The sequence below is a fragment of the Pan troglodytes genome, chromosome 17 (genome assembly GCF_028858775.2).
Source record: "Pan troglodytes isolate AG18354 chromosome 17, NHGRI_mPanTro3-v2.0_pri, whole genome shotgun sequence".
Classification (NCBI taxonomy): domain Eukaryota; kingdom Metazoa; phylum Chordata; class Mammalia; order Primates; family Hominidae; genus Pan; species Pan troglodytes.
This window is the reverse complement of record NC_072415.2, coordinates 62118127-62190215: the sequence shown is the minus strand read 5'-3', so window position 1 is coordinate 62190215 and position 72089 is coordinate 62118127.

Genomic DNA, 72089 nt, shown 5'->3' with positions numbered 1-72089 from the left:
GCTGTAAGTAGTAAGATGTTCTTTGTCTTTCCTCTGAGTCTTGTGTCTTCTGCCAGTATGTATGAAACTTTGGCACACTAACTTGTTAGCTCACAAATAGGGTAAAATCTCAGGATGTTAACAGTTTTGACACAAATTAATTCTGAATTAATGTTATTTCAAGTAAACAGTATGATGAATACCATGAAGTCCAAACATGAGCAGGAAAACTGTGGAGACCTCAAGAATTCTCAGTCTAGACAGAATGGAGAAAATAACTTGCATTCTACTTTAGACAGGGGCAAGACCCAAAGCTGCAAAGTCTTGGTATAAGAATTGATTGCAAAACAAGAGTGAGAATATTTAAGAGAACCAATTCTTTTCATGTGTCTTTAAGCTGATTAGATGCATCTGTTTGTATGAAAATAATTGGAATTTCAAATACAAAAGATTTGTTTCTATTCATTAAAGAAATAACCTCTGAAAATCTACTAAACATTACTTTCCCCTATTTTTGGAAAACTAATTTTTTTCTGAAATATTTGACCTTGTTTTTCTTTATTGTATCTGATAATGCAAGTAATACATAGTCATGATAGAAATTATAGAAAATTATGTGAAACTGTGAAATATTAAAAAGGAACTCATTGGAGTTCTACTTCTGGAATAGCCGTGTGAAGAGCCTTGACAACCCACTCCCAATTAAAATAACCGTAACAGGTGAAAATTATTTTAAAAACTCTTGAACAAATCATTATAAATTTGTTATGACAATTGGCCTGTAAATTACGATAAGTAAACATTGATGGACAAAAATCTATTAAATTTTGCTAATAACAGCTGGTGTCTGTGGTACTTCTATCACAAACCCACTCTCTTTCTTCAGCTCAACATAACAGAAGCTCCATTCTGGTTTGGTGTGACCCAGAAGATCGGGCTCCAGATCCCTTAAGCTCTTAACCAAGGGAAACAATGCCTTCTAGGAGAAGCACACAATCAACATTTCTCACCACCCTTCCAACTGCCTCCAACTTTCAGAAGCTAAGTTCCTGGCAAGTGTGGCTGAGAGGTTGGGGCTCCCACCATTCATTCATACAGTAGAAGACTTAAAACAGGCTGAGAAGACAATACTGAGGCCCTGATTGCTTCATTTTAGTTCATTCATAGGGTCGAAGTTTCATCCATTAGAGACAAACAAAACAGACTAGAGGCTACTGGCCCCACCCAACACCCTCCTTCTAAAACAGGGTGTCCCAAGAAGCAGGCCACAGTCCCTATGTCCATCTAAGGAGTGGCTCAGAGATTTTGATCAGGAGAAAAGTCTGTGAAAATAAAGAGGTGTAAGTGGCTCTCCCCCAAAAATGGACTTTATTTGGAAAAGCATATAGGGAAGTTAAAACCTAAGGATGCTCTCAAGAAAAAACTGGATTTTGGTGGTATACAATTAAGAAGTTGATAGCTTCATGAGAGCAATAACCTAATGCATAGACCAGTTTACCAGAGAGAATCAGGGAAAGACACAGCTAAGAAGTGATCTCCTGGGATCAGAACAAATCTCAAAGACTGGCATTTTTTAAAAAACCCAGACCTGAAAAGGTCTCTGAATTTAGCTGGATAAGACTGTGGAGCAATTTATGACACAGAGCATTGGTGAAGACAATAGAGAAATTGTTCGTAAATTAACAGAACCTAATAGCTGGTGTCATACTGATAGAGTTAGAGGAATTAAGAGAATTATCACGGAAAGTGTCAGTTAAAGAGAGGCCTGCTAAAACAACTATCATCCAAGGGTGACCGAATACTCATGGATATGCCTTCCAAAAGGTGACATCAGAGACTTCACACAATGGAGGAAATATACTTCCCTAAAATATTTCAGTCAACCCACTAAAGTATTAAGTGAAAAAAAACAAAAAGAAGCTCCAAGTAGAAAGGGATCAGTATCTAATGTTGTTACAATATATTACCTAAAATATACAGTTTTCAACAAAAATGAGTTTTCAACACTATGGAGTGGTGTTCACTCTAGAGAAATACTAAGCTGTTACCCATACACAGGGGAAAAATTAGGCAATAAAAACAGATTTTAAAAGGGCCCAGATGATGAACTTAGCAGACATAGACTTTAAAGAATTTGTAATCAACATATTCAATGAACTAAAATAAACCATGTTTAAAGAAGTATGATGATAATTCTTCACCAAATAGAAAAAAGCACTACAAAGATAAAAATTATAAAAATAAAACACAACCAAATTGAAATTCTAGAGTTGAAAAGTACAGTAACTGAATAAAAATAGTTGTTAAATGGATCAGAAGTAGATTCGAATTGGAAGAAGAAAATAACTAAGAACTTGAAGACAGATTGATAGACATTATGCAATCTGAAGAACAGATAGAATAAAGGAAAAAGAAATGGAGCTTAAGAAAAATGTGGAACACCATTGGGTGCACTAACATAGAAGCACTGGCAGTATTAGAAGGAGATGGTGAGAGAAAGGAGTAGAAAACATTTTCAAAGAAATAAAGTCTAAAATTAATCAACACATCCAAAAGCTTAACTCCAAGTAAGCAAAATGTAAACAGACCCACTCTGCAACACATCATAACAAAATGCTGAAAGCCAGAGAGAAAAATTTTGAAAGCTGCACGAAAAAGCTATTCCTCCCATAAAAAGCATCTGAGTACATTTAACAACTGATTTGCCACTGAAGACAATGGAGGCTAGAAGCACTGGGATGATAATTTAGGTGGTGAAAGAAACAAAACAAAACAATACCCTCTTATCCAAGAATATTAATCCGGCAAAACTATCTTTCAAAAATAAAAGTGAAATGAAGACATGTCAGATAAACAAACACAGAGGGAAGGGTTTTTTTTGTTTTGTTTTTCGTTTTGGTTTTTACCAGACTTTCCTTATAAGACACACTGGGCCAGGTGAAGTGGCTCACACCTGTAATCCCAGCACTTTGGGAGGCCAAGGCAGGCAGATCACCTGAGATCAGGAGTTCAAGACCAGCCTTGCCAATATGACAAAACTCTGTCTCTACTCAAAAATACAGAAATTAGCTGGGTGTGGTGGCGGGTGCCTACAATCCAAGCTACTTGGGAGGCTGAGGCAGGAGAATTGCTTGAACTCAGGAGGCAGAGGTTGCAGTGAGCCGAGATTGCGCCATTGCACTCCAGCCTGGTTGACAGAGTAAGACTCCATCTCAAAAAAAAAAAAAAAAAAAATACTGAAGGAGTTTTTCAGGTTGACAGTTAGTAACCATTTGTAGTAATTCAAATACACACCCACACATAAAACAAGAGAACCAGTAAAGATAATAAGGTAACTACAAAAGATACTTGGGAACATACTATACATACTTCCTTGTAATCTGGGCTTTTTTTTTCACTTAGTGGTGTGTTTCCAAAAGATAGTAATTGTTGGCCTGGCGCAGTGGCTCATACCTGTAATCACAGCATTTTGAGAGGCTGAGGCAGATGGATCACTTGAGGCCAGGAGTTTGAGACCAGCTTGGCCAACATGGTGAAACTCTGTCTCTACTAAAAGTATGAAAATTATCCAGGTGTGATGGCGTGTGCCTGTAGTCTCAGCTACTTGGGAGTCTGAGGCAGGAGAATCACTTGAACATAGGAGGCAGAGGTTGAAGTGACTCAAGATTGTGCCACTGCACTCCAGCCTGGCAACAGAGTGAGACTGTGTCTCAAATAATGATAATAATAATAATAATAATAATAGGTTTAAATAATTTATAGATTAAAAAACACATCCAGCATTTTAGCAGAGTAACAAAATGCAGTACTGCTCCTAAGAAGATTTGAAATTATTAAAAATTAGCCTAACATTTGAGGAAATGAGTGTCCAGATACTATCTTCTTATATGTATCATTTAAGCCCTCTACGAGTTTGTGTGGTTTTGCGGGGTTTGTTTTTTGTATTTTTGTGTGTGTGTTTTTTGAGATTTTTAATTCCGTTGCAAAACTGTATTTACTAAGTGCTAGGAAACAACCAAATAAAACCTTGGATAAAGGGATATTAGCCTAGGCACTGTGGTTGGTCAGCTGGCAGTGGGATGCCATTGGTAAAATGGCATCCCACTGGTCTGGAGGGTAGAGGCCTTGTTGAAGTTTTAAGTTCTAACTCTGTTCCTAATTCACTGTGTCTTTTTCTAGACATGTAGTCAGGTTGCAAGGACAATAACCTAATCAGACTAGCAAAAGCAAAGTCATGGGATATGGTTATTGAAAACAAGTGACAACATTACTCCAAAATTAAGCATAGCCAGGCTGCACATGACCTGAAACTGAGAACAGGAAAGTTAGGAACTGAGTCAAGGTGCTCTCCCTCCATCTCTGACTCTTGTTCCTTGTTACTGACTAGTGTACATGTCCCTCCCTATATATGCTAGGTTCCCCGCTCTGCAGCCCCACATCATCTACTTCTGTGTTTTCTGCTCCCTCAAAACTTATGCTTGCATGCATCTCCACGGAATGGTGTTGACTCCAGCCCTGACTCTAATTGTCCTTTCAGTTTAAGAAATAACTGACCACTTTTTTCTGTGTTTTTTTAGTTCAAATTCAGTACAGAAACAATTGCAATGGTCTGGTCCAACTTACAGACTTAGTCTTCTTGAAAGTATCTCTTGTGGAAAAAAATCACATAAAGTTGCTCCGCTGAGGGTAGCAAGTAGGACCAGCTAAATTCAGAGAGTATAAGGGTGTATCTCAAAGTCAGTTACACTGCTCCTTAGGTCAGTCACTACTCTCTCTTTCCTGTAATACTCATCTATAAAATCTTTCTTTGTGGCTCCTCCAGTTCAGAAACTGCCTTTGCAAATATTATGACAGCAGGAGAAGCTGGGCATGGCTGACTCCATCCTGCTTCTAGCCTCACAGGCTGGCTGTCTTCCTTCATTTGTGGGTGTAGGCCAACCTAACTTGGGAGGAATTTAGTTTATAGTTTAACTTTGAAGCAAGGATGATACTAGCCCCTCCCTAAAACTGACACCCTCCTTCTTTAGGTACTGAAACCGCCTTTGTAGGACTCATGAAAGACCAGGAGACTAGGATTATGGGAAGGACCTGAATTCTGCTAAGATGTTTAATAATAACCAGCCCTTGTTCCTTAGCTTGCTTTCCTGCAATCTCTTACTGCTAAGGAGTCATGTGGCCAGAGATCACAAGATTTGTGACTTCCCCAGTTGTTCCTATGGATAATATCACTATTATAAAATCTAAGATTGGTTTTTTGAGATATTTATCAGACTTTTGTGTTCCAGAGACTAACTCCTCCCAGATCCACGACTTGTGATTGAATCAGTCAGTTCTGTGCCCCCCCCACCCAGAGGCTGACTGAGCATGTGAGGACTACTTTTCATACCCCTATGATTTTAACCCCAAACAATCAGCACCCATTTCCTAGCTCCCTGCCTGGCAAATTATCCATAGAAACCCTAACCTCTGAGTTCTCAGGGAGGCTAATTTGAGTAGTTTCTCCCAACCTTCTCCTTGGCTAGCCCTGTGATTATTAAAATCTTTCTGTACTGCAATACTACTGTCTCTGTGAATTGGTTTTATCTGTGCAGCAGGCAAGAAGAACCCATTGGGCAACTCCAGTTCAACTAGAATAGGCTATTTCCTAAGGGATGTATCGATTGCTAGTATAAGAAGCCTTTCTTAATTCTTGGGTGTTCTGCACACACATTTTTATTGAATGGCATAGGACAGTCTTATTTTATAGGAGAGTGACAGAAGTAGGTTATCATATGCATTAATCCCCTCTCACCCCCCCACCCCCACCGGCATACCTGATACTTTCAGTGTGTCAGGAAAAAAGAGAATTTCACATTCTCTTTGGTTCATTTTCTAAGAACCAGGATTTAGCCTAAGCATCTGACTTGAGGATTTCCCCAATTACATTCTGAAAGAGATTTCCACAATTTTTTTCCACATGGAGATGCTTATGCATATCTGACATTAATGAAAGGACTAATTCAATTGCAATTCTAAGAAAAATAAGTTACTCTTTAAAAATTCAACCTCCTTCTCTCTACTTTGCAATTTTTGTATTGCAAATAGCACCATTTCTATAAATAACATGCAAGCAAGGTGTGAGCAAGTTGAGCCCTTAATTGGATGAATATATCTGAGGCTAAATGACAGAACTTCTGTTATCAAGTTGCTACTTATGTTTTAATGTAGAATTTCTAACAGATGTCCTCACCTGGGGCTGAGATAGGGGAGGCAGACATAGAGTTGAGGATGAATGAAAAAAGAATGTTAAAGTGGGCTTAACCAATAAGATAAATACATGTATTGGCTGTATTCACAAGTACTTTAGGTACTGTGGGAAACCCAGTCTTGCCCACCCATGACTCCCTGTGATCCCTGACTTCAGGTTTTAGCACTTTCGACTTGCTAAATAAACAGTGGTCAAGAAACACCTTTACTATAAGTCTAAAGGATGGCAAATGAACCTCTAAAAAGATTTCCAGTGGATGAACTAATTGTAGCTTGATTACATAATATTTAATTCAGAATCTTATTAGAAACTCACAGTCTTCTTCAACTATTTTTCTTTTATCACAATTACATTGTTAGTTCTTAATCAAAACAGATTGGGCTATATTTTTTTTCTGAATCCTCTTAGAGTCCTTAATATACTTCTAGCCAGCTGCATAGTAGACACTCAATAAGTGCTTATTCTTTTGAATTAAGTGGAACATACGGTCCTTTAGGATCTAAAGCAGCCTTTTCAGTTTTACCTGGAGGTAACTTCCATTTTGCTTAGCAAATGGAACAGGAAAAAATTATATATATGCAAAGTCAGCATGCTCATAAAATATAGTAAAATGTCAGAATGTTACTTTCTTAGAGATCATCTGGTATACAACTGAGAACTGAGGGGTGTGGCTACCTGGTCAAGACACACAGCTAATCAGGATCTTAGATTTTTCTCTGTTCTCATCATTCCAACAGCTACATAAGTTTTTTAAAGACCTTGACCATGCTCTATAATCATTTCCCATCAATGCGCCTACCTCCTTTAGTACTGGTTAGTACTCATCTCCTCAAAGAGTATACTTTCAGCAGGTGCTCAGAAGGATTTGAATGTCTCCATTCATTTGTCTCACTTTTCCTTTTCCCATTGTGGTGTTACGGTACGTGTATTGGTTTTGTCCACGGTTCCTGGCTTATAACTCCCATAGCCCTTGTTACAGTCTTTTGTTATAAAGTTGGCTGTGTTAGGTCTGAGAAGTGGAAACAGAATCTCTCTGACATTTTCCTTCCTTCCTCTTACCTGCTCCAAGGCAGGATTCTATTCTTCCTCAACCTTTCTAATTGTGGATCTTAGACTCTCATTCCAGAGAGGGTACGGCCGCATACCCTGAGGGAAGGAATGCTGATGTCATGAAGCTTCCATAAAACCCAGGAGGACTGGGTTCAGAGAGCTTCTGGATATCTGAACACGTGGAGGTTTCTGGAGGGTGATGCACCCAGGGAGGGCATGGAAGCCCTGCACTTCTTTTCCAATACCTCACCTTACACAGCTCTTCATCTGTATCATTTGTAATATCCTTTATAATAAACCCAGTAAACATAAGTAAGTGTTTTCCTGAATTCTTTGAACTGCTCCAGCAAATTACTCAAACCACAAGTGGGTATCACAGGAACCCCAACTTGAAGCCAGTCAGTCAGAAGTTCTGGAGGCTGAGACTTGGAACTGATGCGGGACAGCAGCAGTTTTGAGGACTGAGCCCTCACCTTGTGATATGTGATGCTATCTTCAGGTAGATAGTGATGAAATTGAATTAGAGGACACCCAGCTGGTGTCTGCTACTTGTTGTGTGGGAGAAATCTCCCACATTGGGTCACAGATGTCTTCTGTGTTGATTGTCGTTGTGGTGTAAGAGTAGAGGAAAAACAGTGAGTTTTTTCCTGAAGCGCCCTTTATACCAAGCCAGTCTACTGCTTCAAATACAATGGCTTCCTCCTTTATATTTGAATCAGTAGTTCTCATTGTCTTTTTTGTAACTGAACAAGCCTAATAATTATGAAATATACCCATTATTAATATTCACTAGAATGAATTCTCAGCAGTAGTGAGGGAATGAATAAACCTAGAGAATCACTGCTTTATTAAAAGTTTCCATTACATGGGGTTTAAAGATCTATCTAGGATCAGATAACAGTCATAGAAATTTCAATCCCACATCAACCAAATAAATACTAACAGGCAAGGGCAGGAGGCTTTCCATCAACAAGAAAATGCATTTGCAGAGGAAGCTGGAGAGGCTGGAAATGACAAAGCCATTAGGTAAAAGCTTGGCAACCTTAGTCTTTCCAGAGGTTAGGGATTTCTAAAAATGGTTCATTTTTCCTCACAGTTTTTATGAAGCCTTTAGAAAGGAAAAGATGTCTAGTCATGGCAGTTTCTGTAGCTCTGAGGGGATGAGTTTTTTTTTTTTTAATGGAAATTGGTCCTTTTTTGCCCCTCTGATGCATTATGAAATTCGTACACTATGTGACACCCCTCTCTGTCCAGGCCTGACACTGTGTTTTTATGAGGCATTAATTTCATTCTGCTTTCAGGCTTCAATTAGTGGATCATAATGTTGACTCATCAGAGGAACATGTCTTTACACAGTGTTAAAAATAGTGGAAGTCTGAGCACACATCTTGATTACACATTGTCTAGGGATCCCAGTTTGCCATCCTCTCATTAACAGACCCCTCCCAAGAAAAGGAAAATGGAATGTGGAGTTTGGGAGCAAGCAAATGGGTTCGGACAGATTTACAGACACTAAATGGAATGGAAACTGCAGAACAAAATTTGCACATATTTCAGCTGAAGAGTCAAAGAAAAAGAAAACAGATTTCTCTTTGGGTGATACATAATTTAATTATATATCACAATGCTGACATTTGTCTAGTGTTGTTATTAGTTTTTTTCCCTCAAACTCAAGCAAAATCAAGAGTAACACTTTTATTAAATACATTCTTAAAATTGAATTTTATCATCAGCTCTTAAAGTAGAATATGTTATGAATGTGGGGAATAACTGTCCCTAAACGACAATAAACATTTTAGCAGCAGGTCCTCAGTGTGTGGTGCTCTGTATTCCTGCTGAATTCCCAACATGGAAAACATTTTAGCAGCAAGTCGTCAGGGCGTGGCACTTTGTATACCTGCTGAATTGCCAATATGGAAAAGCTGTTCCATAATCTGCATTTAGGCCCATTGACTTGATGCGCTAAATCTGAATATTGTCACTGACATTATTGATACGTGAATCTCGGAAAGAGGGGCTATGAGAACCTTCACAAACTAAACTGATTTACTTTGCAGCCTTAGTGTAGAAATAAACACAGGTCATCCCCAAATCAATGGCATATCTACGTATGTGCAAGAAAAAACCTTATGAAGACTCTGTTTGCAACCCCATCTGAAAGATCTCTGGTCGTCTGAGAAAGTATTTCTACTCACTGCTGGCTCAAGATCAGCTCTGTCTCCAGATGGTGCAGATCCTTGTATTGAGTCTTGCCTCCATACAAATCTGTATCCAGACTGTGCATACAGATTGGACTCATAAATTGTATCCAGAATGTGTATTGCATTTATCCCTATTCTTTTTTTGCCCCCTTTTTTTTCCCTAAAATGATTTCCCTGGGACTAAACCTTCCCTACTCAACTTAGAATTAGGCTATTATCAGTTTTTACTTCCCAGCCTGCTCTTTCCCCTCACTAGTTCCAAGTACCCCCAGATATCATTGCTGATCTCAACCTGGTATGTCCTTTTGAGAGCTCTTACATTCCTTAACTTCTCTACGTGTACCCTATCCTGTGCTTGGAAATGTAAGAATCAAGGAAAATGTACTATTTGGTAAATATTCATTGGAGGAAAGAACAAAAGAATGTATGGATAAATACCAAGAACATTGGCTTTGAAGTAAGGAGACCTAGATTTAAGTCTTAGCTTAACCATACTCTGGTTTCATGATCTTGGACTATGCTCAATTCTGTGAACTTCAGTTTCCTTACTAGAAAAATGGGGATAAGGACCTCCTCTACCTACCTCAACAGTTTTATGAATCTAACAATAGTCTTTGTAAACTATAAAGTGATACAGAAATACTTTACTGTTATTATTAGAAAGATTTTACATTTAGACATTTATTTAATTAATAGTCATTGGGTGCTTCTTTGGACAAGATTCTATAAAACCAAAGGTAAATAACAGGTGGTCTCAACCTCCTAAAGGATTTAGTCCACTTAAGAGGCCAACATGAATACAAGAAATCACAGTAAGTTATTTTGTTTAGGGGCATCTGAAGAAGTATGAATATTTCAAGACAGAGAAAAATTCTGTCATTCTGAGCCTGAAATAATGTGCTGTTCTATTTGGTACATAGTTCCCTCTTTTTCCTCCCATACTTCCTCGTTCAATCCCTCTATACTCACACCTGGAAAATTTAGACCTATCTTTTTAACACCCAGCCAAGATACCATCTCTGAGAGTTTAATGTCCCAGTAGCACATGACATGGAATGGTGGCAGAGAAGGCTAAAAATGTGATTACACAATGCCAGATGTGCCTACCACCATGGGGCATAATATAACCAAGACATCGTCACTGGGCAGATGACAGAGTTAACACAGTGATTCATTCAACAAAAAAAGTTAAGACACTTTCTATGTGTCAGGCTCTGTACTAAACTCACAGAAGTTTCCATTTTGTTGAAAGGTGTCAGACTACTAATAAGTGAACAAACTAGTGTATATTTTTGTCAGAATTACACCAAATGGGATATGACAGAGTTATGTTTGAAATTTATAACAAGAGAACATATTGTTTAGGAACTTTCTGTCAACTTGGAATGCATAACCTGAAGAGTTATTCAATGGGATTAGATTCCAATCTAATTCAGAAATACAAACAGGACATAATGTAGCTGAATTACCATAGTCAGAGAATCAACAGATACTGTTTTATATCATTATGTGCTGGACACAGTGCTAGGCACAGGCATATGAAAGTAAGAGGTAAAGACTAAAACACACTCCATGGTGGTAATCATGGAGCTTACAGCCTAATGGGTAAAGCCCAGCTTTAGATTTTAAGGACTTGAAAAGTCTTTAACGAACAATTGAGCTGCTCTATCATTATCACTCCATAAAGTAAAGAATACTCTAACAGAAAAATTAGAGAGGAGATTATATCAAAAATTTTTAAATGACCAAACAGCTCTATGTAAAACTGTCTACACTGTTCTTATTTTTCTAATTTCCCTGCTGATCTGAAGAACTTTGCCACCAACTGACATTAGCTTCTGTACTTTGGAGTGAAAAACATTTAGCAAATATGAGGTTTTCTGGATTCCTGCTCTCAAGAATCAAGTCAGTCTGGATGAAAGAGAAAAAGGCAAAATTACTTCTTCCTATTATTATTAATGTAGTGGTATCAGAAAAAAGCTTTGACAATATTACATTTATTTCAGACCTAACCTATTCCCTCCACCTCCCTTTCTGCATCTTCGCTCACCTCCCATCAAACCTCTGGTGCTCTCCAGCTGCTCTAAGCCCCATCCCAAAAGTAGTCCTTGTTGTCAAATGACTTATTTTACCCCTTCCAAGTCAAAACTCACCCCCTCTGTGCAACATAAGTCAATTCTTTCAAGAAAAGCAATAAGGTTGAAACAACCCTCCCAGATGTGTTTGCATTTGCAAAATAACTTTTATTGCTTTTTTCTAATTATAAAAGTAATTTATGTTTACTATAGAAAATATAAGAAATATAAGGCAGTATTAACAACAACAATAAAAAAACCTCAAAGCCTGTAGGGAATTTGCATTTCTAAGAGAGAATGTTTGTTGACAGATGTATTTAGTAAATGTAGCTCTATGGAGGGCCTGCAGTATTAGCAAGGGATTGTGATAGGAAGTTTGAGAAAAGCAAAGTAAGGCAGAACTAGATCTTATCCTCAGGTAACTTATAGTGTAGTATCCAAATTATTCCATTATTAATGAATTAAAGGTCAGCAAATGCTGTAAACTTTAAATGGAGAGTGAAACCCTAGCTTTGTGGAATTCTATTTTAAAGCATTAGAAATGAAAGCTCAGCTTTAAAGCTGAGGTCATTGTAGGATGCTTTTAACATGGGTGCTGAGCCTCCTCTACAGAATCTGCCTTCCTTACAAAGCATGAAATAGGTAGAGAAAGAAAAGGGGTATTTACAAATTGTATTTTCCTGAGAGAAATAGCTTATTTTTCTCTTATATTCACTTTCATTCTGGATCATTCACAAGAATGTGAAGTCAACTAATGAGGTCTAAATTTTCTTCCTTCTACTTCTTCTGTCTCCTATTGTTTTATAACTTATTTTTAATTTGTATAGAGTAGATATCACTCTTTGTGATCTTCAGCTCTATGAGTTTTGACAAATGCATAAGAGTTGTATAAGCACCAAAACAAGACACAGAACAGTTCCATCAATAAGATGGGAATATCTCCCTTTGACCTTTACCTCCTTTTTGGGCAGGAACTAGAGTGGCTCATTTCACTCAGCCTGCAGTCTGTGGATGGCTAAGTGTTAACAGCTCAGTAAAGGGTCAGGGTGTCAGCCTCCTGAACCTGCCCTGTTTGACACCTGAGTTCTTGTTTGGAGTCCAGGAAGAATCAGGTCACACGAACTGTTGGAAAGATGATGAATTCAGAAGAATTTATTGAGCAGTGAAAGTGGCTCTCGGTGGAAGGGGAGCTGGAAAGGGGTTGGTGCAGGAAGAACGTGTTCTTTCTCTGAAGCCCAGCCACATATGGCTCGGCTCCCCTCTGCAAACATAAGGTCCCTGAAGTTCAGTTGCTTCTCTGCTCACTGCTCAGCCCAAGGCTCAGCAGATTGTGTTGCTCTTTTTTCTTCCTTATTTTTTCTGCCAGCTGGTCTTGTTTTTATGGGGACAGGATACAGGGTGGGGCAGGCCAAAAAGGCAATCATTTGGGTGGAAAAAAATGGGGTCAGCTGCTTTCACTTAGGGCCAAGTTTCCAAGCTCGAGAGTGCAATTTAGCCGGGAGCCCAGTTGTTCTTTATTATCAACACTGTTCCCTGCAAATTACCTTGTGCTGCCTTTTTCAATCAAACTTCCCCACCCCCACCTGACTGCAACCTTTGGCAACCTCTAATCTGTACTCCATCCCTGTAGTTTTGCCTTTATAGGATGTCATATAAATGAGCCTGGCTTCTTTCACCCACCATAATGCATTTGAGATTCATCTATCTTGTTGAATACATCTGTAGTTAGGCTTGTTACTCACAGAACCCCTAAGTCAACTCCACAGAAGCCACGATACAGGTGAGATTGTCTAGGATACCTCTGTGGAGGAGCCTCTCATCTAATGAACTGAATCCCTGTGACGTACGTGGAAGACAAGGTATTTGAGAATTTTATACCATCAGAAATACTGCCAGCTTGGATCAAAAGGGACAGAGAGAGGACACGAGAAACAAAGGCTGTCAACCCCCTTGTTGGAATTGCTACATTCAGGAAATAAATAAGCTGATAAAACAACTCAGTGGAAAATACATGCTGCCCTTCATATAAAATAAGGAGTGACCCTAAGGGTGGGGCTTTGAGCCCGGGGCAGAGTGTTAAAGCACAGAGGATTAATTAAAGGCCTTGAAACCTAATGGAGTTTGCCCAGTGATATTTCAAAATTACCTAAGAACAATGTGTCTTTATTCCCTTCAATTTTCTCCCTTTTCGAAAGGAAATGTTTGGAACTGCTACTCTATGCCTGCCTTCCTCTGCCATTGTATTTTAGAAGCAGATAACTTCTTTTTTGGTTTTACATAGGTCCACGGAGGAAGAGAAATTTTGCCCCTGGCTCATACCCAGAGTTTCACCCTCTTCTGATTTAGATCATGAGATTCGGGACTCTGAGTTGATGAGATTTAGATGAAAGTATGGACTTTGAGTTCATGCTGTAATGGATAGGGACTTTTGTGAACCTTGGAATGGGATGAAAATATTTCACATGCGGGATGGCTGTGAATCTTTGGGAGTCAGAGGAAAGACTATGTAGGCAGAATAGTAGCCTCCTAAAGATACCCGTGTCTCAGAAACCGTGAGTTAGTTACTTTACATAGCAAAAAGGACTTTGCAGATATGAATAAGTTAAGGATATTGAAATGAGGAGCTCATTTAATCCCAAAGGTCCTTGTAAGAGGAAGGCAGGAAAGTCATAGCCAGGGGAAATGTTAACATGGAAGAAGTCAGAGGCTTATGGCATGAACCAAGGAACATAGCAGCTTCTAAAAAGCTGGAAAAGACAGAAAACAGGGCCTACAGAAAGAATGTAGCTCTCACAATCATGGTTAGGCTTTTTCCAATCTTCCTATTTCCTAGCTTATAAAGGTATTTGCCTGTGTTTTCTTCTGGCGACATGTATGGTTTCATTATTTTATTTTATTTTTTTTGAGACAGAGTCTCACTTTGTTGCCAGGCTGGAGTTCAGTGGCGTGATCTTGGCTCACTGCAACCTCCACCTCCCAGGTTCAAATGATTCTCCTGCTTCAGCCTCCTGAGTAGCTGGGACTACAGGCACGTGCCACCACACCAGGCTAATTTTTGTATTTTTAGTAGAGATGGGGGTTTCACCATATTGGCCAGGATGGTCTCGATCTCCTGACCTCATGATCCGCCCACCCTGGCCTCCCAAAGTGCTGGGATTACAGGCATGAGCCACCACGCCAGGCCTCATTTTTTTTTTTTTTTTTACATTAATATCACTGTGTCATTTGGAACTTATCTGTATGGATGAAGTAAGAGAAAGATCTTTTTCAAATGTCTTACCAATTGTCCCAAAATCTTGTATTAATAGGCCTACATTTTCTCAATTGGTTTGAGATGTCACATTTATTAGACACAAAAATTTTATATGCATTTTGTCTATTTCTAGAATTTTGATTCTGTACCCTTTGCTTTTCATCTGTTCATGAGCTAAAATCATGTCATTTTAATTATACAGGTTTTATAATATGTTTTAATATTTGATATGGCTAGCACCTACATATTATTTTTCTATTTTATTGTTTCCATAACTACTCTTGGATGCTTATTCCATTTTAACTTTATAAATAACTTATCTCCATAAAAAAACCTGACTGTGTTAACATTTTACATTAAGTTGACATTATTATGATGTTTATTCTTCCAGTCCCAGGACATTTTTATTCACATATTATTCTTCATTTTTGTATCAGTTTGTACTAATTTAAACGATTTATGAATATTCAGAGAATACTGACACCTACAAGAATGGTTAACCCTATGATAAAAGGAAAAAACATCTTTCTCTTTTGACATATTCTGGCTGGCTCACCAAGTTATAGGAAAATCCTTTCTTTTTTTCCTACTTTCATCTGTGTCTTCAAGAGGTAAATGCCTTAACATTTATATGATTGAGTTAGGGCCAGGGTGCTTCTACTTTTGAAATGTAGGAGCTGATCCAATAGTAGTCCAAGATTGGCAAAATGTCTTTGTTGAATGAGAAACCTCATCAGGTCTCCATTAATTCACATGTTTCCACGTGTAAGCAAAATGTTCTCTTTCCTAAAAGTGAGAGGCTCTCTGTTTTCCCTAAGGCCACTTTTTCTAAATCTTCTCAGCTTCTTCCTTTTCTTGTTTCTCTCCAAAGACACCAAAGTAGGGTTTGTCAGACAATCTGCACCACTACTGCATATAATAATCGTTCTTGGGATCCTGTGATTGACATTTTGGCATACATTGTCACAAGGCCATGTTAACAGACTACGTTTTTTACTGACTACAAACCCCAACATCTATGCTTTGTTTCCTGCCCAGTTGGAGACACCCTAACCTACCAATTTTTCATCACTATAGTGATCAAGACTCACACCCATGCTTCCTCCTCTCTCCTTATGCCCCCTGACTAAGCTTGTGCCTCCTTATGTGGCCTTGTGTGGCATGGTGCACCTTCTCATCTTGGAAACTGTGGGTAATAAGCTCTTCTTTCAAAAGCAGTTATCTCTGTGTCTGCCTTCTTACTATACCCGATTAAAACAAACCATTTAAAACATGAGAATCTCTGCTTTCCTTCTGCTCTGGGAGCTCTTTGCCATTCATCTCAGATATTGTTCACCATTGCCTTTGCTTGTAGGTTTAATGGCAGTGGAATTATTTGTTCTCATAATGATGTTGACATAGCTTTTGTTGTTGTTCTGTTTTTGATTTTGCTGTTGCTATTTATAGTCTCTCTACATTTTCGCTATCCCTTGATCTCGGGTGCTGATATAGTAATGCAAAAGGCAAATCCACTTTTATAAACAACCACGGAATTTGTATGCCCCATAGTAATAAGGAAGGTTATTTTAGTATTATCTTAGAGTCCCCGTCTTTCCTGGGCACATAAGTGCCTCTAAGAGAACTGAGCTAATAATTTCTGTTCTACCTTGTGTTTTGTGACTACCTTCTGTTCTCTTCCCACAGCCAAGCCTAGTTTCTTAGTCTGAACTGTCATGCCTAATAACTTTCTTAGTTCAGGTGGCTTTTTCTTCATGGAGGGTCAGTTGTACACATCATCCACCTGCAATCTAGCTTTTATGACCACTACTCTCTCTTGCTCACTAAACTTAGTTGTTAATATCTGAAGCCCAACTATTAATGAGGCTCAAATTATCTTTCAATAAGAGTTCTGGAACTTTACACATAAGTGGACTAGGCTAAGCACTATTAGAAGCTGAAGTTTACTGACTCCAAGAATCAGCCTATCCTAGCCTCAGATCTTACCCAACTGGAACCTATACCTTGTAGTCATTCATTTTGTACAATGATTTTTATATATCCATGTTATAATTTCTTTGAACTAATTATAATTACAATAGATATCTGTACCATGTATAAATTATGTGGGGTCAAATTATTCTACTAAAAATTGGCAAAAGTGTCTCTAGTTTTCATAAATTATTATGCTAAAACCAAAATTGCTTAAGGCTAAAGGTGAACTTTTCGTTTGTGTTTCCAGTTAAAGGTCATGACTTAAGAATCAACTAGAGGTTATGAGACATGAACAGCTGGCTATAGAGATTATGTCAAAGAAAATAATATGCTTTTTTTTTAAGATCATGACTTATGACACCAAAATGAAATGCTCTTGGCAAGGAATAGAGTTTATCTCATGGGACCTGAGAAGAATATATTTTCTAGGAGACTTGCCAACAGGATAAAGAGAGATTTCAATTGAAGATTGAGAAAAGAGGGGGGAAATGCACAGCTTACACTATAAAATACTGCCCTTGGAGGTTATTAGGTATAAATTAGCTGGGGGGGACAGAAGCAATGGAGAAGATGCCAAGTAATTTATAAAAGGAAATAACAGAGAATAGAATCATAGGGTAAATCTGACATCTTCAGAGTGACTATAGCAATGAAAGAAGTATGTGTAATAAACAAAATGAACTTGAGACATTTAACCCAGTGAAATCCATACAAGGTCATGAATGCCACTGAGAGTTGGCAGGATTGTTGACAAATGATGATAAAAGGAGAAAATATCCAGCTTTAAGGGAAAATATATCACACAGAGAAGGAAGTATTGGGGAAAAGGACAGCTCTATATTTCAAGAATGTCTAAACCTAAATGGAAGCTCAGGAAGCTAGATCAGAATATCACACTGTCAAACATTTGGATGAGGATGCAGGAATGCCAAATATACATGGTACTGTAACTGTGCCAATCAGAGATAGGAGTTAGCCATAGCATAAGAGGAAGAATGCCATCATGTGTTTGAGGAACATGACTGTCACCTACTAGCAACTTACTCTTTCAGGAGGTCAAACACATCACAAGATTTTTCAATCAGGATGAATAGAGGCAGGAGGAATAGTGAGAAAACAGGTTAGGGAGTTGTGGGGATGTGAAGGTTAAAGAGAATAAGGCACACTTAATAAATGATTCTCCTCCATTATATTCTACCCAATGCCATATCCCTGAACCCACCCAATACATCAGCTCAGCTGTCCACATTCCCAGTGCACTAGCCTTGATTCTGGGCCATATTCTAAACACTACTTTCAGTTTGGCACTTCATCAATATCAATCCACCCCTAATCTCTCCAGCCTAACAAAATAGAGTTCATTTTTCAATTAAATCACGGTCTCAGCTTCAAACGGTGGCTCAGCTTCAAATAGTGACTCAAGAACCTAAGCTACTTTGGTCTTGTCTTCTGCAATCTAGCATCTTCAAGGTCACCCTGGTATCATCTAGCCCAATCTTGTCCAACCCATGACCCACAGGGCCACATGTGGTCCAGGATGACTTTGAATGCAGTGTAACACAAATTCATAAACTTTCTTAAAACATTTTGAGACTTTTTTGTGTTTGTTTTTTTAAGCTCATTGGCTATCATTAGTGTATTTTATGTGTGGCCCAAGACAATTCTACTTCTTCCAATATGGCCCAGGGAAGCCAAAAGATTGGAGACTCCTGAATTCTAGTCAGTAAATGATGAAAAGAGAGTTTGGGGTACCCAGACTCCTTACTTCACCATCTAGGCCTGGAATTATAGGCAACTCTTTTGTTTATAATCCATTGACAAAATCTAGTGACATAGCCTCATCTAGATGCAAAGGGTAGAGGGACTGTATACTCTGACTTGGCAACTTCTTTCCAGCAACAGTTCTATCAGTGGAAGGGGAACAAATGTTTGACTGTCCGTGAGTTACTCTCTGTCACTAGAGAAGTTCACACGGAGCCATGAATGATTGACGTCACCTTGGCCTCTACACTTTTGGATGAACAGGGAGTCAATGATTGATGCCAACTGTGTACCAAAAGAAGGATCCTTTTAAAAAGAAAAAAAATTAAATAAATATTAAACTTTAATAAAGATACCCATGGTGATATAACTGAGAAGAAATGTATTAAATTGTAATTTACTTCAAAATACATCAAATTTAAGATAAATGGATGTATAAAGACAGGAATCAGTAGATGGTTAGATATGCAACTAATCTAGTAAAATATTAATGATACAGGTAGTGAATTTATGGGCATTTGCTCAAAATTCTACAAACTTTTCAATAGGTTGGACATTTTTTATAATAATATGTTGAAAGAGAAAGAATAAGGTCTGACCAGATACTACCAAAATACAACCTGCGGTTTAGAGGTGTATTTACATATATACAATTAATTTGAGGTGTATTTACATTATGTAAATTACATATGTACAATTTACTATGTACAGACGATTCCCTTTATAAGTTTTATCACCTCCCAAAAGTTGGTGGGGGTGCCTTTCTTTGGGGTAACTTATTTTCTTCTTCACAGAGGTTTTATATTTTGCTTTTCTCCAGAATCAAATTGATGGCAAAGCAGAGAGAACCGAAATGTTATATATACAGTAATGTGTACAAGCCCAGCAACCTTTAATGATTTTTCTGGAACTGCCTCAGAATGTGTGAGGTAAGGCATGCTTACACATGAATATAAGACCAGGGTTTCCTGGTATGATTTAGCCCCTTGGTCTTCTACAGGGAAACTCACACTTTTCAAGTACAGGCTAGGAATGAGCAAAATGTAATTCTCTTGCTTTATCTACTGTTTTTTTTCTTACCATTTCTTAATATTATTATACTATGTCAATAATCCCTGATAGCCACAAATAGTGGCTCCCACCTGTAATCCCAGCACACTGGGAGGCTAAAGCAAGAGGATCACCTGAGGCCAGGAGTTCAAGACCAGCCTGGGCAACATAGTGAGAGTTTGTCACTACAAAATATAAATAAATAAATAAATATCAGCTGGGCTTGGTGGCACATGCCTGTGATCCTAACTACTTGGGATGCTTGAGGATCCTCCCTGCAGGAGGATTGCTTGAGTCCAGGAGTTGGAGATTGCAGTGAGCTATGATCAGGCCACTAAACTCCAGCCTGGGCAACAGAGCAAGATCCCAACTCTAAAAAGAAAAAATAATAATACTCCATTACACCACACGCACACACACACACACAGAAGCATTTCTGTAGGCACTGGTTCTAGGAAAAAGATTCCTCATCTTCACTACATTCTCAAAAAGCATTCATGATATAAAGTTTGCAAACTCCTGTTATGAATGTTTATCTGGTAATGTTTAGCTGTATGTAAATAACATATCAGAGATTAGTTGTGATGGAACAGCAGAGGGTACTGGGAGGCCAGAATCATGAAGGCAAGTAGCGTGAGTATGTAGAGGAATGAAAAGAGTTTAAGAGGAGAGATAAAAGTGCTGGCCTTACTCCTCAGTTTTGCCTAGAGTTAGTCCTGGATCTCATACAAAGGCAATCTAACCTGACTCAGACCCTCTACTTAGGAGCAAAATTATCAACAATTTCTTGTGTATCAGGACAAAAAGGAGAAAGAAGAGCTGCTTTAAAACTGCAGCTGTTTTGTCTTCCTCAGTATATGTGTGTGCCTGAGGCAGGTGATTGCAGGTCCTGGTGAGAGAGGCAGCAGCAGCAGTGAAGGGAGATGCTGTTTTTAGAGAAGGCACCCTGTGGGGCCTGGTCCAGATAGACCAGTAGGCAGACTTCCTTTTCTGGTTAAGTTGACCACTGAGCAGTTTGAAAGCTGGTGGTTGAGAAAGTAAAGTAAAAACTGCTTCACATAATAATAGAAAAGTTCTTTCTTCATTTGGAAAGTGAAATCTTTACAGACTATGTTAATTTAGGAAGCCACTTTTTTCCTTTCTTATTATCTTGGAATTACTGCTTGGAGTCTTCTTTGTGTGTATGTTATGCGTGTGTGTGTGTGTGTGTGTGTGTGTGTGTTGTTCAAAGACTTCTCTCTGAACACTAGGTCTTGAGGCTGGAAGATGGCAGAAAGAAGCAGTGATGTATTGAACTCACACGGGGAGAGGTACTTACCCAAACACAATTGGACTTTGAATTTCAAAGCCCATAAAAGGTATCATTAGAAGTCTGCTGTGACCTCTATGTGAATATATTAGACCCTAGAAAATGTTCTGCAGTGAATTGCTATCACCAAAAAATAGTGGAAGGAATGACTGAGCAGAAGACCGATCTAAAGCATAAAAAGGCTTTCTTGAAGGGTATGAGATCAACAGTGGAACGTTTAAAAAAAGGGTCTATCACTCTATGGATCAATCACACCTGAACTGAACATATCCATGAAGAAGGTTGTCAGATTTAGAAAGAAAAAAAAAAGGATACCTAGTTGAATATGAATTTCAGATAAATAGTACATTTTTTAGTATAAGTATATCCCATGCAATGTTTGGGGCATGTTTACACTAAAAAAGTGTTTGTTATTTATCTGAAATTCACACTGAACTGGCATTCTGCACTTTATCTGGCAACCCTACCATGAGAAAACTCCTATTTTTCTTTTCTCTTTGACTTTGAAAACAGCCCTAAGTATCATCTGCCTTCAACTTTCCACCATGATGTTTAGTTTGTTCAAGATATGTTCACACCATTAGTGATCATGTAATGCACACACACAGCAGCCATATGTTGGTGTTGCTGAGGATAAGTTAAGAATAAAAGGATGAGCTGTAGAGACCCTGGAGGTGAGGCCAGGGTGGGTGGGTCAGCACCTGCTTGCTGCACACTCCCCTGCTGAGGCCATGCAATCTTTTGGGAAAGTAGTGACCATAGTCTGGGTAAGGACCCACAGAAAAGCAAACAGAACTCTACAGCAGAGCTCAAGCCACAGCTGGGGATCTGGTGACAGCAGATAATCAAAAGAGAACCTCAAAAGGGAGTAAATTCTAGCTCCTGCTATTGTGGGGCTGAAGCCACCAGGCACCAGGCAACTGAGCCAAACTCATCATTTTAATTGATAATGTAGCTTCTTTTCTACTCTTCAAAAAAGTTTTCATATGTCACAAATGTTGCTGAGAAAGTCTTCTTTCCATTTAATGGAAGTTTTCTTCTAGCTGAATACTATAGACCTGTGTTGTCCAATACAATAGCTACTAGCCACAGATGATTATTGAGTACTCAAAAAGTAGCCAGTCAGAACTAAGATATGCTGTAAGTGTAAAATATGCATTGGATTTCAAAGACTCAGTATGATAAAACAAAGGTAAAATAACTCCATAATTTTATATTGATCAAATGTTGAAAAAATACCACTTTGGATATGCTGATTTAAGTAATGGAAGTATTATTAAAATTAATTTCATCTATTTCTTCTTACTTTTTTTCACATGGCTACATGTACATTTATAATTTTAAATTGTATTTCTGGCTCACAGATGTCTTCCTATTGGACAAAGCTATTGTAGACTCTATCGGTAGACTGTCAGAATGAGATAGAAATGATCTAAAAAATGATCTACTTTAGTTCTGTAATTTAGCTGGTAAGAAAAGCGAGACCCAGAAAGGTGAAGTGCCTGTTTAAGATCACCCAGCTAGTTAATGACACAGGACTAGAACTGGAGTCATGACATTTCAGCGTGTTCTAATTTTCTATACTACTTCTCTAATGTTTAGTACAGTCACAAGTGGCAAAATGACATTTTAGTCAATAAAATATCACATATATGATGGTGGCCTCATAAGATTATAATGGAGCTGAAAAATTTCCATCCCCTAGTGACTGTAGCCATTGTAATGTTCTAGCACAATTACTTAATAAATTTAGTGTAGCCTAAGTGTACAGAGTTGATAGCCTACAGTACTATACAGTCATGTGCTAGGCCTTCACAGTCACCTACCACGTGCTCACTTCTTTACCCAGAACAAGTTCCGATCCTGCAAGCTCCATTTAAGGTAAATGCACTAAACAGGTGTATCATTTTTAAGTTGTTTATACTGTATTTTTACTGTAGCTTTTCTATGTTTAGGTATGTTTAGATACACAAATGCTCACCATTGTGTTACCATTGTCTGCAATATTCAGTACAGTGACCTGCTGTATAGTTTTGCAGCCTGGGGGCAGCAGGCTGCACCATATAGCCTCAGTGTGGAGTAGGCTCTACCATCTATGTGCTCTGTGATATGCACACAATGCCAAAATCACCAAAGCATGCATTTCTCAGAACATATCTCTGTCGTTAAGCAATTTATGACTACATTTCAATTTGTTAAAATTATACATGTGCAAGAAAAATGGTTAAGTTTGGAAGGATCTTGAAACATCAAAGCAATTATCCTTCATGATCTAGGAAGTTTAACTTAATAAGAATTTTACTTTGTCTTGTCCAAATGAAAGTACTGTAAGCGATGGATTTTAAAATAAAATACTGTCCTTAAGAATGTACTTAATGGCCAGGCACAGTGGCTTATGCCTGTAATCCCAGCAATTTGGGAGGCCAAGGTGGGAGGATTGCTTGAGCCCAGGAGTTTGAGACTAGCCTGAGCAACATAGCAAGACCTCATCTCCACAAATAGTAATAAAAAAAGTTGCCTGGTGTGGTGGTGTGTGCCTGTGGTCCCAGCTACCTAGGAGGCTGAGATGGGAGAATCCCTGAGGCCCGGGTGGTCAAGCCTGCAGTGAGCTGTGATTGAGCCACTGCACTACAGCCTGGACAACAGAGCAAGATCTCATCTCAAAAAAAAAATGACTTATAATAGTGATCATTTTATTGTGAATGAAACTACCTTATTAAAATATAAACATATCACAAGCAGTGCTTGAACTACATGTTAAAATAGTTTTCGTATGTGGCCTCTTATTAGAGGTAACTAGAGCTGGACCTAAAAGCAAACATACGAAGTCTGGTAGAGTCTGCAACAGCATTTCTCCTTAATTCATAGCCCACACCCTGTAATTGTGGCCATTTCAAAACTGCAAAGCTCTCCTCGTCTCTCCATCTGTACATTTCCCTCACCCTTGATGTACTATTAAAATAAGAAATTATCAGATATCATAGCATATGTAATAGCATCACAGGTGTCCTAAATTTTTTCTCTCTCATTGTGGAATTTTATGAAATGATCCAGGTAGAAATCAAGCAATGTTGTCCTTTAAGGCAGATTCTAAGCAGTAAAAAAAATTAAAGACAATTGTGGAAATCAAACAACAAGCCACGTTACATGTTTCATTGTCCATATACTCACTAGGATACCCTCCCCTGCCCACTCTCCATGTCCTATTTCTTCAGTGGGGTCTTCATCCACATAAATTAACACATGGACTTATAATACATCAAGCACTATTCTATGTGCTGGGAATATTTAGTTAACAATTCTGGTACTGTCTGTCCCCTCAGGAACTAACGTTCTTTTTTGTTGTTGGTGGTTTTCTTTTTGTTGTTTTTTGTTTGTTTGTTTTGCTTTTTGAGATGGAGTCTTGCTCTGTCGCCCAGGCTGGAGTGCAATGGAGAGACCTCGGCTCATTGCAACCTCTGCCTCCTGGGTTCAAGCAATTCTCTTGTCTCAGCCTCCCTAGTAGCTGGGATTATAGGCGCTTGCCACCATGCCCAGCTAATTTTTGTATTTTTAGCAGAGATGGGGTTTCACCATGTTAGCTAGGCTGGTCTCGAACTCCTGACCTCCAGTGATGTGCCCACCTCAGCCTCTCAAAGGGCTGGAATTACAGGCGTGAGCCACTGCACCCAGCCCAGGTGTTAACCTGCTATGGTTGCTCGCCTGATTTCCTTACCGCTGAAGTGCAGTGCTGGAATTTCCTTCCTTTCTTGCCTTGGCCTCATGCTCCTGACACTCATTCCTAGATTGACTGACTCTACTCTCCGGGTCTTGAACGTGTTTGTTCCAAATGAATGGGTTCTGATAAACTTGGCCTGTAGTCCTGTCACCATTCTGTGATGACCTTAGGGTCATTGGCACTCATAAATTATAGGAGGATGAAGTACTTTTTTCCATGTTCCACATTAGAAGACCTCTAAAATCTAGGCCTAGCCCTCTCCTTGCTGCTAGGCTAGAGGAGCCTCTGTCCATTGTTATGAACCAAGCCTTCCAATATCTGTGATCTCTGCCCGGGCACAGGGACACCAGCTTTCCCTTTCTGCTTGCCTCTTCAACATCCCCTTCCTCCTTCTTTGCCTGAGCACTAGGACTTCTCTTACTGTCTCTGCCTTTATCTTAGTGAATCCCTGTCTGCCTTGAGACCACAATGCAGATTTCATGTCCACTGCTGCAGCGGACATTATTTCAGCTGGTACTTAATGATTTCTTTGCACCTTAGTGCATTCTTCCCCAGCTGACATTTAAGCACAGATTCTTATGCCTTCTGTGTCAGGGAATGAGATTTTGGAGAAATATGAATGTAATCAGAATACATCATTTTTGATAACCCAGGTATTACCCAATTACAAACTCAGGGCTTTTAGAGGTTTCATTTCAAATCAATACCTGCTCCTTAATTAAAATGATCCCATAAGCATTTTCCCATTTAAAAGAGTAACATGAAATATTAATTACTTATATTGGAAGTAAACAACTGAAAGCTAATAAATTTACAAATTCAATTACCACAAAAACTATCAAATGTCTTTTTGTTTAATTGCAATGGATTCCCCTTTAGACATCATAATGGAATTAATAGAACATTCTGGTAATCAATAAAAATTGATTAATTCATCAATCAGCAAAACATGGTTAGATTCTTCAACCTCCAGATGTTATTATTTATACCCAAGCAGTGCCAGAGCATGTACCTAGCAAACAGATATGAGAGACACAACATCAGGATAGAGGGAAGACATTTGGACATTATCCAAAGTTCAGTGTGGGGTGATGTGGCTTTTGCATATATATGGAGCATGTCACCCTTGAAGGGTAAGCATTATGCCGCTCATTAATATATTATCAAGGTCTCTTCATAAGGGAAAGAAACACAGTCATCCTTCACAGATGAGCTATTACATTTATTCCTGAGGATTTATTCAAAATTAACATTCTATCAGTTTACATTTTTGATACCTGCCGGCACCTAAAAATGCAGTGATTGGCCCAAAATTTTTTAAAAAGTTCTGAATATGTAAGGACCTCCAAAATAAACATGACCCTCCCCCTTTCCCAAGGTAAAGCCTCCTTTTTCAGTCCATCCTTCTAAGTTCCCTCCAGTTTTCTGCTTACCATCGGCACATGTTTTATGTCACATGTGGAACCCACAAGCCCTTCAAAAGCAAGATCTATTTTTTGAGGCTGGAAGGTATTAATGCCATCATACAAACAGTCTACACTGTAGGTTTACAAAGTAGTTATTATTTAAAAGAAAATATGTGCATAATTATTTCTTTAATATTGTCTCTTCCCTGGGATTATAAACTCGGTGAGAGCAGAGATTGGACCTCTACTGCCTAGTACCATTCCTGAGCACACACATGTCCAGCCCAATAATTATAAGAATATATATTTTTGTTTTATTGAGGTATAATTAACAAATATAATTTGTATATATTTAAGGTGCACAATTTGCTATTTTGATATATGTATATATTGTAAAATAATCACCAAGTGAATTAACATATCCATCACCTCATATAGTTATTATTTTCTCTTTTTGTGGTGAGAACACTTAAGATTTACCATTGTAGCAAATTTCAAGTATATAATATAGTTCTGTTAGCGATAGTCACATTACTGTTACTGTATATTACATCCCCAGGACTTATTTACCCTGCATGACTGAACATTTTTGCCTTTTCACCAACATTTCCCTGTTCTCCCCTTCTTGTAGACCCTGGCAACCACCATTCTACCCTCTACTGCTATGAATTTGGCTTTTTTAGATTCCACATATAAGTGAGATTATATAAAATTTGTCATTCTGTTTCTGGCTTATTTCCCTAAGAATAATGTCCTCCAAATTTATCCATGTTGTCACAAATGGAAAGATTTCCTTCTTCTATTATTGCTAACCAACATTTCATTGTGTGTGTATATATATCTGTGTGTATAAATGATATGGTTTGAATATGTGTCCCTTCAAAATCGCATATTGAAATATGGTCTCTAGTGTTGGAGGTGGGGCCTGGTGGGAGGTGTTTGTATTATGGAGGCAGATCCCTCATGAATGTCTTGGGCTGTCCCTTTGGTGATAAGTGAGCCCTTTGTTCTGAGTTCACAAGAGATCTGGTTGTTTAAAAGTATTTGGTACCAGCAGGCACAGTGGCTCACGCTTGTATTCTCAGCACTTTGGAAAGCTAAGGTAGGTGGATCACCTGAGGTCAGGAGTTCGAGACCAGCCTGGCCATCATGGTGAAACCCCACCTCTACTAAAAATACAAAAATTAGTGGTGTTGTGTGCCTGTAATCCCAGCTACTCAGGAGGCTGAAGCAGGAGATTCGCTTGAACCCGGGAGACAGAGGTTGCAGTGAGCTGAGATTGCACCACTGCACTCCAGCCTGGGTGATAGAGCAAGAATCTGTCTCAAAAAAAAAAAAAAGAATAGTATTTGGTACCTCTTCCATCCTCTTGCTCCTGCTCTGGCCATGTGACATTCCTGCTCCCACTTTGCCTTCCACCTTGTGTAAAATCTCCCTGAGGCCTCCCAAGAAGCCCAGCAGATGCCAGCACCATGCTTGTAGAGGCGCGAAACTGTGAGCTAAACTTCTTTTCTTTATAAATTACCCGGCCTTGGGTATTACTTTATAGCAACACAAGAACAGCCTAAAACATATGTGTGTGTGTGTGTGTGTGTCTGTGTGTGTGTGTGTGTAGATACACATACCATATTTTCTATATCTATTTATCCATCATCAAATTCCATCAGATTCTCATGAGAACCCTTTGTGGTAGGTAAATGTAGAAACTCTCATAACCAACCTTTACTTAAGCAACTGTGTAAGTGACGCTTTTAGCTTCAAGTCATAGAAAATCTCAATTCAAAATAGTATAAGCAATATCAAATTTCTTTTCTCACCTATCAAGCAGTCCAGAGGTATGGTGAGTTCCAAGGCTGGCTGACTGCAGCACACGATGACATCAAATTCTCTCATTTCTTAGGACATGATCTCATGCCACCATGCTGTGTGTGTCTGCATTGCCATTGGGCTGGCTGTCATCAGGGTCTCGCAATGGCTGCCCCAGTTTCAGGTCTCATATCTAGACAGGACAGTTTAGGAGACCACTGTTCAAATAGAAAGGCCAAGATGAGCAGAAAGAAGCAGGGGTAACATTATCAGTAGACAGTAAATGACTAATAGGTAACCAACCTTTAAGCAAAATAATCTGTTCCTACACCTAAAGGGTCCCAGAGAGTAATGTAGCCTGCCTCAGTTGGTTTGGGTTGCTATAACAAAAATGCCATAGACTAGTTTAAATTATGAAATTTATTTCTCGCAGTTCTGGAGGCTGGGAAGGCCAAGATCAAGGTGCTGGCTGATTCATTTCCTGGTGAAAGCCCTCACCCTGGTTTGTAGATAGCCTCCTTCTTGCTGTATCTTCACATGGAAGAGAGAAAGAGCTCTGCTTCCTTCATTGCTTTATAAGGACAGCAATCCCATAATGGGGGCTCTACCCCCCATGACTTCATTCCTCAGAAGTCAGACCTCTGAAAGCCCACCACATTGAGAATTAAGGCCTCAACATTTGAATTTTGGAAGGGACCCAAACATTTAGTCCACAGCACAGTCCAAAGCTGGCCACCTGCCATCATTAGGATTCTCAAATAAGACTAAATCCTTTACATCGTCTCCTACATTAAATACCGTGAGACTTCAGGGACTCATAAGCAGTACTTCCTCAGGAAAAGTGAGATACCTCTGAGCTATCTCAGAGGGTAAGACAAACTGATTACAGGGCTGTGACAGCTTTATGAGGCTATAGCCCAGGCAGGAAAAAGCCACCTCCAGGGAAAGCAACACTGAACAGGGGCTGCTGCTGAGGATGGACTTGCAGAAGCCACAGTTACACGGCTGCTGGATGACGAGGTAGAGAGCAAGAGGAAGAGGCAGGAGGGGCAGACAGTACCTAAAGTCTTATGCTCGTCAGGGGTCTGCCAAGACCCTCTGCAGATGCTCACTTCCCAGCAGGACCCTCTCAGACAGATCTCTGCCCTCTTTATTGTGTTGGGGAAGTCAATGCTAGTCAGCTGAGGAAAGCAGCTATTAGATATATTGACTCTATGGAAGGGAAGAAATTATTGGACCTTCCATAGTTGCTTATATTTCCTTTAAAACTAGGCAAAACCCGCCGGGCGCAGTGGCTTACGCGTGTAATCCCAGCACTTTGGGAGGCCGAGGCACTTTGGGATCACAAGGTCAGGAGATCGAGACCATCCTGGCTAACATGGTGAAACCCTGTCTCTACCAAAAATACAAAAAAATTAGCCGGGCGTGGCGGAGGGCACCTGTAGTCCCAGCTACTCGGGAGGCTGAGGCAGGAGAATGGCGTGAACCCGGGAGGCGGAGCTTGCAGTGAGCCGAGATCGCGCCACTGCACTCCAGCCTGGGTGACAGAGCAAGACTCCGTCTCAAAACACACAAACACACACACACACACAAAACTAGGCAAAACCAATAAGGCAATAAGGTCAGTGGAAGTACACTATTTCATGGGGTCAAAAGTGGCAGTTATGTTCTATTTTAAACAACTGTGAAAATGCTATAGGTCAAAAGGACAGCCCCCCAGCCAAGCACAAAATGCCATATTTATTTTCTAACGACGAGAAATTAATATTTGCAGCATCTACTACCATTTGTGCTTGTGCCAGTGTTGGAAAATTGACAAGCCATTTTCAGGAGCTAGCAAACTAAGTATTTATTGGGCACCCACTGAAGGCTTATACTGCAACAGGGTCTGTGGGAGACACGTGAAAAGGTGAGCAGCATATCCTCAACCCTGAAAAAAGAAACCCAAATTTGAGTCATTAAAATCAATTTCAAAACAACCACTATAAAGCAATGTAAGGCAGTATCAAATTGTAGGGTACTGACCATTAGTAGTGTGTGATTTCAATATAAGCTGGTGTGATCAGGAATGGTTTCCTATAAAGGTAGGAGTTAAAGAGTGAGTATAGATAGAATCAGAGAAGCACCTTATGTTCTGGACACTTCTCTCTCTCTCTCTAGCATTCTTTCTTTTTACCTAGTGAGAACCTTAGTGAGTTCAGAGCCATGTCCATTTCTGAAACAGGAATATCTTAAAATTCCAAAAACTAAGGTTCTAATGATGAGAAAGAACAAGAAATGTTGCTTGAAGTTAATGGAAACAAGCCTAACTTCAGCTCACAAATGAATGCAAAGCTTTATTCTCTAAGCTTTATAGAGAATAGGCACTTAAGAATGCAGATGAGGGGAAACAATGCTATATACTTCCTTCAGCTTGCAAAGACTCAGCCGACTCTGCTGCAAATTATTTGCTCTGTTTAATAAGCGCACCACGTGCAAATGTACTAAACACATAAATACACCAAAGTCATAATCACTAGGTTCAATGTCAAGCACCATTTAAATCCACTGATTAAATCAATTTGATGATAGTAAACCTTTTTTATTAGGAGTGCTGTCTGAAGGAGAAAGCAAAACTTAGAGGGAAACTGCACTGTTACTCTTTCCTTGAAGGAAATGAGTAACTCCATTAATTTCATTTCTTCGAAAAGGACCCAATGCAATCTAACATTTTCTCATTTAGAGTAAAATAAGCTTTCCTTTTTTGTTTTTTTCATTCTGTAGAGTCAGAGTAGCGAGTTTTTATGTGAATGAGCTGAGGTTCCTGAACAAAGTCTGGATGATAAGAGCAAGTACTCATTCTTTCACGGTGCAAGTGCCCATGCTGGATACCTGTGCTATACTAATGATGAAACTTCAGAGGCCTGGGTGCTGCCTAAGAAGTTGCTGATGCCGTCCTGTGAGATTCTGGGCCAACATGGGGCTACCTCAACTTTGTCCTCTTATGTACCCAACCCCTTGGTTTCAGCAAAGCCACATTCCCTGACAACTTGCAAGTGAGGCATGAGTACCTTTGTAGAGTATCAGCTCTGAGGCGACATCAGTCATGCCCTCCAGGTGCATTAGTAACATGTAGGTACTGAGAAGAATTCAGAAAAAACATGACTACATATTCAATTAGATTTTTATCATCCATGGGTTTTTAATTATTCTAGAGAGATAAGACATAGCTGCATGACAGAGTATGCTTTACAAGGGGCTTATATGGTTACTCTCAAGGTCAGAATGCAAGTTAGCATTCAAATAAGAGAATAATCAAAGTGAGATGGAGAGGGTATGGAAGATTTTTTTGGAAGAAATAAAATCCGATCTGAACCTTAAACAATGAGTAGGGTTTTGACTCCGAGAAGAGAATTAGAAAAATAAAAGGCAGGAGATTTGATGTTTGTATGTTTGCTCTTGTTATATGGGTATAGATTATTTAAGCAAATTCTGTATGCTCTGCATTGTGATTTTGGCTTTTCCCACTTCTCCCACTGTCAGTAGGTCTGTGTTTACACTGTCATTTATTGAGTGATGTTATAAAGAGTATTTATTAAGAAATTGTTTTCTGCAAGCTCTATGCTAGTCCCTATAAGTTTGGCAAAACAGGCAAAGTTCATTCCTATCTGAAGTTTAGAATACGGAGAATTTTATTAAGCAATACAAACTCATTTTTGTATCTGGATGTTTGGCTCTTAGCTCGAAGTATTGTCAATGTAATTGTCTTTTTAAAAAAACAAAATGACTTTTATTGTGTTGTATTTTCCTATTACAAAAGCAATAAAAACATGACTTAATGCCACAGGATGGACTTCCCTGATGCTGATCTTGTTTCACTACTGCAAACACGTAGAAATGCTGAATAAAATTTTTAGATTTTCATACAGTAACATTCATTCCTTGGGAGGTACAGTTCTATGAATTTTACTACATGGATGTATTCATGTAGTAAATACAACCACAATAAGGAAATGGAACAGTTTCATCACCCCCCAAATCATACTCCTTCTGTCCCTTTGTATGATGGTTAATATTGAGTGTCAACTTGATTGGATCGAAGGATGCAAACTGTTCTTCCTGGGTGTGTCTGTGAGGGTGTTGCCAAAGGACATTAACATTTGAGTCAGTGGACTGGGAGAGGCAGACCTACCCTCAATCTGGGTGGGCACCATCTAATCAGTTGCCAGCATGGCTAGAATAAAGTGGGCAGAAGAACATGGAAGAACTAGACTTGTTGAGTCTTCTGGTCTTCATCTTTCTCCCATGCTGGATGCTTCGTGCCCTTGAATATCAGACTCCAACTTCTTCAGCTTTTAGACTCTTGGACTTAACACCAGTGATCCACTAGGGGCTCTCAAGCCTTTGGCCACAGACCGAAGTCAGCTTCCCTAGTTTTGAGGTTTTTAGACTCAGACTGGCTTCCTTGCTCCTCAGCTTGAAGACGGCCTATTATGGGACTTCACCTTGTGATTGCACGAGCCAATACTCCTTAATAAACTCCCCTTCATATATACATCTATCCTATTAGTTCTGTCCCTCTAGAGAACCCTAATACACTTTGCAATAAATACTTCCTCACCCCAATCCCTGGTGACCAATGATCTTTTCTATGCTCTTGTAATTTTTTCTTTTCCACAATGTCATATAAGTAGAATCATACAATATGCAAACTTTCGGGACTGCTTGTTTCACTCCAGATAATGCCTTTGAGATTATCCATGCTGTATATATTTATAGCCCATGACTTTTTATGCTGAAGAGTATTCTGTTACACAGCTGAGCCACAGTCTGTTAACCTTCACTCACTGTAGGACATTTGGGTTGTTCCCAGTTTTTGGTGATTTTGAATGATGCTGCTCAAACCTTTGTGTATCCTTTCTAACTAAAGATAGATTTTCCATTCCTCTAGAGTGAATAAGAGTAGGATTGTAAGATCATAGGCTAAGTGTATGCTTAACTTGATAAGAAATTATTAAGTCATTTTCCAAAATAGCTGTACTATTTTGCATTCCTAAAAGCAGCAATGTATGAAAGTTCCAGTTATTCTACATGTATAAAGTTCCAGTTATTCTACATCCAAGTAAGCCCTTGGTATTGTCTTAAAAATAAATCCATTTGTATAGGAGCACCATAGCATTAATAATACGGACTGTGTTTTCTTTTGTTTATTTGCCTTCTGAATATCTTCTTTAGTGAAATGTCTGTTCACATCTTTTGCTCAACTTTGTATTGGGTTGTTTGGTTTCTTACTGTTGGGTTTTGAAAGTTCTATATATATATATTCTGGATACAAATTCTTGATCAGGTATGTAATTGCAAATATGTTCTCCCAGTCTGCAGGTTGTCTTTTCATTATCTTAAGAGTGTCTTTTTCAGAGCAGAAGTTTTTCATTTCGATAAAATCTAATTCATCAATTTTTCAATGGACCATGCTTTTGGTGTTATTCCCAAGGACTTTTTGCTTAGCTCAAGGTTGCCAAGGCTTTCTCTTAGTTTTATTCTAAGAACTTTACAGTGTTGAATTTTTACATTCTGGTCAATGATCCATTTTCAGTTGATTTTTTGTATGACATGGAAATTTGTTATTTATTTTTTACATATGGATGTTCAATAGTTCCATCACTGCCTATTGAAAAGATGACTTTCTCCATGGAATTACATTTGTTCCTTTATCAAAAGCTAGTTGAACATGCATGCATAGGTTTATTTCTGGACTTTCTCTTCTGTTCCATTTATCTGTGTGCCTGTACTTTCACCACTGCCATCCTGTATTGATTATTACTATAGATTTATAATAAATGTTAATGTCTGAGTATGTGTGACTTCCAATCTAATTCTTTGTAAAAATCCTTTTGGTTGTTCCAGTTTATTTGAATTTCCATATAAAGTTTAGAACCAGCTTTATTTGTCTATAAAATGTATACTCCTGGGAGTTTGATTTTAGATTTTTTTGTAGTTATAAATCAATCTGGAAAAAAATAACCTCATTACTATACTGAGACTTCCAATGTGTGAACATGAAATACCTCTCCATTTATCTAGGCCGTTATTTATTTATTTCAGCATCATTTAGTTATTTTCAGCATGAAAATCTGTACATATATTGTTATTACCTAAATATTTCACTTTTTTAAAGCTATTATGAGTTGTATCATTGTTTTTGTTTTAGTTTCCAACTGTTTATTGCTATAATATAGACATATAGTTCATATTTGTATGTTGATCTTATATCCTGAAACATTTCTATAATCACTTATCCCATAATTATTTGTAGCTTCCATAGTAATTTTATATAGGCAATCATATTGTCTATGAATAGGGATAGTTTACTTCTTTCATTTAAGTCTATATATCTTGTATTACTTTTCTTGATTTATTGCATTGACTAGGATTTCAAACATGATAAGAGTGGTGAGAGCAGACATTTTTGCCTTTTTCCCATCTTAAAGGGAAAGTAGGCATTTTTTACCTATTAAATATGACAGTAGCTGTAAGTTTTTATAAAGGGTCTTTTTTAGATTGAGGAAAGTTATAGTAAACAAAAGTAAAAGTCAATCACATAGAGGAATAAGACATTTACAATGCATACAGCCAACAAATAATTAATACTGAAAAGTATAAAGAATTCATGCAAATCAAATAGGAAAAAAGCTGACAACTTAGGTAAAGGCTACATTAAAAAATGTTATGTAGAAGGGATATTCAATGAATATCTGAAAAGATGCTAAGTCTCATTAGTTTCAAAGTTAGGCAAGATTTTATGTTATATTTAAGTTTTGATGCTGTTGAAAGCACCTTCTTTATAATTATATTTTTGTAAAACAAAGATGGTTTATTAAGGAAGTCATCTAAAAATACTGGCACTGTTTTTTTTGTTGTTGTTGTTGTTTGGAGACAGAATCTTGCTCTGTCACCCAGGCTGGAGTGCAGTGGCGCCATCTCGGCTCACTGCAACCTCTGCCTCCCGGGTTCAAGCGATTCTCCTGCCTCAGCCTCCCGAGTAGCTGAGACTACAGGCAAGTGCCACCATACCCAGCTGATTTTTTGTATTTTTAGTCGAGATGGGGTTTCACCGTGTTAGCCAGGATGATCTCAAACTGCTGACCTCGTGATCCGCCCGCCATGGGCCTCCCAAAATGCTGGGATTACACGCGTGAGCCACCACACCCGGCCTACAGGCACTGTTTTGATGTTTCGTAGTTTTGGAGATATTGTGGCTGAGTTTTATAATTTTAGTTGTAGGTAAATTTTTAAAGAAGTCCCATTCATGAAATTGTATTGGCTCTTAGACCAGTTATGGTTTATGACTTCATAATTTTCAAGCATGTTTCGTGAAACATGAGAAAATTTTCAAAAGCAAGTTTCATAGTACATGAAGAGTAAAACGTGAATACCAAGAGACTCTGTCTCTTTACATACATTGCTTGAAAGTAAAACCCTTGTACAAGAAATCTGTCAACTATAATTATACAAAATCAACTTTTCTGTTTTACTTTCTCTCAATCTCATTATTTATCAGGCACATTCTCTGTTTAGCTCTCTGAGTAATAAATAGTCTGTAACCTTGACATTTCTTATCAACAAAGAGAAGCAATTTACAACATAGATTTTTCACCAGCAAAATATACTTAAATTTAACTAATTTACTTCAGAGTTTCCTTTTAATTAACATGGACTAACTTAAACAGAGTAATTTTTTTCTTACCTCACTTAATGCCTGAAAAGGGGGGGGGCTTATTTCACACTACTTATCAAGTTAGAATGAATTGTAGCAATAGGTATTGTTTTATGCCTGAAGGTTAATAAATAGAAAAATTTAAGTTTGATACCCTCAAGTACTGGCAATTATATGGGGGAAATGAGTACTTTTACATGTGTCTGTGTAAAAGTGCTTTTATCAGTTTAAAATATAAAGAGTATTTTTATACTTTAATTACTTCAAACAATTAAATCACACTTTAAACAGCCAACTTAAGGGTATGAGAAGGTGGGGTGGAGGGAGTGAAGGTGTAGGTATAGCTCTTACAACATTTAAAAAGAATACATAATTAATAATTCATTGACCTCAGTATACTAAACTTATCTAATCACTTTCAAACATACCAAATTTAAAACAGCATATTTCAAAATAGCTTACAATGTTGGACCAGGCTACCCAAATCATCACCAGAGGATATATTGTAGTGTTTTCCTCCAGGGACGTAAGGTAGGGGAGCAGCTCCCAAAATTGCATGTGGACAAAAGATGTGGCTTATGTTCTTTTACCTTTAAGCTTGTACCTGCCAGATAGTCTTTTGGAGAGGAGTATTTTTGCCTGTTGAACATAGGTTTTTTGTCATGTGCTACGATTTTTGTTTGTTGTGGAATTAATCACATTGGCATAAATGGATGCCCAGCAGAAAATCATGTATCTGTTCCTCCATGTCTCTAGCCCTGCTCCCAACACCAGCCTGAGGTTAGGATTGCTTAAAAGTCAAAATACTTAGCCCATAGTGGGCTTACAATAAATAGCAAATGAATGATGAAGTGAAGGATTTGTAGAGCTATGAAGAGTGGTTTAAAATCCGCAAATTTCTTCCAGATAGAAATCTATCTTCTTTAGCCATCTGAGTGGATACTGTTTCTCTTGGAAGACAGAGAAAAAAATGTGCTCATTTTGCTTAGTCTTAGCAAGATTCTATTTTCAATTATTTATATTCATCAGAACAATGCCACACTTTTAGTTGATACTCAATGAATATGTGAATGACTAAAGCTTTCACAGAGCCTTAAGGCAAGCTATAAAAGATGCCTAATTTACAGCCACCACCATCAGAGGGAGGCATGAAATGAGGCAAAATGTACAAGTCTACCAAATTCAGTTTATCATTCATTCATTGTTAATTCAACAAATACTTATTAAACCCTACTATTTACTGGGTAATGTTCAAAGTGTTTGGGATACATCAGTGAAGATGATGGCTACTAGCATAGAGTTTGCATTTTAGCCAGAGGGAGATAAAAAATATATGATAAACATAATAAATAAGTTATATAGCATATTAGACAGTGATGTGTGCTATAGGGAAAAAAAGAATAACTACAGCAAAACAAGGAAGAATTGGGCAGTTGGAGGGGGTGACTACAATTTTAAAAAGAGTGGCTTGGTAGGTCACATTGAAAGGTAACATTTGAGCAATGAATTAAAGAAAGTGGGGGCCGGGCATGGTGGCTCACACCTGTAATCCCAGCACTTTGGGAGGCTGTGGCAGGTGGATCACTTGAGACCAAGAGTTTGAGACTAGCCTGGCCAACATGGTGAAACCCCGTCTCTACTAAAAATACAAAAATCAGCCAGGCATGGTGGCAGGTGCCTGTAATCCCAGCTACTAGGGAGGCTGAGGCAGGAGAATCGCTTGAACCCAGGAGATGGAGGTTGCAGTGAATTGAGATCGTGCCACTGCACTCCAGCCTGGGCAACAAGAGTGAAACTCTGTCTCAAAAAAACAAAAAAGAAAAAACAATAAAATAAAGGAAGTGAGTATCTGAGAGATGAGGCATCGGGCAGGGGAAAAGTCAAAGGCCTAAGGAGGAAATTATTCCTTGACATGTTCAAGGAATAACAAAAATACCAAAATGGCTGCAGTAGAGTAAAAAGGGAGATTTGAAGGCAGGGAAGTAATGGGGGTTTGAGGTCGGCAGGTTATATAAGGAGTATAGGCCCCTGCAAAGACATTAGCTTTTTTCTGTCTGCCTTAAGAAGTGACTGCAATAGTTTGAAGAGGTTACAGAATTTAAATTTGTTTTTTAAAAATCACATTTTCATGTTAAGAATTGACTATGAACAAATATAGAAACAAGTAGACCATTTAGCAAGCTACAGCAATAATCTGGGTAAGATATGGAAGTGTTGAAACCTGAGAGGTCTCCGTAGGGTGGTGAGAAGTGGTTGCATTGTGGATGTTTTGAAGATAGAGATAAAAGGATTTCCTGATAGTTCAGACATAGGGAGTAAAGAAGAATCAAAGACAACTCAGATTTCTTTGAAAGATAGGATTGTATCAATTAAGCTGGAGCAGAGCAAGTGTCTGGAAAGTAGGTGAAGGCTTCACTGCTGCCATTATTGAGTGTGAGATGTCTACTAGACACACATGTGAAGATATTAACTAACTGCTGGTTGGACAAGTCTGGAATACAGTGAAGAGCACTGGACTAGACATTTAAGTTTTTGAGTCAGTGGTATTTCAATGAAACATAAAGCTATGAGATTGGATGAGATCATCAAGGAAATTCATGTAGATATAAAAGATAATTTTTGTTTGTTTTTCAAAGACAGACAAAACAGAATTTTGTATGGTGACAGGAATGTTCCAGGGCAGAGGATAAAAAATGGTGTTTCAGGGGAGAGAGGGGAGGATTAAAGGATAGAGGGACTGAACATAGAGAGGAACATAGAGAGGAACATAGAGAGGAACATGACACAGGAAGGTAAGGAGTGATATAGTTGTGGGCATCTGTGGAAGCTCTCTTCTGAGTGTTTCAGTTTGCTTTGGAAAGTAAGAAAATAGGAAGCAAGGTCATCAGCTAGGTGAAGATGAAGGATAAATTCTGTGTGTGTGTGTGTGTGTGTGTGTGTGTGTTTCTCCAGCCTTATCCAATTGTGTGGGAGTAGCCATAGGTAGAGATTTGGTATTAACTATAGTTGTAGTTTAATAGTCAAGTATAAAGAAGCAAGAGAGGAGAAGGCGGTCATACAAAGAAGTTAGTATAATTATTAGCCATGTAATTTAAATTGGATTAGAAGGAAGAGGGAACATCAAAAGACAGTTAAAGAGGGTAGATAAATGGGTTAGAGTTTCCAGGTAGGGATGGAGAAAAGGACAATGAGGATTGTTGGGATAGGGATCTGTGGTGGCCATGAGTAACCACCCCTCAGATCTCCAAGTACAGGGAGTATAATTACCCAACGTTGCCAGTTTGTGAGTTTTGAAATCTATCATTACGTTTTTGGCAAGGTCAAACTTCCCCAAATTATATCCATACCAACAACTGAGTACAGGAGGGATATTAAGGCAGATTCATTCCCGGAAGATGCAGGAGTTTCCAATGGGCAACTTTGGCTAAAGGACCCCCAATCAGACCTGCAAAAACTGTCTTAAAACTTCATTGCAATCAAAGACTTTTCCTATCCAAACTTTTATCCTTCCCTTTCTCCTCCACAGGGCCTGCACTAACATCTGAAGGTTCTGCCAACATCAACCACCTTCCTTCCCATCTTTCTTCATTGACATTTCTCCCAAGTAAATCTCCTGTACTTCTAATCGTATCTCTATGTGTGCTTCTCAGAGGGCCAGAAATAATTCAGTGAAGCTGAATGAATGGATTGGAAAGATTAGAACAAGCAGCATGGAATTAAACTCATGGAGGGAGGAGTTGTAGGTATTAGTAGTTACAATGTCTAGGATACGTCCATGGTGAGAGAGGCTGCTGTAGAGTAGTGGAAAGGAATCCAAGAACCTGAGGGTCAGGGTGTTGGAAGAATCATTTTTATGTGTTCTACAATTGAAAATAATTAATATAGGAAGCCAGGAGCTGAAAAAAAATCAAAAAATGATGGGAGAATAATAAAAAATCAGAAGATAATACCAAAATGAAAAGTAGAGGATGATGTAATATGATGACATGATATTTCAAGCTAAAATGTTTGGGAAGTAGGGAGAGAAGAAAGGAAAGTGGTCCGATGTGACAGTAAGCAGCAAAATGGTTGCCTACCCCATTTCATTCCCAATTGTAGGAGGGCCAATAGAAGAAACAAAACCAGTCATATCTTGAGAAGGTTTTAAGAAAAGCTATGTCCTTGGGCACAGGCTAGTGCCATTAGCATAGTGGTATTCAGTGGGGAGTGATTTTAAACCACATGGCATTCCCTCCACCAGGTCATTTAGCAAACTGGGGTGGAAGAGCTACTGGCATCTAGTGGATATAGGTCAGGGATACTGTGGAATATCCCACAAAGTACAGGACAGCCACCCACAACAAAGAATTATCTGACCCAAAATGTCAATAGTGTTGAGGTCGAGAAACCCTTCCTTAGAAAACTAGGATAAAAGAAATTTCAGAGAGGAGGCTGAGGGGATGGGATTTTTGCTAGTCGTGATTTTGAATTCCAGAAGGCACAGTGGAAGGGGCTCAAAAGTTGGGAAGAAGTAGCATAGGAAGGCAGAATGCACAGATCCTTCTGAGAGCACAGTTTGGAGATGAGATATGACCAAGAGGACCGGCGTTTCTCGAGATAGCTCATAGAAATAATACCTACTTGTTGGACAGGGTTGCAAAGCCTCCCTCTTCACTCTTTTCTTCAGTTTTTGTGGCTGCCCCTTTACTCTTGCTAATGGTAGTGAAGTGCTGGAAGAGGTGTGGACTGTGGTTTCAGTTCCAGTGCCATGGATTCATCTGGACTCCTGACTGAAAGAGGCACACATACTCCTATTGTATGTGTTCTGGTTCATGTTGACCCTTCAACTTTTCTCTTTTCTGGATCTTTCTTTTTTGTTGTCACCCCTAGCTCCCTACTGGTCACCCCCAAGTCCTTATATTTGCTTAGAAGTCCTAAGAGAAGTTAGTAACATCCTTGATAAAGAATCACCACCTTTTCTTTCCTGAGTGACAACTCTCCCCACAACAACAGCCACCCACATACACATCCTAACCAACACATGCCTGCTAGCCATTTCTTCACCTTAGGGCTCTGATAAATTAGTGGTTGGCTTAACTACCATTTCTAGATGGATATGTTAAACCTACCAAATAATAATGAATCTGAACAAAGGCTTTTAATGCTTTAAGAAAGCATTACCATTGAGATTTCAGACAGAGGCAAAACTACTGTTAGACTTTAAAAATTATACTACCCAGGTGGCCAATTCTGTTTCAGTCTTTATAGATGATACAAAACATTATTAATATAGTTACTTCCTCATGGTTGAAAGATTCCACAAAGACAAATTCTAGAAGACAATACTGAGAAGAATTGTATCGCCTACATCACTCTCCTGTTTTATTCCCATTTAGCTATTTACACAGATTAGATGCTGTTGCTACCATGGTTTAGCTTGAGCTTCCCCTTTGTGACCTTTCTCCTAATTGATTTCCTTTCCTCACAACACATTCTGCTACCAATTTCCCTGCCCATCTCCCTTCCCTCCTCTCCACCGGCTGGGTTAAATTCACCCAGGGCCTTCACACCATATTCTTCTTATATTTAACCATTTTTCCCTAACTTTTTTATAATTTTTGGTTTACTTACTTTTTGCCCCACAATAAATTCTGAGCACCATAGAAGCAGAATATATGCCCATCTTCATATATGCAGAATTGCTGTAGTGTCTGGCACTTCAATACTTGCTAAATTAGTGAACGGATGAATGGATACATGACTGAGTGAATAACTTCAGCTCCACAAAAGATGTGTGGGGCTCTAACAGTGCTGCCCTTTTGTGAAAAATTCTGAACTATGGGAGTTACAAATTATCTTTATATTGTTTCTTCTCCTATTCTTTACTGTTATGCAATCGATTCTTGCCACTAACCACCATGCCAATTTCTACCAGTGCTTCCTACAGTTTTACTATCCTGCTTATTTCTATTCTACTGTGGGATAGGAAACCCCAGGTAATGAAAGGTGTGGCAAAGCTAAATGTAAGCAAGTAGGCTGTGAGTTAGGGCATTAAAAACTACTTTATGAAACAAAAAAAAGATAGGATCTTTAGGGCCAGCAATTTTTGCAAGTTATTTTTTGTCTCTCAGAAGCCTTTTTCTCCTCTCGTATGTTACACAACTGTGTGCTAAATAGTGGAGTCCTGAGAAAAAGGAAAGGTTATCACATTCACATTATGTTGGTGGTGGGTTGAAATGCTATTGTCCTGTACCACTAGTGTCACCTTAAAGGTGAGGATGGTGTCTAAATTCTGCTCCATACTCGTAAGTGCTCCATACATTCCTTCTGTATTCCTTAAGTCTTCAATGAAAACCCTTGTCCGATTTTATAGCACCACTTCCACTTAGTCACAAAAATGTAATATATAGTAAAAAATTTGATGCCTTATATATTATTTTTCTTTTTCTTGTCTTTGTTGCTATTTCCTTTTTACCATAAAGCAAGATAAATAGTAAGAACAAAACTTTAAAGGGAAAGAATCTAGTTCAACCTCCAGTTCTAGCTCTATCATCTAACTAGGTAAACAGACATAAGGGGAAGAAAACCCTAAACTTCAGCTTCCTCGTTTACAAAAAAAAAGAAAATGAGGATAATTGAATGCTTAATTCCCAGGATTTAGATGAGAACCAAATGTCTAATATGGGAGAAAATATTTTGTAAGCTATAAAGAACTCTAAACATTGCTCTGTTAAATCTAGAGGAAAGAACAAAGAGATTAGGCAGTTACCTAGGTACAGAGAAAAAGAGCAAAAGGAAGAACTGATATGTAGGGAATAAGAGGAAGCAAAGGATGTTTTTCCTAAACTCATAGACTGTACAATCTATTTACAGTAACAAGATTTTTATACAAGAGATAATTAGTGAACATTACCAAACAATATATGTAATCAACTGAGAAATTGTGGAGTATGGAATATTAACTGCTTTAGGACTTTAGAGAAAGGAGATGTATGTGAACTGAATAAGTTAAGAAAGTCATCTTAGAAATAAACTCTTTATTTTTTAAATCTTGGAACTGTAAACAATTTCTAGTTTCACTTCCATCATTTCAGAGATGAAGAATCAAAGAGTGCATCTTATTCCCTTCAAGAAGAATCTTATCCTCAAGACTTAAAGGATTTGATCCGAGAGCTAGTTAGGCATGCCCCTTATAATCTAGGACCCTTTCCTACACCCTCCCCTTGGAGAAGAAAAAGAACAGAATATGCCTTTAACAAGATATCATAAGCCAGCATCTTAAACCAGGACGTCAGCCTAAGGGACCAAGACAAAGAGGGAGGCTAAGACTGAAATCCCATGTGTGGACGATTAATTCCAAAGGCTAAGGAGCTTTCCGGTTAGGAGTATTATGATTCTCACAGAGACTCCTGGGGCCCCCAAGTGTCCTTAACCTCTTTCTTAGAAAGAGAAAAACAAGAGAGAATATCCTCTGCAGCTTTCTGATATGGTAAGAACAACATATTTAGTAGTTCTTCCTGGTGAGCAGCATGTAACATCAAACATGAAATCCAGATATCACATCAAATATGATGGGTAGTCAGATTTTAGACAAATAAGTTTAAAGGGAAAACTTTTTTTTTTTTGAGACGGAGTCTCCTTCTGTCACCCAGGCTGGAGTGCAGTAGCGTAATCTCTGCTCACTGCAACCTCTGCCTCCCGGGTTCAAGCAATTCCCCTGCCTCAGCCTCCCAAGTAGCTGGGACTATAAGCATGCACCACCATGCCCGGCTAATTTTTGTGTTTTTAGTAGAGACGGGGTTTCACCATTTTGGCCAGGCTCGTCTCGAACTCCTGACCTCAAGCGATCCACCTGCCTCGGCCTCCCTAAGTGCTGGGATTACAGGTGTGAGTCACCATGCCGGGCCTTGGAAATTCATTTTGATTCAGCAAATCCTCTCTGAAGGCCAAGCACTGTATTAGAAGCTGAAAATACAAATATGCAAACTTGTCTCTGTTGGAAAGGAATTCACTCTCTAGCAGGGGTGACAAATAAGAAAAGTAAACAGTCAGTTTTAATAAAATGCACTAAGTACTGCAGCAGAGAGAAGCAGAGGAAGCCAGATAAATCTCAGACCTAATCCAAGTTTTTCACTCAATTTAGATTTTAACCCCTTAACCCAACCGAGTGAGGTGTGGGGTCCAGAACATACTTCACAGACAGCATGGTGCCTGAGCTATGAAATCAAAGAATGGTCTGTAAAACTAAACTGTGAGGTGCACAGTGATACAATGAGAACACTAGATTGATCACTATTATTTTTTTCTAGACCTCAGCATTGGGAATTTAGGGTATCCTTTTTCCCCTTCCCAATGTTAGAATCCATGAAAAGAAATAAGGCACAGATAAGTGGATGAATTAAAATGTCATATTTATTAATAAACCTGATATAACAACTTGGCTTTGGATTTGTGGTTTAAAGTTGACTTGCTACTGGAAAGGCTCTTCACTTTTATTGTTATTATTATTGTTATACTTTAAGTTCTGGGACACATGTGCAGAACGTGCAGGTTTGTTACACAGGTATACACGTGCCACGGTTGTTTGCTGCACCCATCAACCCGTCATCTACATTAGGTATTTCTCCTAATGCTATCACCCCCCAGCCCCCACCCCTGACAGGCCTTTGTGTGTGATGTCTCCCTCCATGTGTCCATGTGTTCTCATTGTTCAACTCCCACTTATGAGTGAGAACATGCAGTGTTTGGTTTTCTGTTCCTGTGTTAGTTTGCTGAGAATGATGGTTTCCAGCTTCGTCCATGTCCCTGCAAAGAACATGAACTCATCCTTTTTTATGGCTGCTTAGTATTCCATGGTGTATATGTGCCACATTTTCTTTATCTAGTCTATCATTGATGGGCATTTGGGTTGGTTCCAAGTCTTTGCTATTATGAACAGTGCTGCAATAAACATATGTGTGCATGTGTCTTTACAGTAGAATGATTTATAATCCTTTGGGTATATACCCAGTAATGGGATTGCTAGGTCAAATGGTATTTCTGGTTCTAGATCCTTGAGGAATTGCCACACTGTCTTCCACAATAGTTGAACTAATGTACACTCCCACCAACAGTGTTAGAGCTTTCCTATATCTCCACATCCTCTCCAGCATCTGTTGTTTCCTGACATTTTAATGATGGCCATTCTAACTGGCAAGAGATGGTATCTCATTGTGGTTTTGATTTGCGTTTCTCTAACGAACAGTGATGATGAGCTTTTCTTCATGTTTGCTGGCCGCATATGCAGAAAACAGAAACTGGATCCCTTCCTTACACCTTATACAAAAATTAACTGAAGATGGATTAAAGACTTAAACCTAAGACCTAAAACCACAAATCCCCTAGAAGAAAATCTAGGCAATACCATTCAGGACATAGGCATGGGCAAGGACTTCATGACTAAAACACCAAAAGCAATGGAAACAAAAGCCAAAATTGACAAATGGGATCGTAAACTAAAGAGCCTCTGCACAGCAAAAGAAACTATCATCAGAGTGAACAGGCACCCTACAGAATGGGAGAAAATTTTTGAAGTCTATCCATCTGACAAAGGGCTAATATCCAGAATCTACAAAGAACTTAAACAAATTTACAAGAAAAAAACAACCCCATCAAAAAGTGGGTGAAGGAAATGAACAGACACTTCTCAAAAGGCTCCTCACTTTCTATGGGAAAAAAATAGTAATAATAATAAGGGCACAGAGGGAAGTTGAGGGTGATCTTTCCATACTTTTCCCCCTGCAGCATGCAGGATCAGTGCCCATTTCAAAAGTGTTCATTGAGTGCATGGAATCCATGTAAACATTTTGTCTATTTATTGAGCTTTCTGAGAAGAAAGAATGGCCATATGCTCTAGTAGTGCATGTATTAACTGCCTTGCTGCAAGGAATCAAAGGTAAGGTGGGGTTCCATAGGAGCTGCCACAGGTCAAAGTTTCCTTTGAAAATTCAAGTTTTGCCTAATAATGGTTCTTTATGAAATGACCAAAAGTCTTGGTTTTGTTTATATTTGGCAATCCCAGCACCTTTGGCTCAGAACCCATTTCTTAGTTTTGTTTGGTACTGTAACTTCAAAGGTGGTCTTTCTTCCTCCTTCCCTACTTCTCTCCCTCCTTTCCTTCCTCCCTTTCTTTCTATGTATCTTTCAGACCACTGTTCCTTTTTCCTGCTCAATGTGCCAGAAAAGAGCTGACACTCACTCACATAACCATAGGTTTGACATGACCCTACCCATAGTCTCACAGAATGTGTAGGTTGAAAGGAACTTGTGATGAATTTTAATGCAGGACCAATGCCATTGTTTTACTCAATGAGATGTTCCACTGCACTAAATCCCTTACACCTCAGGAAAAGGTGATCTTTCCTCATCCTCCTCTACCTAAGTCTTCAAATGTGTAATGCTCTACATGGGGCAAGACATTTTCCCCTGATTTCTTCACAGCAATCACTTTGTGCTCTGAAGCATGAGATTCAATTACCCATATCATTGTCTTTGCCTGCACAGCTACAACCATTAATAATGATCATAAAATTGCCTACTTCTTTAATATAAATTCAGTCACAGTTATGCAGTTCCAATCATGCATCACCAGGTACATTAAAATATATACATTTTCTAAGCGTCTAGGGAATAACTGCCTCTTAACAAAGTTTGCATTCTATTTAAAATAAATTTCAAAAAATGTGAAAATTAAGTGACTGTAAATAGCCTAGCAATTATTCTAATTAGGAAAATGTTTCTAAGAGAAAATAAGATGACTCTAAATGAACCATACATTTATTTTCTCTAATGTGTATTTGATCTATGTCTCTATTTAGGGTGATGTGTGTATATTTTTAAATTATGCTTTTTTGAACTTGCAGTGGATCTTTGCATTTACCAGCTGGGAATAGTTCCTTCGGGCAGAGGTCGTGGGACATCAAAACTGAGCCAGCATAGCAAGAACTGCATTTTCCTACTGGAGTGTTAGTAAAATTTCAGGCAAAAATCTGAGCATCCCTGTTAAGCCCCAGAAAAGAAACTTTCCTGCTGAAACCTCTTACAGATCAATGCCACTTTGCGCCCCCTCTCCATGATATTCTGGAACTGCAAAACACAGTTATCTAGGCTTTAAATTTTGGAAATCAACTTTTTTGTTTTCATTTCATTTTTCAATATACATCGCTACAAGATAAGGGGTCTTCATTTTTCTTTTTTAACCTGACCGCAATACATTATCACATAGAATAAAATTGAGAATTCCTTAATACCATCAAGTATCTTGTAAATGTTTACATTTCTAATTGTATCCTAAATAGCAATTTTGGCTAACAGTTGTTTGATTGGATCAAGATAAAAATAAGATCAGTTCATTGATTAGTATAATGTTTAAGTTTCTCTTTAAAAAAAACACACACAGGTGCAATTAACACACCATAACATTTACTGAGTTTAAGTATAGTCATCAATGATTTTAGTAACTTTACATTGTCTCTCTTAATCTATAGGTTTCCCCTTCATCTCTCTATTTATTTCTTTTTTTAAATTGATGTGTTGAAGAAACTGACTGGGTCATTTGTTCCACAGAGTTTTCTAGATTTTCTATTTTACTGAGTTCATTCCCATATATTTTTATGTTTTTTAATCACTATTTATTAGTTTTAAAAATAAATTTATAATTTATAAATTCTTGTAAATTTACGTTTACAGATTTTATAAAAATAACTGCAGTTTTAATTCACTTACTAATTATTTACTCTTTATTGGTAGTTGGTATAAATTGCCTTTAGCTAGAACATTTTATCAGTGGTGGTGTGTGTTTCAGCAAGATGTACCCTCTTGTTGTAATGTCAGCAGCTGTTAACCATGAATGCCTTTGTATTAATTCATTAGGGATTTAAAAGAGTAATATTCTACATCTATTAATTTTTCTTCATTTATTAGCAAAAAACTATCATAAAGAATTATCCTTCCATTCTGTTATTTAGTTAGCCAAAAGTACAGACTACATAGGAATGGCAGGTTAAAATGTTGGACCATTTCCTTTTATACACGTTTTCAAAGTAATTAGTTTGTTTCCTAGCATCCTCCAATAGTGAACAATATCTTGTTGTTGTCTGTATTCTCATGTACTTGTAAGTTTAAATATATTCAAATGTCTTAATCTATTGAGATTATCCTCATTATTGTTTCTCAAAGTGTCCCATTAGTAGCTAGTGGTATCTTCTTCCTGCTTCTGAGTCCTACTGACTCAACATGGAATGATGAAGATATTCTTTTTCCAGACCCACAATTGGCCCTGAGAATCTCAACATTCCTAAGTTTCAATTCCATGTGCACATTTATGCATTGTATGGCCCTTCATTCTAACTAACCACTGTGGTTTCTGATTGACACCTTTATTCTCTTTCCCAGTACATTTCCTGTGTTTCCATTTTCTGGATAGAATATAACAAGTGTTATCTTCAAAGTCAGGTTAGGAGTTCTACAGTCATATTTTATTGATTCATTCACCAAACGTTGATAAAAATGTGGCAGTCAGGGTTTGATTAGAGAAGCAGAAACTCTGTGAATGATATAAAGGACTTATAAAAACTATGTTTTATGCTATAATTGGAGTTAGTGGTGAAGGCTATGCAAGCCTGTCACCTCTGAGTTTAGTTTTGGGTTAAAGCCACCATAGGCTGACCAGGTCAGTAATCAGAAAGGAGGTTGTGGAGAAGAAGCTTAAACTAGAACTCACCAGTTCAGACAAACTGGTATCCATGAGGACCACCTGGAACTTATAACCGTATCTCATTGCCCTTCACTGTAGTGATGTGGATGAATGGATGATTTTCAGGACAGCCTGATGCCTTTTACTATGGGTTCACATACACACCTAGCCCAGAACTGAGGAGCTCAAGAAGGATACATGCCAGGAGCTGGACAAGTTGCAAGTCTGGGTGATACAGCACACGCATAAGGTGAGCCAGCAGATCAGCAGCAAAACCCATGAGTTGCCATTGTTCCCAGTGTCATACGCCAGGCTTCAGGGCACAAAAGTGGTTGCTGCTTCATGTCTGCTTTCCAAATACCGAACACATTTCTCTTGTCACTAAACCTAATCTAGTAGCGGACAAGGAAGGGAATTGTAAAAGTAGTTTCAGCTTAACTAGTTTGAAAGCATGCATAGCCACCAGAAAGAATCCACTCCTTACTAGCTTGGCATCCACATGCTCCTCTTTTCATCACACTTAACTTCCAAATAAGGAAAAGAGGAAAATCATGCTTTACCTAATTTTTTGTAACCATCACTCAGAAAATGGAAAATATGCCATTACTTTCCCCAAAAGAGGATTCAAAGCCCTTTGTTCATTTGTGGGTGATGTTCATTCCTTGTCTGATTCTGACATACCATCTACCAACCTTTGATGTGCTGTAATTAAAATCGAGAGCTATCAAAATATAGAATATAGGAAATATACAATATAGAAATATAAAAATATATTAATATCAAAACAAGAAAGATAGACTCATAGCTATTTTCATCCTCATTGCTGTGTCTGGTCCCCTGATTAAGTACGGTTTTTAGGATCTTCTTCTACTACTCATTTTATATTCCCTTTGTCCTCAGCAGCCCTGAGTCACTTGTAATTTCTTGCTTGGTAGGGTGATCTCATTCCTTAAGGGCTTGGGTTGTTAGGAGTCCTGCCTATACTGGATTGTAGTAATTTTTAATTGACTTTGATTAGAGGATATGAGAGAACTAAGAGACATTGCAGAGAATTTCCTGTATTTAGACCTGTTCCTTATTATTACCATTGTGTAGTAATTATGACATTTGTCCCTATGTTCAGATAAATCACCACAGCTAGTATAGCAACCTGCTTTGTTGTTGATTCACTGGTATATGGAGACCAAAGTGTCCAGGTGATATTCTTAGCTTCCAGTTTATTGGAGACATTGTGTGTCTTTTGCTATAAGCATTTCTCCCTTGGGAATTAGGACTTTAACACTAATAGAGCCCAATGCAGTGGGGAAGAGAAGAAAACATGTTTGTTGATTCAAAGGTATGAGAGTGAGAGGAGCCACTGCTATTGCTTTCCCTTAGTTCCAGACCCATTAATTTTGGCTATGGGAGAAACAGGACCGTATATTAGATGCTGATTTAGTGCAAAACTATATCCTGGAGGATGTTATTTAATCACTGAATGGTGTTCTCACCAATTGGCACCATAACTGAGTCTTCAGAAAGCCCTTCTACCATTCTGTTAGGCCTGCTGCTTCAGGGAGATGGAGAGTATGGTAAATAATAAATTTTGCAAGCATGGGTTCTTTGTTGGACTTTATATGATATGAAATGAGTTCCTTAACCAGAAGCAATACTCTGGAATACAATTTTATGAATGGGGCATTCTGTAAATCTGTGAATTGTTTGGGCAGAAACATTGAGGGAACAGAAGAAAAACCTATATGCAGAGTAAGTGTCTTTTCCAGTAAGAACAAATTACTGCCTCTTGGTTATGGAAATTGTGTAATGCAATCTATCTGCCTCCAGCAGAAGAGTGCCATATTAAGAGCTTAGTGTTGGTCTCTGCTGTTGGCAGGCTGAGCACTCAGCAAAGACTGTAACCAAATCAGCTTAGATAAATGAAAGCTCATGCATAACCTTCCCCTCTGCCATGCTGGCCACTTTTTTCATGAGCCCATTAGGTAAGGACAGAGGCAGCTAGGTAGAGAGACTGACTGATGTCCACAGAATAGCTTTTTTTGTCTACTCAGTTATTACTAACATCCTCCCCTGCTACAGCTGCTCTTTTGTGAACATTTACACAAGACACAAATATCTTCACAAATTCTACTAATTTGGAAAGATGTATCAACATAACTGTTACTCAAGCTTTCTTGTCACCAATTCCAATTCCAATTTCTTTTTAATCTCTGATTATCTAGCCAACCAATTTGATATGTTGTATGAATCAGTGTAGATTCATACCTCTGGCAATGTCTCCTTCTAGGCAAAATTTAGGTGCACTGCTTGATGTTATGCCCACTGAAAGAATTTTGCCTCACCAGTACCCTTTTTTCTTCTTTAATCAATTCATCATAGAGAAATTCCCATGAGGCTATAGGTGCATGTTGAGAGGAGGAGGAGGAAATGCAGCATAAATATGGAATGTGGAAATCTGTGCCACTTGACTTATGCAGCTTACCTGTGCCTTCAGGATCTACTTAAGCTCAAGATTGTATATCCCTCTTCTATTTTATGATAAAGTGCTTCTGTGTATGCCTACATTTATGCATGGTGGTACAGAAAATACCCATTTAAAAATGGACATCTTAAGTCACATGGAAATTTTACGGTCTATGGCCAAGTGTTCAGTCATCTCAAGAGCCCAGTTGAAAGCTAGAAGGAATTTCTCAAAATGATAAGCATTATCTCTAGAGATTAGAATAGTTGTGTTCCAAAATCCTGGAGGGTCTGCAACGTGATTTGCATATGAGAGCCTTTCAAAGGCTTCCCTTCCCTATCTGACACTTCGAGTGCCATTGCGTCTGATGGGTCATATAGTCCAAGAAGAAGAGATGCTTACATGGCAGGCTGGACCTATTACAGAGCTTTCTTTTTCTTGCCTTGACTCAGTTCAAAGCTAGTAGCTTTTCAGATTTCTCAGTAAATGGTTGCAGTAGAGTGCACAAATGAGATATACATTTCCTCCAAAATACAAAGAGGCCCATCAGTTATGATGCGTATTTCTTATTGGTGGAAAAGGGCAGATGCAGTAACTTGCCTTTCACTTTGAAAAGGAGACTACCTCAGATCAAAGGATCCTGAAAAATTGTTGAAGTGTGTGGTAGACAAACTAATGCTCCCCCACAAGGATGCCCACATTCCAGTCCTCCAAACCTGTGAATATGTTACCTTCCCTGTCAAAAAGAATTTTGCAGATGTGATTATGTTATTATCTTGAGGTGGGGACATCATACTATATTATGCAGGTGTTCCTGATACAATCATAATGATTCTTATAAAAAGGAGACAGAAGGGTCCTAGTCTGAGAAGGAGATATGATAATGGAAGCAAATGTCAGGGAGAGATAGAGACAGAGGTATTTGAAGATGCTGTACTGTGGACTTTGAAGCTGGAGGAAGGAACCATGAGATAACGAACACAGTTTCCTGAAGCTGGGAAAGACAAAGAAACATATTTTCCCCTAGAACCTCCAAAAGAAATGCAGCCCTGACAATGCCTTAATTATAGCACTTCTGACTTCCAGAACAGTGAGATAACATATTTTCGTTTTGAGACCCCAAGTATGTCATAATTTGTTACAAGAACAATAGGAAATGAATATTAGGTGGCAGTGAATTTTTGTGAAATTGATTTCCCTTTCTCTAAGTGTCTAAATCAGAAAACTACAGATTTTATTACACTTATGATACAATCAATGTAAGAGAAGAGTGTGATATCTTGTGGTCTGCAGAGGTAAGGAAGTTCCTTGTGGACTCTATTGCGACATAGGATTAGAGAGTTGATATAGCCCTGAAGGACGACAGTAAAAGTGTATTGCTGGCTCTGCCAATGAAAAGAAAATTACTTCTGATGGTCTTGACTAATAGGTACAGAGGATAAAAGTATTTGCCAGATAAATAACTGCATACCAGGGGCCAGGGGATATGTTCATCTGCCATAGCAATGAAACCACATCTGGATGAACAGATACAATTGGAGCTATCTCATTAAATTTATAATAGTCTACTGCCCTTCATCAATATTCATCTGCTTTCATCATAGGCCAAAAAAGTTAATTGAATGAAGTTGTTTTAGGAATCATCATCACTTGCAATGTTCAAGTCCTTGATGGTGACAATTCTACAATTCCCTTAGGAATGTTGTATTATTATTATTTTATAATTCTGATAGAGAGAAAATTAGAGTGGCCTCCATTTGAACTTTCCTACCTGTATTAGTTTTTTTATTCTGCTTAACAAATTACCATAAGATTAGTGGCTTAAAACAGCACCCACTTATTAGCTCACAGTTCTTTAGTCTGGCATGGCATGGATGGGTTCTCTGCTCATGGTGAAATCAATGTGTTGTCCAGTTGCATTCTCATTTTAAGCTCAGGGTCCTCTTCCTGGCTCATTCTTGTAACTGACAGAATTCAGATCCTATAGGTGTAGGACTGAAGTCCTCATTGCCTTGTTGGCTATCAGCTAGGGGCTGCTTTCACCTCCTAGAACCTGCCTGCTTCATTCATCATGTGCCCCCCTCATTCTTCAAACCAGCAGTGATGTGTCCAATCCCTTCCTTGCTTCAGATCTCTCTGACTTGACCTTCGGCCATCACCTGGAGGAAACTCTCAGCTTTGAAGGGACATGAGATTAAATGAAGCCCACTGAGATAATCTCTCTGTACCTAAAGGTCAATTAATTTGGAATGGTTATTTCATCTGAAAAATTCTCTTTATGGCAATGCCTATATTAGTATTTTATTGAATAACCAGGTGATTGTTTTCTTGGGGAACATCCTTCGACGTCTGCCCACACACTACCATAATTGTCCTCATTTCATGAGTCAGGGAAACACTGTATAGATACTGCCACTTTCTGAGTATATTTATTTCAACTATGCATTGCAAAAGTAGGGCTATGAATGCAGGTGTTTGAGGTAACAACTGGACTCATTGTGAAATGAACTCAATTCAAAACTCCATTTCCTGGATTCCATAATTTTCTTCTTTAATTTATGGACCACATTAAAACTTTGGGTCTCCAAGAAAGTGTCAGTTCCAAAAATGTATATCGTCATCCCCAAAAAGGCTGTTTATTTTCCCTTTGTCCATGCACAACCCACTGATAAATGGCCTCAAGTTCCTTTGAGGAAGTCTAGGTATATTTAAAGATTAAATTTTGACTGTTAGCAGGGACATTCCTTAAGGAAACCTTATCTCCCCATCATTCAATGGGTTTCAACTCTTCAAACTGGCTTAAATCCAGAATGTTTTTTTTTTTTTTGTTGTTGTTGTTGTTGTTGTTGTTGTTTTGAGATCTAGTCTCACTCTCTTGCCTGGGCTGGAGTGTGCAACGGTGCGATCTCAGCTCACTGCAACCTCTGCCTCCTGAGTTCAAGCAATTCTGCTTCAGCCTCCCGAGTAGCTGGGATTACAGATGCCTGCCACCACACCCAGATAATTTTTGTATTTTTAGTACAGATGGGGTTTCACCATGTTGGCTAGGCTGGTCTCAAACTCCTGACCTCAGGTGATCCACCAGCCTTGGCCTCCCAAAATACTGGGATTACAGGTGGGAACCACCAGGCCCAGCTTAAACCCAGAATTTTTTTTGAAAGCCCAGGATTCACTGTTGAGATGATACATATTAGACATGTGTTCTCCAGGATTAGAGTTTTTTATTTGTATAAATCAAGTAAAACTCTAATAGGCTGTTCATCTATTTCAGTTCTAGAAACACTATGATCAACTCAGCCATGACAATGATCTCTGTAGGCAGACAATTCTGGTTATTTCTTGGCTCTGATGGCTGTTACCATAACTAAATCCACTTTGTCTTTGATGATTAAATCCTACCATTTGGCCACTACCAGCCCCCAACCTATCATCCCTATTTAATTCAGGGAGCCAGTTTGATGGCAGCAGGTCCCACTGTCATTCTCGGCTGACACAGAATAGCCATCAAAGAACTCTTAAAAGATGCTCTACTTATAAATGTTTCTATCACTGCTTTGGTTAAGAATTGTCTTCTGGACCTCCAGAAATGTCATTAGGGATGGATAAGTAAGTCTTACTTGGAAAATGTATCATAGCCTTCAGAGCTCCCTAAGCTTTTGAATGTCTTCCTTTAAAATATGCCAAGAAAATTTTGGCATTTTAACTTCACTTTGTCTAGGATGCTTTGGGATACAGGTTTCAATCAAATCACCAAGAAAACTGTTAGAGAGACTCCTAGTTACTCAGCTAACATTGATTCTAGAATTACTGCTTAGTTAAGCCATATTAACAAATTCATTCCAATACAATATTTTACTCTTTCTACCCTTCTCCAACACACTTAGAATCCATTCCTGTACTTGCTCCCCAGGCTGCTGTCAACATACATTGGCCATACCTTGCAATTCTTCTACTCTATATTATACCTCCTCATAGGTCATATTTTGTGCTTTACTTTCTCAGGCACTGCTAGGATTTGAGTTTGGTTACAAGTCAAGAAGCAATGGAAGATTCACTTTGTGAACCCAAAAGTATTTGACAAAGGTCTCAATCAACTTAGAAAGCTTATTTTTCCAAGGCTAAGGACATGCCCATGAAATAGTCTCAGGAGGTCCTGATGACACGTGCCCAAGGTGGTCAGGATACAGCTTGCTTTTATATCTTTTAGGGAGACATAATACATCAATCAATACATGTAAGATTTACATTGGTTTAGTTTGGAAGGGCAAGACAACTCAAAGCAGGGGCTTCCCGGTCATAGGTAGATTTAATTTTTTTTCTGATTGGGAATTGGTTGAATGAGCTATTATCAACAGGAAAAAATGTCTAGGTCATGATACAGTTTTGTTATGCAGATGAAGTCTCCAAGTAGCAGGCTTCAGACAGAATGGATTGTAAATGTTTCTTACCAGACTTAAGATTTCTGTTGATGTTAATGTTATTCAGCTTTTTCTGAATTCCAAAAGGAAGGAAGGAAGGAAGGTATAATGAGGCATGTTCAAAATCCCCTTCCCTCATGACCTGAACAAGTTTTTCAGGTTAACTTAGAAATGAACTTGGCCGACAGGAGGGATCCAATCAGACGGTTGGGGGACCTTAGAATTTTATATTTCAGTTTACAACATATAGGGCTTGAAGAGGAACAGCAGTCCTCTGCAAGGAACATACCTAATGGAAGACCATTTCAGGTTCTTCAGGCAAGGTAATACTCATCTCTTCAGACAGAAATAGAAAGGTGGCTTCTACTGGTAAAAGAGGGTCAGTAAAATTTAGGAGCTGGACCGTCAGCTTCATTAGAATCTTCACATGTGAATCCAGTTTTTAGGATGCTAGTCCTTCCACACAAATGTCCTAACTTTAACATAAAAGATCCTGTGTAATTAACAATTCAATTTGTGTAATAATTACTATGTACAGGTTTAGACTTTGTATTCAATATTCAGCAATCTCAGCCATGATGTTATAAGAAATAAAGGTTTCCTTTAGGGCAGTCTGAGAGATTCCTGGATTCTTCCCAGACATTGAGCTGGGAATTCAAAGCTCTGGGCTTAAAATTTTATTTCCACAAGTTCTCCACCACACTTGAGAGCATCAACTAGCCTTATTATACTCCTTACTTTCACTAAGTTATTCTATGCCACATTCTTGGACCCTCAAAGTCTTGCTTGCTTCCATCAGCACCTGATTATCACAAACTGCCACATACTACAAGGTGAGCTAGCAGATTGTTAACAGGTGTGTGCTGCCACTGTTCATGTGCCAATCTTCAAGGAATAAAAAATATCTGCTGCTTTACTTCCACCATCCAAACATCATGCCCATCTCTCCTGTGCCAATCCAAACCTGAAGCCATACAGAGAAGAAAATTCATGGAAACATACTTCCAACCTAACTATGCTGACAAAGCCACCACTTAACACCATCCTGTGCCAGCCAGTTCCAGCCAGTGAGCTAAACCTTGCATATAAAAAGCCGAATGCACTATTTGCTCTAGAGAAAGTATTTCTGAATAAAAGACAGTTGAAATACATTGAAAATTACATAATAGTATGTATTCTGTGGGAGGATAAAGAAGAAACACAAGCATTTCCTACCTTGCCCAAACTAACATAAAATAAATTAAGATTATTCACTGATTCACAGAACCTAAAGAACTCTTAGTCATATTTCAGGTTTGGAAAAGTTATTGTGCCATGAGGATTCTTATTTTGCAATACTTCTTTGACCTGTGTTTTCCTTTGGATTCTCACTGCTGTCACCGTGAGGTAAGTATCTGTTACTTAATTTATAGATAATTATGTGTCATCCTGGCTGGTTTTGCTGTTCTCAATCTCTCATTGTGGTCTAACTTACATTTACTGAGAAATTCCATTGATTTTCGTCTTGTCATTTTTCCTCTTAAAATCCACTAATAACCCTCTCTCTGACCCCCATGCTCCAGCTACAGAAAATATGCTTACTTGATGCAGGACCCACTCCAACTTTTGTTCAACAACTCCACTGTATAAGAAAGATCATCACATTGACAGGTGGTAAAGAGCCAGATCTAGCAAGAGTAGCTATGATTCTAGAAAAGACAGGATTTTGGCTCTGCAGGAAGAGTCTTGACAAGTTCCATAAGTTAAACAGAGTATAGGTCAGGTTCTGCAGTTGTTGACATACCCCAAATGATGATGTGGATTGCATAAGTTCAAGCAAGTCAGTTTGTGTCCATAGAAATCCATTAATACAAGATGAGTAAAAGAAGAAAAACAGCTCTCAGAAGGCAAAATCCAAAGTCCAGGGGGTTACAGTGTCAGAGACAATTGCACTGGAGTGACAACATTGAGCCCAATCTTGAGTATAGAGCTAAAGTTTATTTTTCTCTCCTGCATTTTATACAGTCTGATATGGGGAAGCTAGCCCTGATCACATAATCCCATTGTCAGAACCAAATTATGAGGGTCCCTCTACTGACTGAGTGAGGGACATAATGAGGGTGACCATAGGTCTCATTTGCATGGAACAGTCACAGATGTGCCTGTTGTCCAAGTATCATAGTTAACAGCCCCTTCCTTTCACTCTTAAAAGTGCCCCAGTTTGGAAAAGAAATTATACATTCACCTCATACTTACTTAAATGTTCACCTTATATAATATCTGAGCTCATGCAAATCTGAACTAGTTTTGCATATCCCTCTGGCCCAGGGTGTGTCTAGAAATGTGAGCTAGGGCCTAGAACAGGTCATGATTCTGACCGGTGCCCTATCCTACTGTGGTTGAGCTGGTATCCTAGATGTAAGACAAAGTCCTCCCCACTGTTCCCTCTTCTCTTCTCAACTGGAAGGAAGGGGTCTCTTTTGGAGCTGCAAGCTGTGCAGTCTGGGATTAGGGGACGGGGGATGTTGGCACTCCCTTGGCTGTCTGAGCTGGTGTTTCAATATGTTGCATGCCCACCCGGTGCACTGTCCCTGGGCCTAGTTCAGCTCTAGGACTCACCTTAGAGTTGCAGTCCTTGTGGCCTAGATTACCTTTCAAGTTTACCTGGAGACACAGAGCACTGTAGTCCTCAGTGGCAAGGTTTGCATGCACTCAAGTTCCAACCCCTGGGATCAGCAATTCCCCTCTGGCTAGGGCTGTTTATATGCTCCCTCCATGGGTTGGCATCATCTGAGTTTGGTCTGGTCTTTCTTCCTGCTCTAACAGGACAACACTGAGTTCAATGCCTCACAATTGCTGTGTTCTTCCTTCCCCAGTGCCCAGGGACACTGTTCACACCACACTGCCACTGCTGTGGGTATGGAGAGGTGGCCTTCGCAATTCTGGACTGTTTTTTTCTATCTTTTCAGTGTCTCTTTCAGCAATATGAAGTTAAAACCAGGTACCATACGTGCTCACCTGATTCTTAGGAAGGTGATTTTTCTGTGCAGGCAGTTGTTAACTTGGTGTCCTTGGGAGGGAAGGATTGATGGAGCCTTTTATTCCACCGTTTTGCTCCAGCCCCCTCCTAGTTTTGCATATGTTTACTTTCAAACTTTGATTCACATAAAGTTGAGCATCTCATCCCATGTCTTTCTGGTGATTAACATGCTTCATGTTCCAATTCACTTTACTCTGTTAATACCCTTCTCTAATGTTCTACAATGTTGCTTTTCTGGTTTTAATTCCAAGCTATATTACCAGTTGTGTTACCTTGTGTAAGTTACTTAACCTTTCCATGTATCCATTTCCTCAACTATTAAATGAACATAATAGGTACCTACCTCATATGATTACTATGAAAATTAATATGGATTAATACATGTAAAGTGTTCAGAATAGTGCTTAAACATAATATGTGCTATATAAATACTTGTTAGCTTTATTAGTAGCAGTATCGTTAATAATCTTTTTATATGAACTCATGTAGTGTCCTCATTTGGCACTTTGTTAGTTAAATCATTATTTGTGGCTATTTTGTTTCTCAATTAAATTTTAATCCTTAATGACATGGACTGTGCCTTATTTTTGTATTCTTCAGGCACCTACAACAAAACCTTGTAAAGCATAAGAATTCAGTAAGATTATTTACTTTAAAACAAAAATTTCTTAAAACTAATTTGCCATTTTCAAGTAGAACCCATGATGAGCAACATAAGTATATTATTTCATGTGTAACACAGCACTTCAAGGTCTCCAGCTTGAGTATAAATTTTTTATAGGCTGGGATACTGGGTAAGGATCAGAAGGAGATTGTTGGGCCATCAACTAACTCTCAGAAAAGCAAATGAAAGCAAAGGGTTTTGGATTTATAAAAGATATATTTAAATAAACATTGTTTTATTTATTTTTGCTTATTTCTCTTAGATGTGTTTTTCCTCTTTTATAATTCAATGTTTTACCTAGTCTTTATAGCCTCCAGGTATATAACAATTTAACCGTAACTTTATTAAATGTATATGAGTTGGTACAACTCTTAGCACTGTTTTAGAATAGACATAGAATTATTTAAGAAAATAAAAAAATGCGAAAAATGATATTGCTGATTTCAAAGGATTACAATCTAAAGGAAATATTTAATGAATATAGTTTGTACACTTTTAAACTTAAGTAATTAAACCATGGAAACATGGACATAAAAATATGAGTGAACGTATATATTAATTTAATTCTATAGATATTACAGATATATGAAAAGCTATTATTCTGATTTGTTGCACATCCAATTAATTCCCAATTACATGTAAATGTCATAATTTTAACTCCAAAATCAGAATACAAATTTATCAAGGAAAAAAACTCAATATTTTCCTTCCCTTTTATCTTCCAAAGAAGAATAAACTGTAATCCATGAGTATTGGCGGTTAGAAGACGAACCACTACATTGAGGACAAAGTCAAGATTCCTTACAGTTTTTAAAATGTTATTGCTAGAATCGATACTTAGAGTAACTTTTATTGTACTTGAAAGAGGGTAAAAAAGTGTTGTTTCCTCAGTTCAAGAGAATCTGATTCGTTTTTACATCTGTTGAGTTAATAAGAAATGAAATTATAGTCTCTTGATTTAATTTGCAAGTTTGATGTAAACTCAGATTTGATTTCCTATAACACTCATATGACGAGTAAATGTATTCCCTACAATATGTAGGAAAACAAGCACTCTTGTCTCAAAGTTAAATGTTATATAACCTATATCAATCACAATTAAAATAGAATCTAGAGAACCCCTGTGAGAAAGAGGCCGTTTGAATCCACATGTAACATTTTCTCCTCATAAAACACTGCTACAATTATACTATAGAAATATGTATTGAAGACAAACCCCAGAAAGCCAAATTCTAGACCATAATGGAAAAAGCCAATCAATAACCAATCTGATTTACTTTGTGGAGTAATGATGGCATCAGCTTCTCTCAAAGTTAAGATGAATTTAAAGGGTAAACACCAACAAAATGTAGGAGATTTAATTTGTGAAGAAGATTAACAAAGGAACTCTGTGTAGAGGAATGCTAGACCCAGTTGAGGGGCTGTAATGAAAAGAGAGGAGGAGAGAGGGAGGAGAGATGAGTGGCCTTCTGCATACCTAAGTTTCAAAAACTGCATTGAGAAGGGAATCAAGGTGAATGTTGAAGAAAATATTGTTATATATTTCACAATGTTTCCTCTTAGCATTTTGAAACTGACACATAAAATTAGCCACTCATCTTCACTGTTGAGAGCAAGTTCAGATATTTGCAACATCAGTGGTAGCAGAGGACTATATTGGAGTTCTCTCCTGCCCCAACACACCTTCTCTGAGCAACAGACACTCACACATACACACACACACTTGGGTTCCAAGGGTGAAAAAGCTGATAGAGATGGGAACAAAATGTTACTATGCTGAAGGAAAAAAATCATTTACAAAAGTATATGTGCCATCCTCAGTAGCAGAAATTTTCTTAACCAAAATTTAATAAGGTTATAGTTTCCTTCATTGCTCATCCTTTTGTACTTTTCTTCAGAGAATCTAAATACACAGTTTGGAATAATATTTTAATATACATTTTCAAATTATTTTTTCTGCTTTTACATACATTGAGTCTTCTTCCCAAAAATTCAAGACCCATAGGAAATATAAGGAGGAGGCTGGGAAGCACAGGTGGAAATAAATCCTGGGAACCCATTTGAGTGGCAAAGCTTGCTCTGTACTCGAGTCACTTGGTGGCATGGAGAATAAAGGAAACCGTTGATGTGAGGCAGTTCATAGGCTCCAAGCTTGCTCTACTCTCTTCACCAACTTCTTAAAGCATTACCCTGGTCAGAACAGGTGAGAAATACTGATCCCTCCAATTAATGCTGTTTTAAGAATCATCCCCCATGCAGGATTCCACATCCCTCATCTCTGTCTTTACTTATTAGCTTGGTGTATAGAACAACTCAATCAACAACAATGACAAAAATGTAGAGTCAATAGGAAATATGTTCAAGTTACATAGGAAAATATTACTTTTTATTTTGTACTATTTGGGCCAAATTACATCGTTGAAGAGATGCTAAAGAGCATAGAACTTTAATATAGAGCATAGAACTTTAATATACACAGAGATTTAATATACATGGAAATTTATATCTATTGTACAAATCGGGCATTGTTTTATCTACATATTCATTATTGATTATTTGAAAAAAGATGGAAGTATCTTTTTCCCAGTTTCCACCTTGTCTTTGCAAATATTGAGGTAGCTCGCAAGTTCCCCTGAGAGTAGCAACTATGTTTTACAATTAACATCCAAATAGCTAGAAGGAAACTTAAAGGTCAACTACTACTCTGATTACACACATAATATATTACTACACAGCATCCCTGACATACAGTCATAACTTCTGATTAAAAACATTCATATGCAGATAATTCGCTACCTCAAAGGCCATTCAGCAGCGCATGTTTGGGCATGCCAGTGATCAGAACGGTCTTCCTGGACTTTCTCAGCATAACATCAAAAGCAGTACTTCTAGGGGAAAGATGGCTAAATGTGACCACATTTCAAAAAAATAATAAAACAAACAAAAATATCCTTGTATCAGTAAAGATATGGTACATTACGCTACCCTAATAAACAATCCTCAAATGTTAGTAGTTCAATACAAGAGAGGTTTATTTTGTCTACCTGTTTTGAGGGTAGGAAGGCTCCACTCATCTGAGTCACTTGGGGAACTAGGCTAACATAGTCTCTATACATGCTGTCATGATCAGTACAGAGGAGGATAGGATATCGTGCACTGGCCGTTAAAGCATTTACCCAGAAGTGATGCAATCATTATTGCTCACAGGTTGTTGGCCAAAGCAAGTCGTATGACTATGTTTAACTTTAAAGGGAGCAGGAAAGTAAAGAGACCTGGAAATATTTGGAGAACAAGGCTGACTTCTACCCTTCTGGGTATAAAAGCCAATTACTGTAGACAACATTAAATGGCAGAGGACAAAATAGGTAAAAATACTCAAAATATAGGTGTCAGAAAGATTTACTGAAGTAACTAAAGTTACAATGGTAAACTTTGCAATGCAGGAAGAAAGAGAAAATTAAAGCAGAGCTACGAGTTTTTAAATAGACACAGTCAAATGCTCAGTCTTACTGTTAATGAAAGACTAATACTTGTAATAACAAAAGCTAATACTCACTTGAAAATACATTGTGCTAGGCATAATGTTTATAACTTATATACATTATTTGAATGTTTCCCCAATACTGCTACAAGAGAAGTATTATTTATCCTGCTTTAGAGATACAGCTCACAGCCTCTCAGCCGTATTTCTTAAATACAAATAAAATGATTTTATAATTTTCATCCATTAAAAATACAATTCCAATGTTTATATGGAAAATGAAGTTGAATAGGATACAAATTCTTAAAATCTTTCTAAAAGGTATTTAAATTGCACATATATAAAGGAAATCCAATATGCATAGTCTATGACTCATCAGTTTTATTTGCAGTAATCTATTTTAGGGAAATAATCAAGTTTAGGAGCAAAGATGTGAGAGTAACATTGTGGGTACCAGAGGCTAGGGAGGGGTTGAAAGAGGGGATAGGGAGATGTTGTTCAAAAGGCACAAAGTGGAGATGTTGGTCAAAAGGCACAAAGTTTCAGTTTAACAGGAAGAAGTTTTTGAGATCTTAGTTAAAAATAATGTATTGTATATTTCAAAATAGTTAAGAAAACAAATTTAGAACATCTCTCCACAAAAATAAGCGAGGTATGAATATGTTAGTTCATTTGAATTAATCAGTCCACGTTGTACGTGTATGTGAGTGTGTGTGTATGTGTATGTGTGTGTGTCAAAACATAAAATTGTATTGCAGGAATGTATACAACTACAATTTTTCAATCAAAAAGAATACTGATTTTCAAAAGAATAAATAAGATTACTAAAGTCTACATTAAAAAGAAAACTTTTACCTATACATCTGGTAAAAATATCCTTTAAGCATAAAGAAGGAATAAAGATTCCCAAGTAAAACAAAAGCTGAAGGATGTCATCAATACCAGATCTCTCCTACAGGAAATGCTAAAGGAAGCACTTCAATTAGAAAGAAAAGGATATTAATGACCAATAAGAAATCATCTGAAGGTACAAAATTCACTGGTAATAGAATATTGTGACACTTAACTGTGTAATACACAGTTATAATAATACACAAAATATTATAACACTGTAACTGTGGTGCATAAACTACTCTTAAGTAGAAATACTAAACAGTGAGCTAATAAAAAATAATAACTACAACCACTTTTCAAGACATAGACAGGACAATAAGACATAAATACAAACAACAAAAAAGTTTAAAAGCAGGAAGACAAAATTAAGATGTAGAGTTTTTATTAGTTTTTTTTCTCTTGTTCACTTGTTTATGCAAACTGTGTTGTTATCAGCTTAGAATAATGGGTTATAGGATAGTATTTGCAAGCTTCATGGTAACCTCAATGAAAAAATATACAACAGATACACAAAAAATGAAAAGCAAGTATTTAAATCATATCTCCAGAGAAAATCACCTTTACTGAAGGAAGACAGGAGGGAAGGAAAAAACGAAAAGAAGATAACAAAACAACCAGAAAACAAATAACAAAAGTCAGAAGTCCTTACTAATCAGTAATAACACTGAATGTAAGTGAACTAAACGCTCCAATCAAAAGACATAGAGTGGCTGAACAGATAAAAAAATAAGATCCATTGTACTGTTGTCTCCAAGAAACTTGCTTCCCCTCTAAAGGCACACATAGATTGAAAATAAAAGGGTAGAAAAAGATAATCCATGCTAATGGCAACCAAAAAAGAACACTAGTAGCTATACTTATATCAGACAAAATAGATTTCAAGACAAAAACTGTAAAAAGAGTCAAGATCACTATATAATGGTAAAAGGGGACAATTCAGTAAAAGGATATAACAATTGTAAATATATATGAATTTTTTGAAAAGTTAAATATATATGCATTGTAGCATCCAGATATATAAAGAAAAATTAGAGCTAAAGAGTGAGACAGGCCCCGATACAATAATAGCTGGAGACCTTGACATCCCACTCTCAGTATTGTACATATCTTCCACACAGAAAATCAACAAAGAAACATCAGACTTAATGTGTACTATAGAACAAATAGACCTTAAAACATGTTTTCAGAATATTTCATCCAACAGCTGCAGAATGCACATTCTTCTCCTCAGCACATGGATCATTCTCAAGGATAGACCATATGTTAGGTAACAAGCAAGTCTTCAAGCATTCAAAAATATTAAAATAATATCAAGTGTCTCTTCTTACCAAAATGGAATAAAACTGGAAATCAGTAACAAGAGGAATTTTGGAAACTACACAGATACATGGAGATTAAACAATATGCTCCTGAATGACCAGTGAGTCAATAAAGAAATTAATAAGGAAATTAAAAATTTCTTGAAACAGATGATAATGGAAACACAACATACCAAACTCTATGGGATATGGCAAAAGCAGTACTAATAGGGAAGTTTATAGTTATAAGTGCCTACATGAAAAGAGAAGAAATACTTCAAATAAACAACCCAATGATGTATCTTAAATAACTAGAAAAGCAAGATCAAACCAAATCCAATATTAGTAGAAGAAAAGAAATAATAAAGATCAGAGCAGAAATAAATGAAATTAAAATGAAGAAAACAATACAAAAGATCAATGAAACAAAAAGTTGGTTTTCTGAAAAGTTAGACAAAGTTGGCAAACCTTTAGCCAAACTAAGAAAAAAGAGAGAAGACCAAAATTAATAAAATCAGAGATGAAAAATTTTAACTGATTTTGCAGAAATTTGAAAGCCCATTAGTGGGCTACTATAAGCAACTACATACCAATAAGTTGGAAAATTAAGAAAAAATAGACAAATTTCTAGATATGTACAACCTCTAAGATTGAACCATGAATAAATCCAAAACCTAAACAGACTAATAACAAATAACAAAATAAAAGCTATAATTAAAACTTTCCCAGTAAAGAAAAGCCCAGGACCCGATGGCTTCACTGTTGAATTCTACAAAACAATACTACACAAAGACCAATCCTACTCAAGTATTCTGAAATATAGAGGTAGAGGAAATACTTCCAAAGTCATTCTACAAGGCCAGTATTACCCTGCTACCAAAACCAGACAACGACACATCAAAAAAAGGAAACTATAGGCCAATACCACCAATGAATAATGATGCAAAAATTCTTAGTGAAATACTAGCAAACCAAATTCAACAACACATTAAAAAGATCATTCATCATGACCAAGTGGGATTCATGCCAGGGATACAAGAGTGGTCCAGCATATGCAAAATCAATCAATGTGATACATTGTATCAACACAATGATGGACAAAAATCATATGAACCTTTCAATTGCTGCTGAAAAAGCATTTGAGAAAATTCAATATTCCTTTATGAAACCAAAAAAAAAAAAAAGGAAAAACTTGGTATGGAAGTAACATACCTCAACATAATAAAAGTCATACATGACAGACCCATAGCTAGTATCATACTGAACAGGGAAAAATTGAAAGCTGAATTATCTAAGATCTAGAACATGACAAGGAAGGCCACTTTCCCCACTGTTATTCAACTTACTACTGGAAGTCCTAGCTAGAGCAACCAGACAAGAGAAAGAAATAAAGGGCATCCAAATTGGAAAGGAAAAAGTCAAATTATCCTTGGTGGCAGATAAGACTTATGGTTGGAAAAACCTAAAGACTCCACCAAAAAGCTATTCAAACTGATAACAAATTCAGTGAAGTTGTAGGATACAATATCAATATACAAAAATCTGTAGCATTTTTACATGCCAACAGTGAACAACCCAAAAAAGAAATCGAGAAAGTAATCCCATTTACAATAGCTACAAATAAAATAAAATATCTAGGAATTAACCAAAGAAATGAAAGATCTCTACAATGAAAACTATAAAACACTGACATAACAAATTGAAGAGGAGACCAAAAAATGGAAAGATATTTCATGTTCATGAATTGGAAGAATCAATATTGTTAAAATGTCCATACTTCCCAAAGCAATTTACAGATTTAATGCAATTCCTATCAAAATACCAATTACATTCGTCACAGAAGTAGAAAATACAATTTTAACATTTACATGGAACCACAAAAGACTCAGAATAACCACAGTCATCCTATGCAAAAGTAACAAAATTTAAGGAATCACGTTGCCTGACTTCAAATTACACTACAGAGCTATAGTAACCAAAACAGCAGGTGCTGGCATAAAAACAGACACACAGATGAGTGGAATAGAATAGATAATCCATAAATAAATGCATACATCTACAGTTAACTCATTTTTGACAAAAGTTCCAAGAACATACACAGGGGAAAAGGCAGTCTCTTCAATAAATTGTGCTGGAAAAACTGGATATACATATGCAGAATAATCAAACCGATCCCTATCTCTTGCCATATACACAAATAAAATCGGAATTGATGAAAGACTTAAAGCTAAGGCCTCAAGCTATGAAACCACTAAAAGAAAACATACCCCACAGGCACAGGCAACCAAAACAAAAACAGACAAATGGGATCACACCAAGTTAAAAAGCTTCTGCACAGCAAAGGAAACAATCAACAAAGTGAAAAGACAACTCACAGAATCAGAGAAAGCTAAACAACTCTATGGGGAAAAAAATCTAATAATCAGATTTTAAAATGGGCAAAAGATCTGAAGAGACATTTCTCAAAAGAAGACATACAAATGGAAAACAAGTACATAAAAAGGCATTCAATATTATTGATCATCAGAGGAATGCAAATCAAAACTACAATGAAATATCATCCCACCCCAGTTAAAATGGCTGTTATCCAACAGACAGGCAGTAACAAATGCTGACAAGGATGTGGAGAAAAGGGGACCCTTATACACTTTTGGTGGGAATGTAAATTAGTACAACCACTATGGAGAACAGTTTGGAGGTTCCTAAAAAAGCTAAAACTAGAGCTACCATATGATCCAGCAATCCACTACTAGATGTATACCCAAAAGAAAGGAAATCAGAATATCAAAGTGACATCTGCACTCCTGTGTTTGTTGTAACACTATTCATGATAGCCAAGATATGGAAGCAACCTAAGTGTTTCTCGACAGATGAATAGACAAAGAAAATGGAATACTATTCAGCCATAAAAAGGAATGAAATTCTGTCATTTGCAACAGTATGGAGGGAATTGAAGGTCATTATGTTAAGTGAAATAAGCGAGGCACAGAAAAATAAACGTTGCATGTTCTCACTTATCTGTGGGAGTTAAAAATTAAAACAATTGAATTCATAGAGATGGAGAGTAGTAGGATGGTTACCAGAGGCTGGGAAGGGTAAGTAGGTGGAGGGAAGGGAATGGCTAATGGGTACAATAAAATAGGATAAGTAAGACCTAGCATTTGCTAGCAGGACAGGGTGACTATAGTAAAAAAAAATTAATTGTTCATATTTAAATAACTAAAAAGATGATAATTGTATTATTTGAAACGTAAAGGAAAAATATTTGAGGTGATAGATACCCTATTTACTCGGATGTGATTATTTTGCATTTCATGCCTGTGTCAAAATATCTCATTAATGTATCCCATAAATATATATACCTACCATGTACTCACAAAAATTAAAAACTAAGAAAATCTACATTAGTTATAATAGAGAAGAAACAGAACCAAAGTTTTCAGTGATAGAGAATTGGTTAACTAAATATGTCTATATGATAAAATACTGTGTAGGTACATTATATTGTAGACGAATATGTAAAATATTTTTCGATGAGTTGCAAAATAGAAAAAGCAGGATAAAAATGTTCAGTGTGATTCTATTTCTCTAATCAACTCTTTACACACACATACACCATAAGCACACCTATACACACACACACACACACATGAACACACATAAAAGATATTTTGTAATGTTAATAGTGGTTTTAATCAAGGTACTGAGATTAAAAGTCATTTTTGTTGTCCCAATCCCTATTTTTCAAGTGTTCTTCATTGAATTAATTTATTTTTGTGATTAATAAAAAAGAACAAAATAGTTTGATTTTTGTTTTTTTGCTTGTTTGTTTCTAAGAAAGCAAATGGCTTTATTATATTGGCTTCTCATCTTGTTCTTACAGGATTGGTAACTTATCTTGCCATTTTGATCAACTACTTTGTAGACTTACTGTCGCCATTAAGTCACGACACTAAGAAATGGTGTTTGCAACATCTTGTGCAGCCTCAGTAGTGTAACCTATGGTGTTTCACTCATGATTTTATTTTATTTTTAAAGAATAAATGACTGAATGAGTGGAAGCCGTCCCTTTGTCAAGAACTGTGAAGGGTCTGAGATTTACCCTATTTACAAACTATCAAGTTAGCCCGCCAGTTTCATAGATAACAGGCTGAAGACTTCCCTTATTCTCTCTCTGTTATTTCTGCTCATTTCTGTCCCAGTGGCTAGAACTCCAGTGGAGTTGAGGCAGGGACTCCAGTTTTCTTTGTATCACCAGGCCTAGATTACATGATGTAACATTTAATAGCACTGACGATGGAATGATGCTGCTGAGTTCAAAGTCTGGCTCTGCCACTCACAGTTTCCTTGACTTTGAACTCATTTACTAACCTCTTGGTGTGTCAGTTTCATCACCCTTAAAACAGTACCTATCTCACAGAATTATCTGGGAATATGACGTGTTCATATACATGAAGTATTTTACAGAGTTCCTGACCCACAGAGAGCACAACAGAGGATGGCACAGAACAAATGTGATTAGAGAGTGGCCTTTGCACCCACTGGGAGTCACCTTTCAGTGGTGTTTTCTGGGCCTTGTAAATCATTTATTCTAGACACATTGTTTGAGGGCTTATTCTATGGGCAGGAACAGTGGTGCTTCTGTTCTCAAGGCAGTTGCAATCTTATAGTAATAAATACATGAAAGTCACTCACCCTGTTAGGAAGGTTCAGGCATAAAAAAGCATCCAGTGAACCACATCTGTTTCTGTCTATTAAATTCAAAATGAATTCCCTATGCTAGCATTCAAATAAACTTATTTACTTTTCTTTTGTAAACTGCTTTCACTTTTCTGAAAACTATACCGAAGAAATAATTTCACTATTGCCCTGATTCTACCACATTTACTGAGCACACTGTATAAAGCACTTGGACAGGGGGAATGGATAAAGAATAATTCCTCTTTGTAAGGGGCATAGACTATTGGAGGTATTTTTCACTAAATATGATAAAATGCTCTGAAATATGTATATTGGAGTAGCAAGAGAAAGAGAAGCCATCTACTTCTTAAAGAGTCGAAGGAGACTTCCTAGAGGAAGAGGTGAATTATTAGGTTAAGTTTGAGTTAGCCAGATGCAGACCAACAAACCAACATAAACAACGTCATCAAGGCATGAAATGGTATCAGAGGCGTTAACTGTGTTGAAAGTTTCTGGTCTTGCCTGTGTGAATGACTTTGAAACTCTCGGTGCTAAGCTTTGGAGGAGAAAGAAGACAGAAACCCTTGTATTTGTTATCTCTAGACTTTTAGTGTGATTGTCATTCAATGAAAGATTATAAAATTGCATTTCATGACATTTTTTCCTTTTGCCACTTGCCTCAAATTTAGTACACCACCATGCATTTTGATTTGGGATTTGCGCTTGCTATATATTTAAAGAAAAAGGAAGTCTGAAAATGTGAGGTGATAAATCAAAAGCTACCAGAACCTCTTGTGTGCACTTAATGGGCAGAAAACAGATCCCTTTTAAATGCAAATGTTGTTTACTTATATGATGAACGGGTTTTAAGTTCCATCCCTTTGAACTTTCTTTTTATTAGTAGTGTTAAAGGATGGTTTCAAATGAACCTCATTACCTCCTAGTGAGAGTCATACCAATGTGAAGGTTGCCCAGCCTGTGGGAACTCTGCTGGCTTTTTTTCCAAATATGTAGTATTGCATGGAAGCACTGTACTCATCAAGAACATATTAAGTGTAAGAGAAAGATAGCATTGACTTTAAGGTATCAAAAGAAACACAAAGTTAAAAAATTTAACCAAGACAGCTACAAATGGATTGTAAAAAAACATCCCACACCTAGAAAATTACATGATGAAGATCCTCTGGCAGTTTTCACATCAATCTTTTTGGAGTCCCTTGTTGCTTATGGAAAAATTATAGGTCAAACTGGGAGGATAGAGTCAGATATTCATAATTATCTTAAACTTTTAATTTTGAGATAGTCATATATTCATATGCAGTTGGAAGAAACAGTATAGAGAGATCCCAAGTCCCCTTTACTATGTTGCCCCCAATGATTAAACATCTTCCAAAACTATAGTACAATATCACATTCAGGATATCCACATTAATGTAGTCCAGATACAAAACATTTCCATCACAAGAAAGATCCTTTATCTTGCCCTTTTACAGTCACCTCCACTCCTCTTATATGCCTCTCTATGCTCTACTCCCTTCCACCCTGTCTTTAATCCTTGGCAATCACTGATACCTCCTCCATTTCAATAAGTTTGTGACTTCAAAAATGTAATATAAATGGAATTATACCTTATATAATTATTTGAGACTGACTTTGCTTATCATTATTTTCTGGAGATTCATCCAAGTTGTTGTGTTTATCAATAATGTGTTGCTTTTTGTTGTTGAGTAGAATTTTATGGTATGGATATGCCATAGGTTGTTTAACCATTCACTCATTGACAGACTACTGGGTTGTTTCCAGTTTCTGGCTATTATTTAAAAAGTTATGAATATTTTATCAGGTGTGGTGTGTGTGTAAACATACATTTTTATTTCTCTGGAACAAATATACAGGGGTACATTTCCTGGGTCATATGGTAATTGCATCTTTAGTTTATTAAGAAACTGCAAAATTGTTTTCTAGAGTGGCTATATCATTTTACATTCCCACTAGCAATGTATAGGTGGGTGAAACAGTTTCTCTGCATTCTCACCAAAATTTTCGGTTGTCACTACTTTTTATTTTCATCATTCTATTAAGTATGTATAGATGTTCCATTGTGGTTTTAATTTGCATTTCCCTAATGGCTACATATATGAAATATCTTTTTTGTGGTTGTTTGTCATGTATATTTCTTCCATGATGAAATGTCTCTTCATATCTTTTGCCCATTTTCTACTTGAGTTATTTGTTTTTTTGTTATTGTTGTTGTTTTTATACTACCAAGATTTAAGACTTCTTCATATATTCCAAGTATTCATTCTTTTTTTGGATAGTAGTTTGCAAAATATTTTCTTCCTGTTGAATAGCATGTTTTCAGAGCAAAAGTTGTTAATTTGATGAAGTCCCATGTATTAATTTTTCTTTTTATGGGTGGTGGCTTCAGTGTCAAGTCTAAGAACTCTTTGCCTGGCTCTAGATTCTAAAGATTTTCTCCTTTTTTTTTTAAATGTATAGTTTTGAAATTTTATAGTGTCATTTCAAAGTTGGTGATATATTTTGTGTGTTTGGTTAGTGGGATGTTAAGGTCATTCTTTATTTGTTTATGGGTGTTTAATTGTTCCAATGCCATTTATTGAAAATGCTGTCCTTCCTTCACTGAATTCCTTTTGCAACTTTGTCAAAAATCAGTTGGACATAGTTGTGTGGGTCTATTTCTGGGTTCTGTATTCTGTTTCAATGATTTGTCTATCCCACCAAATAGCCTTAATTAGTTAGTTGTGTCATAAGTCTTGAAATCATGCAGACTGATTCCTTTCACTTGATTCTTCTTTTTCAAAATAATTTTAGCTATTTTAGTTCCTTGCCTTTCCATCTACATTTTAGAGTATTTTTCTCTATATAAGGCAAAAATGTTGCAGAGATTTTGAAAGCGATTATATAAAACCTGCGTGTCAATTT